The sequence below is a fragment of the Thalassophryne amazonica genome, chromosome 5 (assembly GCF_902500255.1).
Source record: "Thalassophryne amazonica chromosome 5, fThaAma1.1, whole genome shotgun sequence".
Taxonomy (NCBI): Eukaryota; Metazoa; Chordata; class Actinopteri; order Batrachoidiformes; family Batrachoididae; genus Thalassophryne; species Thalassophryne amazonica.
This window is the reverse complement of record NC_047107.1, coordinates 133075195-133147283: the sequence shown is the minus strand read 5'-3', so window position 1 is coordinate 133147283 and position 72089 is coordinate 133075195. Positions and strand designations below refer to the sequence as shown.

The window sequence follows — 72089 nt, the reverse complement described above, 5'->3', positions numbered from 1 at the left end:
CCTTGTGGGCCCCGGCTTTTCTCTGGATAGGCGTCTCCTACCCTCGGACCTGCCCACACGTCACCTGTTGACTTTTGTAATTGACTGTCTAAAAATAGTATTCGACCTATTGTGCACATTTGCCACAATAAATTGTATTTATTTGACTACCCATTGACCGTTCATTTGCGCCCCCTGTTGTGGGTCCGTGTCATTACACTTCCCCAACACACGCATGCGCACGAAGGTTCAAGCTTGGCTGATGCAATCACACGTGATTCAAATCCATAAGGTTTTTGAAAAAAATAAAAAGGTCGGATACTTTTCTAACAGACCTCATATGTCTACCTTTCTCCTCTCCATCATATCAACCAGCTCTCTCCCTTTATCAGTCATACTACCAACATTCAAAGTCCCCACTCTCATTTCCACCCTTCTAGTTTTCTTCTTCTCCTGCTGTTTGTGGAAACGTTCTCCTCCTCTACTTCGTCGCCTTTGCCCAGCAGTAGCCCAATTTCCACCGGCACGCTGTTGGGCAACAGCACCGGTGGCAGATGTTGTTAACCCAGGTCTCGACCGATCCGGTATGTTACTGCTGCAAATATGTATTTGAACACCTGTGAAAATCAGTGTTAACATTTGGTACAGTAGCCTTTGTTTGCAATTACAGAGGTCAAACGTTTCCTGTAGTTTTTCACCAGGTTTTCACACACTGCAGCAGGGATTTTGGTCCACTCCTCCATACAGATCTTCTCTAGATCTTTCAGGTTTGGAGTTTCAGCTCCCTCCAAAGATTTTCTATTGAGTTCAGGTCTGGAGACTGGCCAGGCCACTCCAGGACCTTGAAATGCTTCTTACGGAGCCCCTCCTTAGTTGCCCTGGCTGTGTGTTTGGGGTCATTGTCATGCTGGAAGACTCAGCCATGACCCATCTTCAATGCTCTTACTGAGGGAAGGAGGTTGTTTGCCAAAATCTCGCAATACATGACCCCGTCCATCCTCCCTTCAATACAGTGCAGTTGTCCTGTCCTCTTTGCAGAAGAGCACCCCCAGAGTATGATGTTTCCACCCCCATGCTTCACGGTTGGGATGCTTTTCTTGGGGTTATTCTCATCCCTAAACATGGTAAGTGGAGTTGATTCTAAAAAGCTCTATTCTGGTCTCATCTGACCACATGACCTTCTCCCATGCCTCCTCTGGATCATCCAGATGGTCACTGGTGAACTTCAATCAGGCCTGGACATGTGCTGGCTTGAGCAGGGGGACCTTGCTGCCCTGCAGGATTTTAAACCATGACAGCATCATGTGTTACTAATGTAATCTTTGTGACTGTGGTCCCAGCTCTCTTCAGGTCATTGACCAGGTCCTCCTGTGTAGTTCTGAGCTATCTCAAAATCATCCTTACCCCACAAAGTGAGATCTTGCATGAATCCCAGACCGAGGGAGATTGACAATCATCTTGTGTTTCTTCCACTTTCTAATAAATAATCATAACAGTTGTTGTCTTCTACCAAGCTGCTTGCCTGTTGTCCTGTAGTCCATCCCAGCCTTGTGCAGGTCTTGGCTATGGTGGACAGGTTGGAGTGTGATTGATTGAGTGTGTGAACAGGTGTCTTTTATACAGGTAACAAGTTCAAACAGGTGCAATTAATACAGGTAAAGAGTGCAGAATAAGAGGGCTTCTTAAAGAAAAATTAACAGGTCTGGGAGAGACAGAATTCTCGCTGGTTGGTAGGTGTTCAAATACTTATTTGCAGCAGTAACATACAAATAAATTATTAAAAAAATCATACATTGTGATTTCTGGATTTTTTTTTTAGATTATGTCTCTCACAGTGGACATGCACCTAATATGAAAAACTCAGACCCCTCCATGATTTCTAAGTGGGAGAACTTGCAAAACCGCAGGGTGTTCAAATACTTATTTTCCTCACTGTATGTATAGTTGTATGCAAAAGTTTGGGCACCCCTAATAATTTTCATGATTTTCCTTCATAAATCTTTGGTTGTCTGGATCAGAAATTTCAGTTAAATATATCATTTAGCAGACAAACACACTGATATTTGAGAAGTGAAATGACGTTTATAGGATTTACAGAAAGTGTGCAATAATTATTTAAGCAAAATTGGGCAGATGCATAAATTTGGGCACCCTTTTCATTTTACTGATTTGAATACACTTAGCACTAATTATTGGAACACAAAATTGGTTTGGTAAGCTCATTGACCCTTGACCTGCTTACAGAAGTGAATCCAATCATGAGAAAGGGTATTTAAGGTGGCCATTTGCAAATGTTTCCCCTCTTTGCGTTTCTTCTAATGAGTGGCAACATGGAAGCCTCTAAACAACTCTCAAATTACCTGAAAACAAAGATTGTTGAACATTATGGTTTCGGGGAAGGATACAAAAAGCTATCTCAGAGATTTCAGCTGTCAGTTTCCACTGTGAGGAACATAGTGAGGAAATGGAAGACCACAGGCACAGGACTAGTTAAGGCCTGAAGTGGCAGGGCAAGAAAAATCTCAGATAACCTGAAGCGAAGGATGGTGAGAACAGTCATAGTCAACCCACAGACCTGCTCCAAAGACCTACAACATGATCTTGCTGCAGATAGTGTCTCTGTGCATCGTTCAACTATACAGCGCACTTTGCATAAAGAGATGCTGTATGATACTGTAATGCAGAAGAAGCCTTTTCTGCGTACACGCCACAAACAGAGTTGCTTCAGGTATGCTAAAGCACATTTGAACAAGCCAGCTTCATTTTGAAATAAGGTGCTGTGGACTGATGAAACTAAAATTGAGCTATTTGGGCATAACAATGGTCGGTATGCATGGCTGAAAAAGAACACAACATTCCAAGAAAAACACTTGTTACCTACAGTAAAATTTGGAGGTGGTTCCAAATCACTTCAGCTTTTCATCTGAACAGTTCTTCATGCATCCAGACAGCTTACAGCAGGGTGGATTTTGTGTGTGTGTTACAAGAATTAGCAGTGTTAGTTAGCTCAACCAAATCATCATCTCGGTAGAGTCGTTGTCCTCCATGCGTGCACGCGCACACACACAACTGGGTCAGCTCTTGTGCGCCTGTGTTCTAACAAAAAAAGAGACTGTGTACATCCTCAGTGCAATGAGAAAAAAAATCATGTCAGAAATTAGTCCAGCTTTTCATTCTAACTTCCTGTTAACAGCCTCCACACAGTGCAATGGATTTGTTTTGTGTGTGTGTGTGTGTGCGTGTGTGTGCAGAGTGCAATGGTACCAAACATATGGAACCAAATTTGCACTCTTTTTTTTTTTAATTCAGGTTTTTATTGAACTTTTCTTAGGCTTGGTACATGGCAAATTAAACAAGTTTCTCCATACAGGAACAAGTAGTATATCCTTAGAAACTGACTCCAGTAACAGATTCCACATATTTGTCCCAAAAATACGCAATAAATAAAAAACACAGTGAGTACATGATCATATCCACTCATACCTTCACATATGCATATCTGCACACACACCCCACACCTAAAATGCGTCCATGTGCATCATCTAGACATGTTGTTGAGGTATACAGTATTACAGAATCCCACTTGGGGAAAACACAACAGAACCAAAATCCTAGTGGGGGTCATTATTTATACATCAATCAATCAATCAATTTTTTTATATAGCGCCAAATCACAACAAACAGTTGTCCCAAGGCGCTTTATATCAATCAATCAACTTTTTTCTTATATAGCGCCAAATCACAACAAACAGTTACAGTTACATATACATACAAATATATGATTTGGAGAGAGGCATTGCCTCAAATTTGCTCCAATTAATGGAGGCGCTAGAAAATTTTGAAAAATTTTTGAATGGTGTCCATCAGGTGCAGAAAGTCAAAGGTTCAGATATTCAGATATACACAAATTTGCACTCTTAATGGAACCAAACTGCACTCAAAATGCAATGCAACACAAATGGGATGAATAATCCATGTCTTGTGACATAAAAGCACCAATCAAATGACAAGGATCCACTCAGCCATTATATAATAATTATTAACAAGCTAACGGCAACTAGAAGAGGTCAGTGTGACAATAAATCAAATGTTTGTGTCTCTGTGAACAGGATCTTTAAATCTTTATCATGAAAGGTAATCCCAAAACACCACAGTATGTGCCCAAGGGGTGCTACATAAAGGGAGAAAAGCAGGGGGCCTAAGACAGACCCCTGTGGAACCCCAAATTTCATGTCACTAAGGTTAGAGGTAGTGTTACTGTACAAAACACAGTGAGAACGACTGGTCAAGTATGACGTCAGCCATGCAAGGGCACTCCCAGTAATCCCACAATGATTTTCCAGCCTATCAAGTAGAATATGATGATCCACTGCGGTATTGTATCACTTCCTGTTCTGGAGCACAGCGGTGTTTTGCTGTATCTGTTAGCTGTTTAATCTGCGCAGTTAGATTGATCTAGTTAACGATTTGTTTCATAGTGTAATCTTCACGTGCCTTAACTAAAGCACTCCCTCTGCTGAATCACCTCTAAATTATTTACACATTATTCACTTTGTGTGTTTTTAGGAAACTGCTAGCTTATCGCAGCTACTAGCTCTTAGCCGGTTTAGCATGGCGGCTTCTCCTGTCTCTCCCGCACTATTCTGCTCTGGGTGTGAAATGTTTAGTTATTCCTCGGCCTCCTTTAGCAGTAATGGTACTTGTAATAAGTGTAGCTTATTCGTAGCTTTGGAGGCCAGGCTGGGCGAATTGGAGACTCGGCTCCGCACCGTGGAAAATTCTACAGCTAGCCAGGCCCCTGTAGTCGGTGCGGACCAAGGTAGCTTAGCCGCCGTTAGTTCCCTTCCAGCAGATCCCGAGCAGCCGGGAAAGCAGGCCAACTGGGTGACTGTGAGGAGGAAGTGTAGTCCTAAACAGAAGCCCCGTGTACACCGCCAACCCGTTCACATTTCTAACCGTTTTTCCCCACTTGGCGAGACACCCGCCGAGCATCAAACTCTGGTTATTGGCGACTCTGTTTTGAGAAATGTGAAGTTAGCGACACCAGCAACCATAGTCAATTGTCTTCCGGGGGCCAGAGCAGGCGACATTGAAGGAAATTTGAAAGTGCTGGCTAAGGCTAAGCGTAAATTTGGTAAGATTGTAATTCACGTCGGCAGTAATGACACCCGGTTACGCCAATCGGAGGTCACTAAAATTAACATTGAATCGGTGTGTAACTTTGCAAAAACAATGTCGGACTCTGTAGTTTTCTCTGGGCCCCTCCCCAATCAGACCGGGAGTGACATGTTTAGCCGCATGTTCTCCCTGAATTGCTGGCTGTCTGAGTGGTGTCCAAAAAATGAGGTGGGCTTCATAGATAATTGGCAAAGCTTCTGGGGAAAACCTGGTCTTGTTAGGAGAGACGGCATCCATCCCACTTTGGATGGAGCAGCTCTCATTTCTAGAAATCTGGTCAATTTTCTTAAATCCTCCAAACCGTGACTATCCAGGGTTGGGACCAGGAAGCAGAGTTGTAGTCTTACACACCTCTCTGCAGCTTCTCTCCCCCTGCCATCCCCTCATTACCCCATCCCCGTAGAGACGGTGCCTGCTCCCAGACCACCAATAACCAGCAAAAATCTATTTAAGCATAAAAATTCAAAAAGAAAAAATAATATAGCACCTTCAACTGCACCACAGACTAAAACAGTTAAATGTGGTCTATTAAACATTAGGTCTCTCTCTTCTAAGTCCCTGTTAGTAAATGATATAATAATTGATCAACATATTGATTTATTCTGCCTTACAGAAACCTGGTTACAGCAGGATGAATATGTTAGTTTATATGAGTCAACACTACCGAGTCACACTAACTGCCAGAACGCTCGTAGCACGGGCCGAGGCGGAGGATTAGCAGCAATCTTCCATTCCAGCTTATTAATTAATCAAAAACCCAGACAGAGCTTTAATTCATTTGAAAGCTTGACTCTTAGTCTTGTCCATCCAAATTGGAAGTCCCAAAAACCAGTTTTATTTGTTATTATCTGTCGTCCACCTGGTCGTTACTGTGAGTTTCTCTGTGAATTTTCAGACCTTTTGTCTGACTTAGTGCTTAGCTCAGATAAGATAATTATAGTGGGCGATTTTAACATCCACACAGATGCTGAGAATGACAGCCTCAACACTGCATTTAATCTATTATTAGACTCAATTGGCTTTGCTCAAAATGTAAATGAGTCCACCCACCACTTTAATCATATCTTAGATCTTGTTCTGACTTATGGTATGGAAATTGAAGACTTAACAGTATTCCCTGAAAACTCCCTTCTGTCTGATCATTTCTTAATAACATTTACATTTACTCTGATGGACTACCCAGCAGTGGGGAATAAGTTTCATTACACTAGAAGTCTTTCAGAAAGCACTGTAACTAGGTTTAAGGATATGATTCCTTCTTTATGTTCTCTAATGCCATATACCAACACAGTGCAGAGTAGCTACCTAAACTCTGTAAGTGAGATAGAGTATCTCGTCAATAGTTTTACATCCTCATTGAAGACAACTTTGGATGCTGTAGCTCCTCTGAAAAAGAGAGCTTTAAATCAGAAGTGCCTGACTCTGTGGTATAACTCACAAACTCGCAGCTTAAAGCAGATAACCCGTAAGTTGGAGAGGAAATGGCGTCTCACTAATTTAGAAGATCTTCACTTAGCCTGGAAAAAGAGTCTGTTGCTCTATAAAAAAGCCCTCCGTAAAGCTAGGACATCATACTACTCATCACTAATTGAAGAAAATAAGAACAACCCCAGGTTTCTTTTCAGCACTGTAGCCAGGCTGACAAAGAGTCAGAGCTCTATTGAGCCAAGTATTCCTTTAACTTTAACTAGTAATGACTTTATGACTTTCTTTGCTAATAAAATTTTAACTATTAGAGAAAAAATTACTCATAACCATCCCAAAGACATATCGTTATCTTTGGCTGCTTTTAGTAATGCTGGTATTTGGTTAGACTCTTTCTCTCCGATTGTTCTGTCTGAGTTATTTTCATTAGTTACTTCCACCAAACCATCAACATGTCTATTAGACCCCATTCCTACCAGGCTGCTCAAGGAAGCCCTACCATTAATTAATGCTTCGATCTTAATTATGATCAATCTACCTTTATTAGTTGGCTATGTACCACAGGCTTTTAAGGTGGCAGTAATTAAACCATTACTTAAAAAGCCATCACTTGACCCAGCTATCTTAGCTAATTATAGGCCAATCTCCAATCTTCCTTTTCGCTCAAAAATTCTTGAAAGGGTAAATGGGGAATCTTCTTCACAGACTAAGGTTAATTATGGAGTTCCACAAGGTTCTGTGCTAGGAACAATTTTATTCACTTTATACATGCTTCCCTTAGGCAGTATTATTAGACGGTATTGCTTAAATTTTCATTGTTACGCAGATGATACCCAGCTTTATCTATCCATGAAGCCAGAGGACACACAGACATAAAGACATGGATGACCTCTAATTTCCTGCTTTTAAACTCAGATAAAACGGAAGTTATTATACTTGGCCCCACAAATCTTAGAAACATGGTGTCTAACCAGATCCTTACTCTGGATGGCATTACCCTGACCTCTAGTAATACTGTGTTTTTGATCAGGATATGTCATTCAAAGCGCATATTAAGCAAATATGTAGGACTGCTTTTTTGCATTTGCACAATATCTCTAAAATTAGAAAGGTCTTGTCTCAGAGTGATGCTGAAAAACTAATTCATGCATTTATTTCCTCTAGGCTGGACTATTGTAATTCATTATTATCAGGTTGTCCTAAAAGTTCGCTGAAAAGCCTTCAGTTAATTCAAAATGCTGCAGCTAGAGTACTAACGGGGACTAGAAGGAGAGAGCATATCTCACCAATATTGGCCTCTCTTCATTGGCTTCCTGTTAATTCTAGAATAGAATTTAAAATTCTTCTTCTTCTAAGGTTTTGAATAATCAGGTCCCATCTTATCTTAGGGACCTCATAGTACCATATCACCCCAATAGAGCGCTTCGCTCTCAGACTGCAGGCTTACTTGTAGTTCCTAGGGTTTGTAAGAGTAGAATGGGAGGCAGAGCCTTCAGCTTTCAGGCTCCTCTCCTGTGGAACCAGCTCCCAATTCAGATCAGGGAGACAGACACCCTCTCTACTTTTAAGATTAGGCTTAAAACTTTCCTTTTTGCTAAAGCTTATAGTTAGGGCTGGATCAGGTGACCCTGAACCATCCCTTAGTTATGCTGCTATAGACTTAGACTGCTGGGGGGTTCATTTAGGAACAGATCCAGAAGTTAAAGAAAGATTAATAATTTCCAGCACAATCGGCCCAAGAGTGGACCACAGGTCCTTAAACAGTTTTGTTGGTATAGGATCAAATAAACAGGTTGTGCTTTTTGTTGACGTTACAAGTTTCATCAGCATGTCTAGTGAGATACTATCAAATTCTGTAAATCTAGGTAATACCTCAGTAGTGGCGCCCACCTCAATAGCAGGGTGTAGTGGCTGGATTAAGGCATGCTGGGATATGTTTAACCTGATGTCTTCTATTTTCTTCCCAAAGTAATCCAGGAAATCTTGTGCTGTAAAAGGAGAGCGAACTACAGGTGTTTGCCACCGTGTCGAACAAAAACTTTGTTATGCTTGTTTTTGTTGACCAAATCAGAGTAGTAGGTCCACTTTGTAGCCAGTAATGCATGCTTATAGTCTAAGATAGCATCATACCATGCTTTGGGGGTTGGAATACTTCTAATTTTGAACTACATCATTTCCATTCTAGATCCCCTAGCCTTATGCTTGAGGTCACGAAGGTAATCATTGAACCAAGGTGACTGTGTTTTTTGGGGGGGGGGGGGGGGGGGGGGGGCGTGGTTTTAACACAGGTGGAGCAATCATGTTGAGTGTAGTTTTGAGCGCTGAGTTTAAACTATCCACAAGACTGTCTACTGACTGGGCATTTTCCAAATGTGAAGGTAAGACATCAGGCAGTCTAGCTTCGAGTTCAGTCATAGTTGAGGAGCTGATGTGTCGTGGCAGTGATAAATAAGGTTGTTGTTCCAATAAACACAGGCAGCGAAACTGTAAACCTAATAAGTGAGTGATCAGAGACCATCGATGTCAATATACATGACAGCAATACCACATGCGAGAACCAAATTCAGGGTATTTCCACTAATGTGTGTCGAGTCCTGAATGCATTCCTGAAATCCTAATGCATCCACAATTTCCATAAATGATTTGCAGAGGGGATCAGAAGGCTTATTTATATTAATGTTGAAGTCACCAATAATCAGAATGTTATCTGCACTAGTCGACAAGTTATAGATGAACTCGCCAAATTCATCTACAGACAGCCAACAGAAGGCAGAACAGTGCTTCCAAAAAAATTTTTTTCATCATTTTTTGTTACAAGCAGGCATCTATGCTAGATCAAGTCCTTATATAGTAAGATTTCACATCAGGGGCGATGCCGAAAATAAAAATCATTTTTTGGCCATTTTTGGGTCAAAATTCAAAAATGGTCCAATCCTTTTGATATGTATATCAAATTACTCATCTTGACGAGTAGAGTTCAAAAATATATAGTTTGACCTATTTTTGACCTTGCGTTACATCACAATGACCGAAAATGAGGAAAGGTCAACTCACTTTTCGTGAAGGGTCAAATTCATAAAATCTCTTATGATGGTCCGATTATGACACTTTTGGTGTCTAATTATATGTTTTCTTGCACAAGAAAACCAATAAGACAACTTACATAGACCATTATGCCAGTCTTAGCTATGACAATACAATTATGTCAGATAAGATGGGTCTATTGATTCACTTTATCCAACTTCAAAATGCTTATGACATCAAAATTGATCATAATTGGCCTCTTTTACATCAAGCACGTTAATTAAATATAAAAATTGCATAAGTATGTTTTTTGCGAATATAAAGAAAATCAGAACACAAAAGCAAAGAAGACAGAGACATTTTAGAGTACACTATGGCTAATTTATTAAAATCATTTTTTATGATTCATTGTTTCCATTACACAACATACACTTGATACCTCAAGTATCAGAACCATTCAAAATAAGTTCAGTACACCCACTGACATAATTTTTTTTTTTTATTAGTACCAATGTTGTGTGGGCCGCCCGAAGAGGAGGTACTGCTGGCTCACCACCAGAGGGCGCCCTGCCTGTTGTCGGGTTTCCGGCACTAGAGGGCACAGTTGCCTGAGGGGATCACCAGGTGCACCGGAGCTGTCACCTGTCACTCATCACATCTCATCACACCACTCCATAAAAGCCTGGGAGAGACACCATAACTCTGCCGAGTTATCAGCTTACCCTACAGGTAAACAACTCAGCCGTTTTGTGCCGTACGCACACGTTTTTGCTTCTGAGCTTTTTGCAGTCGTTAACCTTCTGTATACTTGCAGCTTGTAGCCAAGTTTGTGGAAGTTGGAGGAGTTGGCGTCTCCACTCCTCACTTCTGACTTTCTAAGTAGTACATAAGGCACTGCACGTACTCTATGTTCCTGCTATCTGGAAGTGGAGGTTTTTCCCCCCAGGAAGGAACTGTATTTTGCTGACTGTTTGCTGGATGTACACACACCCACCTTAACCTGTGTCTGTTCCTGCCAGCAGTACCGGATCTGACAGCTGGAAGCGGTGGCCACCTGGGGACTCAGGACTTGGCGGCTCTGGTGTATTGCAGGTCTCCGTTGGCAGTGGAACATCGTGGGTCCCGGCTCTTCTCTGGATAGGCGTCTCCTACCCTCGGGCCTGCCCACGCGCCATTTTGGTTTTCTTGATTGACAGACTATAGCATTTTTGAACTGTTGTGCACATTTGCAGGAATAAATTGTGTTTATTGGAATCTCTATTGGCCATTCATTTATGCCCCCTCGTGTGGGTCCGTGCATTTCACTTTCCCCAACAGGATAACTCAGCCACGTCATGGATTCTGAGGGGCACATACCACCGAGTGAACAACCAATGGAGATACAAGGTGCGCAGGCTCCAGCAGGAGGCGTGCTGGGTGAGTTGCAGCAGATTCTCACCACCCTCACTGCTCGGTTGGATTTAGTGACCGAACAGAATATACTGCTCAATCGTAGGATGGAGGCTCTCACCGCTCAGGTGGAAGCGCACGCACAGGGCGCAGCTGCAGCCACTCCTCCTGTGGACCTGTCGCAAAGCAGAGAAATTCCAGTGGTCGTTCAATGAATCCCCCCCCATCCCCTGAAGCATACATTAGCCCCCCGGAACCGTACCGGGGTTGTGTCGAGACGTGCGCGGACTTCCTGATGCTCGCTCATCTTTGCACAATGCCTCGTGATGTACGCGTCAGACCACAGTTGGGTGGCTTATGTTGTAAATTTGCTTCGAGGCGAGGCACACGCCTGGGCTTCTGTGCTCTGGGAGCAGGATTCACGGTTCCTAGCGACATATACTGGGTTTATTCGGGAGTCCAGACAGGTGTTCGATCATCCCAGCAGAGGCGAGACCGCTTCAAATGTGCTACTGTCAATCCGACAGGGGCACAGGAGTGCAGCCGAGTATGCATTCGACTTCCGCGTCACGGCAGCGAGGGCCGGCTGGAATATGGTAGCGCTCCGCACCACCTTTGTAAACGGGCTGTCTCCGGTTCTTAAGGAGCACCTGGTGGCCAAAGATCAGCCGCGGGATTTAGATGGGCTGATAGACCTGGTGATACGGTTGGACAATCGGTTAGAAGAACATCGACGGGAGCGAGACGAAGGACGTGGCCGGGCGCGCGCCGTCCCTCTCCCTTCCAGGTCCGAAGCAACACCGTCCTCACCCCGCTCCAAAGCCAGGGCTCTCTGCGTAGCAACAGCTCCCCCTGCTGACGAAGCTATGGACATGAGCAGGGCTAAAATGAGATCAGATAACAGACAAAGGAGGCTGGCCCGTGGAGAGTATTTTTACTGCGGCTCGAGTGAGCATGTGCAGAAAAACTGCCCCAAGCGGTTAAACGCCAACGCTCGCCCTTAGAGACTGGGCTAAGGGTGATACCATAATACACACGCGGGCATTCCACGAAAATGCACACGACTCCCAGTCACAATCCTCTGTGGGGATTTAACGCTTAATGCCCCAGCACTTACTGACACGGGGTCAGAAGGTAATCTACTGGACAGTAGATGGGCTAAGGAGGTAGGGCTCCCTCTGGTGGCCTTTCCTTCACCATTAAAGATGCGGGCACTATCAATCAATCAATCAATCAATTTTTTTATATAGCGCCAAATCACAACAAACAGTTGCCCCAAGGCGCTTTATATTGTAAGGCAAGGCCATACAATAAGGTATGGCCTTGCAGACTTGAACCCTGGTTGTCTCTGGTAACCACAGGGAGGAGATTGTGTTCTTTGTGACACCCTCTACCTCCAGGATTATTTTGGGTTTTCCCTGGATGGTGAAGCACAATCCACGGATCCATTGGCCATCTGGGGTTGTGGCTCAATGGAGCGAAACCTGCCACCGGGAGTGTTTAAGATCCTCAGTGCCACCCGGTGAGACTGCTAAAGAGGAGGTCACTTTGAGTACCTGGTCATGCCGTTCGGCCTCACTAACGCCCCCGCGATGTTCCAAGCTTTTGTTAATGACATCTTGTGGGACTTCCTGCACCGATTCGTCTTCGTATAGCTAGACGATATCCTCATCTTCTCCCCGGACCCTGAGACCCATGTTAAGCATGTATGTCAGGTCCTGCAGCGGTTATTGGAGAACCGGCTGTTTGTGAAGGGCGAGAAGTGCGAGTTCCACCGTACTTCTTTGTCCTTTCTGGGGTTCATCATCTCCTCCAACTCTGTCGCACCCGATCCGGCCAAGGTAGCGGCAGTGAGAGATTGGCCCCAACCGGTAAGCCATAGGAAGCTGCAACAGTTCCTCGGTTTCGCAAATTTTTACAGGAGGTTCATTAAGGGCTATAGTCAGGTTGTTGGTCCCCTTACATCCCTGATCTCTACTTCATTCTGACATCATTGGTGCTGACGTGAATAACTATGTGACTGTATCTTGTGTCATGTTCCTTTGTCTGTCTACCCTTCTGCAGCATCAGCACCCTAAGATTGGAGATAATGTCAGGAGCCGGCATCTGTAACCTGACTTTACAGGTGATAGAATCCCCTATCACTAAAGCACTAAAGCTTGGTGTTTCAGCCTGGAGATAGGAGCAGAAGTCACCCGTGGGTTCAAAAAACTCACAACAGGCATATCCAAGGGGGAAAAAGAGTTCACAGTTCACAGTGGCAATTGTGACCGGGGTACCACAACTCAACTTGTTGTGTTTGGAAGATGAGAACAATCCCAACAACAGCATCCCAACCGTGAAGCATGGGGGAGGAAACATCATTTTTGAGGGGGCTTTTCTGCAAAGGGCACAGGACGACTGCACCGTATTGAAGGGAGGATGGCTGGGGTCATGGATGGTGAGATTTTGGCAAACAACCTCTTTCCCTCAGTAAGAGCATTGAAGATGGGTCATGGCTGGGTCTTCCAGCTTGACAATGACCCCAAACACACAGCCAGGGCAACTAAGGAGGGGCTCCATAAGAAGCATTTCAAGGTCCTGGAGTGGCCAAGCCAGTCTGCAGACCTGAACTCAATAGAAAATCTTTGGAGGGAGCTGAAACTCCAAACCTGACAGATCTAGCGGTCATGCTGGTTTAAGACCCGCTGACAGTCCCACACTCCACCCGTGGATTAGTCTCTCCCACGGGCGGTTAGGGTTAGCTAACAGATATAATAATTATACAACACAGACATCAGCACAAGCAACGACTGACCCGAGGAGTACGACAGGGTTTATTGTAAACTGAAGTTCTTTACTAGGTTTATTGTCTTTATTGCTTTTTTGTTTGGTATGTTATTTAAAGTTTTAAGGTAGGTGTTGATTTCATTTGTCGTAGTTTGAGAAGGGGTTGACACTGACTCAATTTAGCTTTGTGAATATGATATTTGCCAAGTAATATATATAGGTTTACTAAATATTGTATATTTTCATTTTTATGTTCAAAGGAGGTTATTACATTATAATTGGTTATTTTAATTCTATGATTGGGTTTATTATAAATGAGTAACTCCAGATTAAGCCAAATATCTCTTGCGAACTTACACTCATAGAATAGATGTATTATTGTCTCTTCTTCTTTACCACAAAAGCAACATTTAGGATCTACATCTGTAAATTTGGATATAAGCAGATTTGTCAGGTAAATGCAATGTCATTCTCTAATTTGATTACAAATACAGTATTGGAAAGGATGTAGCCATATGTGTTTCCCAATTAGATCACTGTATTGAGAGCTCCAATCGGATTTGCAGGTAGATATATTCTTATTAAAATTATGAATTGTATTTCTAGTGTGTTTATTGCTGCATTTTTGGCTATTGAATGGAATCCCATCGCTCATTATTGAGCCTATGGTATACTGAATTTCCTTTTTCTCATGTGCCTTCATCAGTTCTTTCAGTCCACTAGGAATAGTGGACTCATGCACATCTACTGGTGGTTGGCTCTCACTGCAGTATTGTATCACTTCCTGTTCCGGAGCACAGCAGTGTTTTTCTGTATCTGTTAGCTGTTTAATCTGCGCAGTTAGATTGATCTAGTTATCTAGATTACGATTTGTTTCCCAGTGTAATCTTTACGTGCCTTAACTAAAGCACTCCTTCTGCTGAATCACCTCTAAATTATTTACACATTATTCACTTTGCGTGTTTTTAGGAATCCGCTAGCTTAGCATAGCTACTAGCTCTTAGCCGATTTAGCATGGCGGCTTCTCCTGTCTCTCCCACACTTTTCTGCTCTGGGTGTGAAATGTTTAGTTATTCCTCGGCCTCCTTTAGCAGTAATGGTACTTGTAATAAGTGTAGCTTATTCGTAGCTTTGGAGGCCAGGCTGGGCGAATTGGAGACTCGGCTCCGCACCGTGGAAAATTCTACAGCTAGCCAGGCCCCTGTAGTCGGTGCGGACCAAGGTAGCTTAGCCGCCGTTAGTTCCCCCCTGGCAGATCCCGAGCATTTTGAGAAAATGTGAAGTTAGCGACACCAGCAACCATTGTCAATTGTCTTCCGGGGGCCAGAGCAGGCGACATTGAAGGAAATTTGAAACTGTTGGTTAAGGCTAAGCGTAAATTTGGTAAGATTGTAATTCACATCGGCAGTAATGACACCCGGTTACGCCAATCGGAGGTCACTAAAATTAACATTGAATCGGTGTGTAACTTTGCAAAAACAATGTCGGACTCTGTAGTTTTCTCTGGGCCCCTCCCCAATCAGACCGGGAGTGACATGTTTAGCCGCATGTTCTCCTTGAATTGCTGGCTGTCTGAGTGGTGTCCAAAAAATGAGGTGGGCTTCATAGATAATTGGCAAAGCTTCTGGGGAAAACCTGGTCTTGTTAGGAGAGACGGCATCCATCCCACTTTGGATGGAGCAGCTCTCATTTCTAGAAATCTGGCTAATTTTCTTAAATCCTCCAAACCGTGACTATCCAGGGTTGGGACCAGGAAGCAGAGTTGTAGTCTTACACACCTCTCTGCAGCTTCTCTCCCCCTGCCATCCCCTCATTACCCCATCCCCGTAGAGACGGTGCCTGCTCCCAGACTACCAATAACCAGCAAAAATCTATTTAAGCATAAAAATTCAAAAAGAAAAAATAATATAGCACCTTCAACTGCACCACAGACTAAAACAGTTAAATGTGGTCTATTAAACATTAGGTCTCTCTCTTCTAAGTCCCTGTTGGTAAATGATATAATAATTGATCAACATATTGATTTATTCTGCCTAACAGAAACCTGGTTACAGCAGGATGAATATGTTAGTTTAAATGAGTCAACACCCCCGAGTCACACTAACTGTCAGAATGCTCGTAGCACGGGCCGGGGCGGAGGATTAGCAGCAATCTTCCATTCCAGCTTATTAATTAATCAAAAACCCAGACAGAGCTTTAATTCATTTGAAAGCTTGTCTCTTAGTCTTGTCCATCCAAATTGGAAGTCCCAAAAACCAGTTTTATTTGTTATTATCTATCGTCCACCTGGTCGTTACTGTGAGTTTCTCTGTGAATTTTCAGACCTTTTGTCTGACTTAGTGCTTAGCTCAGATAAGATAATTATAGTGGGCGATTTTAACATCCACACAGATGCTGAGAATGACAGCCTCAACACTGCATTTAATCTATTATTAGACTCTATTGGCTTTGCTCAAAAAGTAAATGAGTCCACCCACCACTTTAATCATATCTTAGATCTTGTTCTGACTTATGGTATGGAAATAGAAGACTTAACAGTATTCCCTGAAAACTCCCTTCTGTCTGATCATTTTTTAATAACATTTACATTTACTCTGATGGACTACCCAGCAGTAGGGAATAAGTTTCATTACACTAGAAGTCTTTCAGAAAGCGCTGTAACTAGGTTTAAGGATATGATTCCTTCTTTATGTTCTCTAATGCCATATAACAACACAGTGCAGAGTAGCTACCTAAACTCTGTAAGGGAGATAGAGTATCTCGTCAATAGTTTTACATCCTCATTGAAGACAGCTTTGGATGCTGTAGCTCCTCTGAAAAAGAGAGCTTTAAATCAGAAGTGTCTGACTCCATGGTATAACTCTCAAACTCGTAGCTTAAAGCAGATAACCCGTAAGTTGGAGAGGAAATGGCGTCTCACTAATTTAGAAGATCTTCACTTCTTACTTATAAGGTTTTGAATAATCAGGTCCCATCTTATCTTAGGGACCTCGTAGTACCATATCACCCCAATAGAGCGCTTCGCTCTCAGACTGCAGGCTTACTTGTAGTTCCTAGGGTTTGTAAGAGTAGAATGGGAGGCAGAGCCTTCAGCTTTCAGGCTCCTCTCCTGTGGAACCAGCTCCCAATTCAGATCAGGGAGACAGACACCCTCTCTACTTTTAAGATTAGGCTTAAAACTTTCCTTTTTGCTAAAGCTTATAGTTAGGGCTGGATCAGGTGACCCTGAACCATCCCTTAGTTATGCTGCTATAGACGTAGACTGCTGGGGGGTTCCCATGATGCACTGTTTCTTTCTCTTTTTGCTCTGTATGCACCACTCTGCATTTAATCATTAGTGATCGATCTCTGCTTCCCTCCACAGCATGTCTTTTTCCTGGTTCTCTCCCTCAGCCCCAACCAGTCCCAGCAGAAGACTGCCCCTCCCTGAGCCTGGTTCTGCTGGAGGTTTCTTCCTGTTAAAAGGGAGTTTTTCCTTCCCACTGTAGCCAAGTGCTTGCTCACAGGGGGTCGTTTTGACCGTTGGGGTTTTACATAATTATTGTATGGCCTTGCCTTACAATATAAAGCGCCTTGGGGCAACTGTTTGTTGTGATTTGGCGCTATATAAAAAAAAAATTGAATTGAATTGAATAGTTATTGGAGTTATTGGAAATTGATGATTCCTAAAAACAAATAGATGTTACACTCACTGCAGTTTATTGTCTGGAATAGTCCCAGATTGCATTTCAGAGCTTCTAGAATTGAAACATTTTCGTGCAGGTGGTGTTGGGGGGTAATTTTGGGTTTTGGGCCACATGTAGAATGAATCAGTTTTTAAATTAAGCTTTCAATTCATATAGTGGCATCTACCTTTTTTTTTTTAAGGTTACTTTATACTTTTATACTTTAAGTAGGTTTTGGAGCACATACTTTTTCACTTTTCTTGAGTAAAGAGGTCAAGTTGATACTTCAACTTTTACCAGAGTGTTTTTAAACTGCAGTATCTATACTTCTACTTAAGTAACAAATGTGTGTACTTTTAACACCACTGTTTATTCCAAATAATACGTGTGTGGTGAAAAAAGATCAGCGGTCTCTCCGAACATGACACGTGACGTCATCGGCGTGCGACAGCAGCGTGATGACGTGGCTGAAGCACAGAGGTGCTGTTTTTGCGCTCGGAGCCGCAGTCGGACTTTGTTGTCATGGTTTCAGCGGATTTTGGAGTCGTCTAGCGGTCCCGCTACACGAACCCTCTGCGGGACTGCTCAACCAGCTGCCTGTGGTTCCGGTTCCGGAGGTCCAGGCCTCCGAGCTGACGGTCAGTCCAGCGGCGGCTCCAGACAGTATTTTTTGTTGTTGTTGTTGGGGGGCGGACGCTCTCTGGGAGTCAGACAGCCAGCAGAGGCAGAAAATTGCTTCCAAAAAATGTTTTTTCTGCGTTTTTTGTTACAAGCAGGCATCTATGCTAGATCAAGTCCTTATATAGTAAGGTTTCACATCAGGGGCGATGCCAAAAATATTAATTGTTTGGCCATTTTTGGGCATATCAAATTACTCATCTTGACTAGTAGAGTTCAAAAATATATATTTTGACCTATTTTTGACCTTGCATTATGTCACAATGACCGAAAATGTGGAAAGTGTTTAATTTTTATGGAATGCCCCTTTAAGGTAACTAAAATATGTCAGTTTGGTACTAATAACAACAACAAAAAATTATGTCAGTGGGTGTACTGAACTTATTTTGAATGGTTCTGATACTTGAGGTATCAAGTGTATGTTGTGTAATGGAAACAATGAATCATAAAAAATGATTTGAATAAATTAGCCATAGTGTACTCTAAAATGTCTCTGGCTTCTTTGCTTTTGTATTCTGATTTTCTTTATAGTCACAAAAAACATACTTATGCAATTTTTATATTTAATTAATGTGCTTGATTTAAAAGAGGCCAATTATGATCAATTTTGATGTCATAAGCATTTTGAAGTTGGATAAAGTGAATCAATAGACCCATCTTATCTGACATAATTGTATTGTCATAGCTAAGACTGGCATAATGGTCTATGTAAGTTGTCTTATTGGTTTTCTTGTGCAAGAAAACATATAATTAGACACCAAAAATGTCATAATTGAACCATCATAACAGATTTTATGAATTTGACCCTTCACGAAAACTGAGTTGACCTTTCCTCATTTTCGGTCATTGTGATGTAATGCAAGGTCAAAAATAGGTCAAACTATATATTTTTGAACTCTACTCGTCAAGACGAGTAATTTGATATACATATCAAAAGGATTGGACCATTTTTTAATTTTGACCCAAAAATGGGGGTTTTTGGCCCCAAAATGGCCAAAAAATGATTTTTATTTTTGGCATCGCCCCTGATGTGAAACCTTTACTATATAAGGATTTGATCTAGCATAGATGCCTGCTTGTAACAAAAAATGCCGAAAAAAAATTTTTGGAAGCACTTTTCTGCCTTCTGTTGGCTGTCTGAGTGGCGTCCACGGATTTACTAGATCGGGTCGAGCATGGAAATAGAGACCTGGTTTATATTTCCATGGGGTCGAGCCTGCCCCTGAGGGGGTCACGGCCTCACCATCTTGAAAGGTTGAAGCTGCAGTGTCTCTCGTTGTCAGTGTTAAACACATGTTCTGTGCTTGTAATCACTGTTGATTCTCTGGCCGACTTCTCCGCCGTTATTTACATTTAAGACGTGAGAACTTGTGCTTTGGTCAATTTAGATACATAGATTCGATGTCTGAAGTCAGATTTATCATAACTCTAATAACTCTAATCATAACTCATCATTCTCCCTATAAGTCTGCGAATGGAGCATAAAGTGGAGCCCCTGTCAATAGAAAACTCGTGTCATCAGTCAACTCTCTTTTTTATTTTTTTTTCTCTGTTCTTTAACAATGAAGGATTAGAACGAAATTATATTGTGCTGGATCGCAGCCCCCAGCCAACCACGCCCACCGTCTGCCAAGGAAAAAAAAGCCCCTGTCCACCCGCCATCCGTGCTCGAGATCCCTAAACCGGCCATGGGCTCCTCGTCGTTGCGGATCACCAGCTGCAGGTGACGGGGAATGATATGAGTCTTCCCACTGTCCCGAGCAGCGCCGGCAGCCAGTACAAGGATCCGTGCAGCCAGACACTCGAGCACAGCTGCCAGGCAAATGGGGGCTCCGTTACCCACATGTCCTGCACAGCCGCCCCCTGCAGATGGTGGACACGGCTGACTGGAAACTGCAGTCCAGCATGGGAGGAGTGAGTCTTTGCCTTGGCTCTGGCTTTACCACCTGTTTTGCCTCTTCCACGTATTACTTCATTTTAATCCTTTGCTGTTAAAGCATAGAAAAAAAGAAGAGGAATCAGCCAGAGAGTTCAATCAATCAATTTTTTTCAATCAATCAATTTTTTTATATAGCGCCAAATCACAACAAACAGTTGCCCCAAGGCGCTTTATATTGTAAGGCAAGGCCATACAATAATTATGTAAAACCCCAACGGTCAAAACGACCCCCTGTGAGCAAGCACTTGGCTACAGTGGGAAGGAAAAACTCCCTTTTAACAGGAAGAAACCTCCAGCAGAACCAGGCTCAGGGAGGGGCAGTCTTCTGCTGGGACTGGTTGGGGCTGAGGGAGAGAACCAGGAAAAAGACATGCTGTGGAGGGGAGCAGAGATCGATCACTAATGATTAAATGCAGAGTGGTGCATACAGAGCAAAAAGAGAAAGAAACAGTGCATCATGGGAACCCCCCAGCAGTCTACGTCTATAGCAGCATAACTAAGGGATGGTTCAGGGTCACCTGATCCAGCCCTAACTATAAGCTTTAGCAAAAAGGAAAGTTTTAAGCCTAATCTTAAAAGTAGAGAGGGTGTCTGTCTCCCTGATCTGAATTGGGAGCTGGTTCCACAGGAGAGGAGCCTGAAAGCTGAAGGCTCTGCCTCCCATTCTACTCTTACAAACCCTAGGAACTACAAGTAAGCCTGCAGTCTGAGAGCGAAGCGCTCTATTGGGGTGATATGGTACTATGAGGTCCCTAAGATAAGATGGGACCTGATTATTCAAAACCTTATAAGTAAGAAGAAGAATTTTAAATTCTATTCTAGAATTAACAGGAAGCCAATGAAGAGAGGCCAATATGGGTGAGATATGCTCTCTCCTTCTAGTCCCCGTCAGTACTCTAGCTGCAGCATTTTGAATTAACTGAAGGCTTTTTAGGGAACTTTTAGGACAACCTGATAATAATGAATTACAATAGTCCAGCCTAGAGGAAATAAATGCATGAATTAGTTTTTCAGCATCACTGAGACAAGACCTTTCTGATTTTAGAGATATTGCGTAAATGCAAAAAAGCAGTCCTACATATTTAATATGCGCTTTGAATGACATATCCTGATCAAAAATGACTCCAAGATTTCTCACAGTATTACTAGAGGTCAGGGTAATGCCATCCACAGTAAGGATCTGGTTAGACACCATGTTTCTAAGATTTGTGGGGCCAAGTACAATAACTTCAGTTTTATCTGAGTTTAAAAGCAGGAAATTAGAGGTCATCCATGTCTTTATGTCTGTAAGACAATCCTGCAGTTTAGCTAATTGGTGTGTGTCCTCTGGCTTCATGGATAGATAAAGCTGGGTATCATCTGCGTAACAATGAAAATTTAAGCAATACCGTCTAATAATACTGCCTAAGGGAAGCATGTATAAAGTGAATAAAATTGGTCCTAGCACAGAACCTTGTGGAACTCCATAATTAACTTTAGTCTGTGAAGAAGATTCCCCATTTACATGAACAAATTGTAATCTATTAGACAAATATGATTCAAACCACCGCAGCGCAGTGCCTTTAATACCTATGGCATGCTCTAATCTCTGTAATAAAATTTTATGGTCAACAGTATCAAAAGCAGCACTGAGGTCTAACAACAAGCACAGAGATGAGTCCACTGTCTGAGGCCATAAGAAGATCATTTGTAACCTTCACTAATGCTGTTTCTGTACTATGATGAATTCTACGAGCATTCTGACAGTTAGTGTGACTCAGGGGTGTTGACTCATTTAAACTAACATATTCATCCTGCTGTAACCAGGTTTCTGTAAGGCAGAATAAATCAATATGTTGATCAATTATTATATCATTTACCAACAGGGACTTAGAAGAGAGAGACCTAATGTTTAATAGACCACATTTAACTGTTTTAGTCTGTGGTGCAGTTGAAGGTGCTATATTATTTTTTCTTTTTGAATTTTTATGCTTAAATAGATTTTTGCTGGTTATTGGTAGTCTGGGAGCAGGCACCGTCTCTACGGGGATGGGGTAATGAGGGGATGGCAGGGGGAGAGAAGCTGCAGAGAGGTGTGTAAGACTACAACTCTGCTTCCTGGTCCCAACCCTGGATAGTCACGGTTTGGAGGATTTAAGAAAATTGGCCAGATTTCTAGAAATGAGAGCTGCTCCATCCAAAGTGGGATGGATGCCGTCTCTCCTAACAAGACCAGGTTTTCCCCAGAAGCTTTGCCAATTATCTATGAAGCCCACCTCATTTTTTGGACACCACTCAGACAGCCAGCAATTCAAGGAGAACATGCGGCTAAACATGTCACTCTCGGTCGGATTGGGGAGGGGCCCAGAGAAAACTACAGAGTCCGACATTGTTTTTGCAAAGTTACACACCGATTTAATGTTAATTTTAGTGACCTCCGATTGGCGTAACCGGGTGTCATTACTGCCGACGTGAATTACAATCTTACCAAATTTACGCTTAGCCTTAGCCAGCAGTTTCAAATTTCCTTCAATGTCGCCTGCTCTGGCCCCCGGAAGACAATTGACTATGGTTGCTGGTGTCGCTAACTTCACATTTCGCAAAACAGAGTCGCCAATAACCAGAGTTTGATCCTCGGCGGGTGTGTCGTCGAGTGGGAAAAAACGGTTAGAGATGTGAACGGGTTGGCGGTGTACACAGGGCTTCTGTTTAGGGGTACGCTTCCTCCTCACAGTCACCCAGTCAGCCTGCTTTCCCGGCTGCTTGGGATCTGCCAGGGGGTAACTAACGGCGGCTAAGCTACCTTGGTCCGCACCGACTACAGGGGCCTGGCTAGCTGTAGAATTTTCCACGGTGCGGAGCCGAGTCTCCAATTCGCCCAGCCTGGCCTCCAAAGCTACGAATAAGCTCCACTTATTACAAGTACCGTTACTGCTAAAGGAGGCCGAGGAATAACTAAACATTTCACACCCAGAGCAGAAAAGTGCGGGAGAGACAGGAGAAGCCGCCATGCTAAATCGGCTAAGAGCTAGTAGCTACGCTAAGCTAGCGGAGTCCTAAAAACACGCAAAGTGAATAATGTGTAAATAATTTAGAGGTGATTCAGCAGAAGGAGTGCTTTAGTTAAGGCACGTAAAGATTACACTGGGAAACAAATCGTTATCTAGATAACTAGATCAATCTAACTGCGCAGATTAAACAGCTAACAGATACAGAAAAACACCGCTGTGCTCCGGAACAGGAAGTGATACAATACCGCAGTGAGAGCCAACCACCAGTAGAGGCAAGCTAGCAAGTATAGGCACGCTAGCCATCCCAATACTAACCTCATCTAGAGTGCCCATAACATCTAACTCCACGGAGCTAAGAAGCTGTTCTAACTCCTAACGCTCACACATGATTCACACAGGTGTAAATAAATTAATTAAAATTCACAGCAGTTACACTGAAAAAGTAGCAAAAGTATTAGACTTGAGGAACAGTAAAAAAAAAACAAAAATCCTCCTACGAGTAAACCACTCCTAAGATTAACACAAGAGTAAAGTACTAAGCTAAAATTCACAACAGTTACACTAAAAAAACTAGTAGAAGTATTAAAGAAATGGAGGGGATGGAGGGTCTAAATAGCTAATGCAAACTAACCGCTCACGAAAATGCTAGCCACTCCTAATATTTACACAGGAGTAAAATAATGACCTAAAATTCACAGCAGTTACACTGAAAAACTAACAGAAGCATTAAACAGGTAAAAAAGAAACAGCTATAAAAGTATCGGCGGGGGGTGGGGGTCGACCTTAATTTAATTTAATTTATTAATTTATATAGTGCCAAATCACGACAAAGTCGCCCCAAGGCGCTTCACATAATTCACAACAACACAAATTAATCTAAATTCAAAATTAAAAGCAAGAAAAGCACAGTTAAAAGATAAAACACAGTAGAATAAAAAGAAATTACAAAGCAAACACAAACAGATTAAAAAATGAATGATAAGACAGTCTAAAAAAGTGGGTCTTCAGTCTTGATTTAAAAATCTCCACCGTGTCAGACTGCCAAATAACAGCAGGTAGATCATTCCAAAGAGCCGGACCACGGTAGGAAAAGGCTCTATACCCCTTGCTCGTGAAAGCTAACTGCTAGCGAAAGCTAACTGCTAGCGAAAGCTAACTGCTAGCGAATGCTAACGCTAGTGAATGCTAACCACTACCGAATGCTAACCACTAGCGATTCACAACAGGACTGTAGTTAAATAAGATTCACATAACAACCAGAAGAGTGCTAAACAGAAATAAGAGAACGTATACAACCATGTAAAGTTTGGAAGAGCGTCACAACAGCAAACAATCCACTGGAAGCCTCTGTATCATCATCAAAGCTCCTGCTTTTCTGTATACTACGGGCACTACACTAATTATATCTTAATCAAATATGCCCCAATCATACTCATATTTGAAAGTCAGGTGCAGACTGACAGTCACTGTTGCCTGACAAAGTTTGACCCGGATCTGATCCGGATTGTGGATTTTGTGGACATTTAAATTTAATATTGAAAAGCCCCTTTCGTGTACATTTTGCATTATATCTCAATCAAAAGTGCCTCAATCACTTTCATTTTTCTGCTCTTACTGAAATAAAGAAAAATGCTTAAAATGCGGGAGTTAATAGGGCTTGTAGTTGGGGGGCCTGGGGGCTTGGCTCCCGAAAATGCAGGTGTTAAGAGGGCTGTAGTTAGGGGGTCTGGCTTGGCTCCCCAGAAGCTGAAGGTTTTCAGGTGATGGGGAGGTGATGGTCTAGTGGTTAAGCTTTGGACTTGAGACCAGAGGATCCTCGGTTCAAATCCCAGCCTGACCGGAAAATCACTAAGGGCACTTGGGCAAGGTCCTTAATCCCCAAGTTGCTCCCGGTGTGTAGTGGGTGTCTTGTATGGCAGCAGCCTCACATCGAGCTGAATGTGAGGCATTGATGTGTAAAGTGCTTTGAGTGTCTGATGTAGATGGAAAAGTGCTATATGCAGTCCATTTACCATTTAGCCATGCTAATGCTGCCCAGAACCATTCACTGAAGAAAAAGTCTGAAGGACCTAAATGAGATGTTGAAATGCTGAAGAGCTGTTCATGTCCGCGACATATACATGTTAACTGCGTTATTATGACAGTGACAGTAAAGTATTGAATTTGAATTCATTTTACCTTTTGTTTCTCTTTTAATCTATTGTTTAATTTATAAAGCACTTGTGATTTTATTTTTGAAAGGTGCTATATGAAGACATTTTCTTTACATATCCCAGGGTGCTCTTGGTGTCCAGGTGTGTCCAGGTAGCTCTGGAGCAGTGATGAAATATGGCTTCCCCTCATTGGCCAACATCAAGTTCAGGGAGTCCTATGTCATATCCTATGATCCACGCACCCGCACAGCATCCTGGGTGATAGAGCGGCTGAACCCTGCCTCCCTGACTGGGACATCAGATAGAAAGTACTGTGACTTTAAAGAGGATGACAGGTGAGGCACAGACAAACAAGACTTCTCCATCTCCTGAAATCCTTCAAAAATCCTTTTAAACTGTTCTTAGACTTTCTGCAGTTCTATAAAATGCCCTCATTTGGTGTTGAACTTCACCCACTTACAGTGTGCATGTGTTCCATCGAGCCACCAATGCCGATTACAGGGGGAGTGGCTTCGACAGAGGTCACCTGGCTGCAGCAGCCAATCATAAGTGGAGCCAGGAAGCCATGGAAGACACATTCTACCTGAGCAATGTGGCTCCACAGGTAAGGACAAATGTTTATTTTATTACCAATTTAAGACCACTGATGATGCTCAAAGTGATCAAGTACAGGTACATGTCCAAAAACTAGAATATCTTAAAAAAGGAAGCTATGGTTTACTCTGGGTGCTCCGGTTTCCTCCCACATCCAAAGACATGCGGGTTAGGTGGATTGGAATCTTTAAAATTGTCCGTAGGTGTGTGTGTGTTTGTTTGTCTATTTGTGGCCCTGTGACAGACTGGCGTCCTGTCCTGGGTGTACCCCGCCTCATGCTCTATGACTGCTGGGATAGGCTCCAGCCCCCCGCGACCCTTAACTGGACAAAGCGGTTGAAGATGAATGAAAAACATTTAATATATTCTATACTCACTGCATACAAATGACAATGTTTCAAGCATTTTGTATTTTAATTTTGATAATTATATGAGCGAAGCGTCGGACAGCAGCGCAAAGCTCACTCATGGTACAGGGCATCCTAAACAGGAAGTGCCAATTTTCAAATCCACAGTAAAACAGGACATGTTCAAATGTCAAACACTTCCTGCATTTTCCTGAATGTACCACAGCCTGTTTGTCTGGAAACATCCACTGACTTATGTAACAGTTTTCTACATTTTTTTATTGACAAGGTTGCTTCTGCAAGAGCTCTCATTTCTCCACCCAACTTTGACCCCTCTGTCTCTGCTCCCTGCCTTGCGGTTTTTAACAGATTTGAACCTGCGACTCTGTCACAGTTAGAGGATGTGGTGGCTCATTTGAAACCATCGGGTTCCCCTTGTGATGTGGACCCCCCCCCACCACCACCACCACTTTTTTAAAGAACTTTTTCCTACCTTAGGGCAGTCTTTTCTGACCATTGTAAACAGCAGCCTATCCTCCGGTGTTGTCCCTGTTAGTTTTAAACACGCAGTCGTTCAACCTTTGTTGAAGAAGCCTGGCCTCGACAACACTGAACTATCAAAATTTAGGCCTATCTCCAACTTGCCATTTGTCTCCAAGATCCTGGAGAAAATTGTCTATGCACAGCTTTTAACTTACCTTGATGAACATAACATTTCAGAGGTTTTTCAGTCTGGTTTTAAAATGTTGCATAGCACAGAAACTGCCCTTTTAAAGGTTTTTAATGACATTTTAATGGCAAATGATAGTGGTAACCATGTCATTTTTGTCCTGCTTGACCTGACTGCTGTATTTGATACAATTGACCACAACATACTGATAAATTGTTTGCAGCAGCTTGTGGGCATCGGTGGTAGTGCCCTGGACTGGTTCAGGTCCTACTTAACTGGTAGGACTATGTGCGTTGGCCTCAGGGTTTGTGAGTCCTCCTCAGCTCCACATTTATATGGGGTCCCACAGGGTTCAATTCTTGGACCCCTACTCTTCTCCCTGTATTTGCTTTTCTTGGGGTCCATTCTCAGAAAGCATGGCATCAGCTTCCACTGCTATGCTGATGACAGCCAGCTATATGTCCCCCTAAAGAAAAATGATGCCTCTTCTCTTCAGCCCCTTTTGTCCTGTCTTGAGGATGTTAAAGCCTGGATGGCATTGAATTTTCTTAATTTTAATGAAAAGAAAACGGAGGTGATTGTTTTTGGCTCTAGCAGCTCCTGTTCTTTCTCACCTGTCGATCTGGGGCCTTTGTCAGCCTTTTCGAAATCTACTGTCATAAACTTGGGTTTTAAGATGGACAACGATTTTAAACTGGACCACCAAATCAGTGCAGTAGTCAGATCGAGTTTCTTTCACTTAAGGCAGCTTGCTAAGGTTAAGCAGCACTTTGAAACAGCAATCCATGCTTTTATTACCTCCCGGCTGGATTATTGTAATGCACTTTATTATGGAATTAGCCAGTCCTCCCTTGCACGTCTCCAGCTAGTTCAGAATGCTGCTGCCCGTCTGCTAACTGGTGCACATAAGAGGGAGCACATTACACCTGTCCTGGCCTCCCTCCACTGGCTGCCTGTGCATTTTAGAATTCATTTTAAGATTCTTTTATTTGTTTTTAAATCTTTAAATGGCCTTGTCCCGCCCTACCTCTCTGAGCTGCTTCACTGTTACGCCCCTGCTCGCCACCTTCGGTCAGCTGATCAGCTCCTCCTGGAGGTGCCGAGGTGCAAGCGTATGCTCAGAGGGGACCGAGCTTTATCTGCTGTGGCTCCAAAGATGTGGAATGAGTTACCACTCCACATCAGGCAGGCCTCTCCACTTTTTGTTTTTAAAACTAATCTAAAAACCCACTTTTATGCACTGGCTTTTAACCCGGAATGAGTTGTTTTTTATTTGTACCTTTTATATGTCCCCTTGTGTACAGTACTTTGTTTCAGCTGCAGCTGTTTTTTTTTTTTTTTTAAGTGCTTTATAAATAAAGTTGATTTGATTTTGATTTGATTTCCTGGATTGACAGAGGAGATCCCATGGAATCTCACGGGAACTCAGTGGCAAGCTCACACTCAAACAGGAAGTGCCAATTTTTCAGCCACAGTGAAACAGGAAAGGTTGAACACTTCCTTGCGTGGGTGGCGCTAGAGCTGAGGCCGGGGTTTCACTGGACTCCCCTGAAATCTGATTGGACAGATGATTGACATGTCACAGCACCACACGTCTGGTTGAAAGAGCTACATTTTCAAATCAGTGAGTCACATTGACTGCTAGGTCCCTCCTGTCCAGTAGTTGGTGCTGTGTACCACAAAAAGTAGTGCTGTTTGAAGTACCAGGGATGGAGGTAGTGCTGTTTGAAGTACCAGGCATGGAGCTAGTAGTGTTGTTTGAAGTACCAGGCATGGAGGAAGTAGTGTTTGAAGTACCAGGCATGGAGGTAGTAGTGGTGTTTGAAGTTCCAGCCATGGAGGTAGTAGTGGTATTTGAAGAACCAGGCATGGAGGTAGTAGTGTTTGAAGTACCAGGCATGGAGGTAGTAGTGGTGTTTGAAGTTCCAGCCATGGAGGTAGTAGTGGTATTTGAAGTACCAGGCATGGAGGTAGTAGTGCTGTGTGAAGTACCAGGCATGGAGGTAGTAGTGGTGTTTGAAGTACAAGGGATGAAACTAGTGCTGTTTGAAGTACCAGGAATGGAGGTAGTAGTGGTGTTTGAAGTACCAGGCATGGAGGTAGTAGTGGTGTTTGAAGTACAAGGGATGAAAGTAGTGCTGTTTGAAGTACCAGGGATGGAGGTAGTAGTGTTTGAAGTACCAGGCATGGAGCTAGTCGTGCTGTTTGGAGTATCAGGGGTGGAGGTAGTTCTGTATGAAGTACCAGGGATGGAGGTAGTAGTGTTTGAAGTACCAGGGATAGATGTAGTGCTGTTTGAAGTATCAGGGATGGAGGTAGTAGTGTTTGAAGTACCAGGGATAGATGTAGTGCTGTATGAAGTACCAGGCACGGAGGTAGTAGTGGTGTTTGAAGTACCAGGCATGGAGGTAGTAGTGGTATTTGAAGTACCAGGCATGGAGGTAGTAGTGCTATATGAAGTACCAGGCATGGAGGTAGTAGTGCTGTATGAAGTACCAAGCATGGCGGTAGTACTGGTGTTTGAAGTACAAGGGATGAAAGTAGTGCTGTTTGAAGTACCAGGGATGGAGGTAGTAGTACTGTTTGGAGTATCAGGGGTGGAGGTAGTTCTGTATGAAGTACCAGGGATGGAGGTAGTAGTGTTTGAAGTACCAGGGATAGATGTAGTGCTGTTTGAAGTACCAGGGATGGAGGTAGTAGTGTTTGAAGTACCAGGGATAGATGTAGTGCTGTATGAAGTACCAGGCACGGAGGTAGTAGTGGTGTTTGAAGTACCAGGCACAGAGGTAGTAGTGTTTGAAGTACCAGGCATGGAGGTAGTGCTGTTTGAAGTACCAGGCATGGAGGTAGTAGTGCTGTTTGAAGTACCAGGCATGGAGGTAGTAGTGCTGTTTGAAGTACCAGGGATGAAAGTAGTGTTGTATGAAGTACCAGAGATGAAAGTAGTGGTGTTTGAAGTACCAGGCACGGAGGTAGTAGTGGTGTTTGAAGTACCAGGCATGGAGGTAGTAGTGGTGTTTGAAGTACTAGGAATGGAGGTAATAGTGTTTGAAGTATAAGGGATGAAAGTAGTGCTGTTTGAAGTACCAGGGATGAAAGTAGTGCTGGTTGACGTACAAGGGATGGAGGTAGTAGTGTTTGAAGTACCAGGCATGGAGGTAGTAGTGCTGTATGAAGTACCAGGCATGGGTAGTAGTGCTGTATGAAGTACCAGGCATGGAGCTAGTAGTGCTGTTTGAAGTACCAGGCATGGAGCTAGTAGTGGTGTTTGAAGTACCAGGCATGGAGGTAGTAGTGGTGTTTGAAGTACCAGGCATGGAGATAGTATTGGTGTTTGAAGTACCAGGGATGAAAGTAGTGGTGTATGAAGTACCAGAGATGAAAGTAGTGGTGTTTGAAGTACCAGGCACGGAGGTAGTAGTGGTGTTTGAAGTACCAGGCACGGAGGTAGTAGTGGTGTTTGAAGTACTAGGAATGGAGGTAGTAGTGTTTGAAGTATAAGGGATGAAAGTAGTGCTGTTTGAAGTACCAGGGATGGAGCTAGTGCTGTTTGAAGTACCAGGCATGGAGGTAGTAGTGGTGTTTTGAAGTTCCAGGCATGGAGGTAGTAGTGGTGTTTTGAAGTACCAGGGATGAAAGTAGTGCTGGTTGACGTACCAGGGATGGAGGTAGTAGTGTTTGAAGTACCAGGCATGGAGGTAGTAGTGCTGTATGAAGTACCAGGCATGGAGGTAGTAGTGGTGTTTGAAGTACCAGGCATGGAGGTAGTAGTGGTGTTTGAAGTTCCAGGCATGGAGGTAGTAGTGCTGTATGAAGTACCAGGCATGGAGGTAGTAGTGCTGTATGAAGTACCAGGTATGGAGGTAGTAGTGGTGTTTGAAGTACCAGGGATGAATGTAGTGTTGTATGAAGTACCAGAGATGAAAGTAGTGGTGTTTGAAGTACCAGGCATGGAGGTAGTAGTGGTGTTTGAAGTACCAGGCATGGAGGTAGTAGTGGTGTATGAAGTACCAGGGATGAAAGTAGTAGTGGTGTTTGAAGTACCAGGAATGGAGGTAGTAGTGGTGTTTGAAGTACCAGGGATGGAGGTAGTAGTGGTGTTTGAAGTACCAGAGATGGAGGTAGCAGTTTTTGAATTACCAGGCACGGAGGTAGTAGTGGTGTTTGAAGTACCAGGCATGGAGGTAGTAGTGGTGTTTGATGTACCAGGCATGGAGGTAGTGGTGTTTGATGTACCAGGCATGGAGGTAGTAGTGGTGTTTGAAGTACCAGGCATGGAGGTAGTAGTGGTGTTTGAAGTACCAGGCATGGAGGTAGTAGTGCTGTTTGAAGTACCAGGGATGGAGGTAGTAGTGTTTGAAGTACCAGACCATGGAGGAAGTAGTACTGTTTGAAGTACCAGGCATCAATCAATCAATCAATCAATTTTTTTTATATAGCGCCAAATCACAACAAACAGTTGCCCCAAGGCGCTTTATATTGTAAGGCAAGGCCATACAATAATTATGTAAAACCCCAACGGTCAAAACGACCCCCTGTGAGCAAGCACTTGGCTACAGTGGGAAGGAAAAACTCCCTTTTAACAGGAAGAAACCTCCAGCAGAACCAGGCTCAGGGAGGGGCAGTCTTCTGCTGGGACTGGTTGGGGCTGAGGGAGAGAACCAGGAAAAAGACATGCTGTGGAGGGGAGCAGAGATCGATCACTAATGATTAAATGCAGAGTGGTGCATACAGAGCAAAAAGAGAAAGAAGCAGTGCATCATGGGAACCCCCCAGCAGTCTACGTCTATAGCAGCATAACTAAGGGATGGTTCAGGGTCACCTGATCCAGCCCTAACTATAAGCTTTAGCAAAAAGGAAAGTTTTAAGCCTAATCTTAAAAGTAGAGAGGGTGTCTGTCTCCCTGATCTGAATTGGGAGCTGGTTCCACAGGAGAGGAGCCTGAAAGCTGAAGGCTCTGCCTCCCATTCTACTCTTACAAACCCTAGGAACTACAAGTAAGCCTGCAGTCTGAGAGCGAAGCGCTCTATTGGGGTGATATGGTACTATGAGGTCCCTAAGATAAGATGGGACCTGATTATTCAAAACCTTATAAGTAAGAAGAAGAATTTTAAATTCTATTCTAGAATTAACAGGAAGCCAATGAAGAGAGGCCAATATGGGTGAGATATGCTCTCTCCTTCTAGTCCCCGTCAGTACTCTAGCTGCAGCATTTTGAATTAACTGAAGGCTTTTTAGGGAACTTTTAGGACAACCTGATAATAATGAATTACAATAGTCCAGCCTAGAGGAAATAAATGCATGAATTAGTTTTTCAGCATCACTCTGAGACAAGACCTTTCTGATTTTAGAGATATTGCGTAAATGCAAAAAAGCAGTCCTACATATTTGTTTAATATGCGCTTTGAATGACATATCCTGATCAAAAATGACTCCAAGATTTCTCACAGTATTACTAGAGGTCAGGGTAATGCCATCCAGAGTAAGGATCTGGTTAGACACCATGTTTCTAAGATTTGTGGGGCCAAGTACAATAACTTCAGTTTTATCTGAGTTTAAAAGCAGGAAATTAGAGGTCATCCATGTCTTTATGTCTGTAAGACAATCCTGCAGTTTAGCTAATTGGTGTGTATCCTCTGGCTTCATGGATAGATAAAGCTGGGTATCATCTGCGTAACAATGAAAATTTAAGCAATACCGTCTAATAATACTGCCTAAGGGAAGCATGTATAAAGTGAATAAAATTGGTCCTAGCACAGAACCTTGTGGAACTCCATAATTAACTTTAGTCTGTGAAGAAGATTCCCAATTTACATGAACAAATTGTAATCTATTAGACAAATATGATTCAAACCACCGCAGCGCAGTGCCTTTAATACCTATGGCATGCTCTAATCTCTGTAATAAAATTTTATGGTCAACAGTATCAAAAGCAGCACTGAGGTCCAACAGAACAAGCACAGAGACGAGTCCACTGTCCGAGGCCATAAGAAGATCATTTGTAACCTTCACTAATGCTGTTTCTGTACTATGATGAATTCTAAAACCTGACTGAAACTCTTCAAATAGACCATTCCTCTGCAGATGATCAGTTAGCTGTTTTACAACTACCCTTTCAAGAATTTTTGAGAGAAAAGGAAGGTTGGAGATTGGCCTATAATTAGCTAAGATAGCTGGGTCAAGTGATGGCTTTTTAAGTAATGGTTTAATTACTGCCACCTTAAAAGCCTGTGGTACATAGCCAACTAACAAAGATAGATTGATCATATTTAAGATTGAAGCATTAAATAATGGTAGGGCTTCCTTGAGCAGCCTGGTAGGAATGGGGTCTAATAAACATGTTGATGGTTTGGATGAGGTAACTAATGAAAATAACTCAGACAGAACAATCGGAGAGAAAGAGTCTAACCAAATACCGGCATCACTGAAAGCAGCCAAAGATAACGATACGTCTTTGGGATGGTTATGAGTAATTTTTTCTCTAATAGTTAAAATTTTGTTAGCAAAGAAAGTCATGAAGTCATTACTAGTTAAAGTTAATGGAATACTCAGCTCAATAGAGCTCTGACTCTTTGTCAGCCTGGCTACAGTGCTGAAAAGAAACCTGGGGTTGTTCTTATTTTCTTCAATTAGTGATGAGTAGAAAGATGTCCTAGCTTTACGGAGGGCTTTTTTTATAGAGCAACAGACTCTTTTTCCAGGCTAAGTGAAGATCTTCTAAATTAGTGAGACGCCATTTCCTCTCCAACTTATGGGTTATCTGCTTTAAGCTGCGAGTTTGTGAGTTATACCACGGAGTCAGGCACTTCTGATTTAAAGCTCTCTTTTTCAGAGGAGCTACAGCATCCAAAGTTGTCTTCAATGAGGATGTAAAACTATTGACGAGATACTCTATCTCCCTTACAGAGTTTAGGTAGCTACTCTGCACTGTGTTGGTATATGGCATTAGAGAACATAAAGAAGGAATCATATCCTTAAACCTAGTTACAGCGCTTTCTGAAAGACTTCTAGTGTAATGAAACTTATTCCCCACTGCTGGGTAGTCCATCAGAGTAAATGTAAATGTTATTAAGAAATGATCAGACAGAAGGGAGTTTTCAGGGAATACTGTTAAGTCTTCTATTTCCATACCATAAGTCAGAACAAGATCTAAGATATGATTAAAGTGGTGGGTGGACTCATTTACTTTTTGAGCAAAGCCAATAGAGTCTAATAATAGATTATATGCAGTGTTGAGGCTGTCATTCTCAGCATCTGTGTGGATGTTAAAATCGCCCACTATAATTATCTTATCTGAGCTAAGCACTAAGTCAGACAAAAGGTCTGAAAATTCACAGAGAAACTCACAGTAACGACCAGGTGGACGATAGATAATAACAAATAAAACTGGTTTTTGGGACTTCCAATTTGGATGGACAAGACTAAGAGACAAGCTTTCAAATGAATTAAAGCTCTGTCTGGGTTTTTGATTAATTAATAAGCTGGAATGGAAGATTGCTGCTAATCCTCCTCCTCGGCCCGTGCTACGAGCATTCTGACAGTTAGTGTGACTCGGGGGTGTTGACTCATTTAAACTAACATATTCATCCTGCTGTAACCAGGTTTCTGTTAGGCAGAATAAATCAATATGTTGATCAATTATTATATCATTTACCAACAGGGACTTAGAAGAGAGAGACCTAATTGTATGGCCTTGCCTTACAATATAAAGCGCCTTGGGGCAACTGTTTGTTGTGATTTGGCGCTATATAAAAAAAAAATTGATTGATTGATTGATTGATTAATGTTTAATAGACCACATTTAACTGTTTTAGTCTGTGGTGCAGTTGAAGGTGCTATATTATTTTTTCTTTTTGAATTTTTATGCTTAAATAGATTTTTGCTGGTTGTTGGTGGTCTGGGAGCAGGCACCGTCTCTACGGGGATGGGGTAATGAGGGGATGGCAGGGGGAGAGAAGCTGCAGAGAGGTGTGTAAGACTACAACTCTGCTTCCTGGTCCCAACCCTGGATAGTCACGGTTTGGAGGATTTAAGAAAATTGGCCAGATTTCTAGAAATGAGAGCTGCTCCATCCAAAGTGGGATGGATGCCGTCTCTCCTAACAAGACCAGGTTTTCCCCAGAAGCTTTGCCAATTATCTATGAAGCCCACCTCATTTTTTGGACACCACTCAGACAGCCAGCAATTCAAGGAGAACAGGCGGCTAAACATGTCACTCCCGGTCCGATTGGGGAGGGGCCCAGAGAAAACTACAGAGTCCGACATTGTTTTTGCAAAGTTACACACCGATTTAATGTTAATTTTAGTGACCTCCGATTGGCGTAACCGGGTGTCATTACTGCCGACGTGAATTACAATCTTACCAAATTTACGCTTAGCCTTAGCCAGCAGTTTCAAATTTCCTTCAATGTCGCCTGCTCTGGCCCCCGGAAGACAATTGACTATGGTTGCTGGTGTCGCTAACTTCACATTTCTCAAAATAGAGTCGCCAATAACCAGAGTTTGATCCTCGGCGGGTGTGTCGTCGAGTGGGGAAAAACGGTTAGAAATGTGAACGGGTTGGCGGTGTACACGGGGCTTCTGTTTAGAACTACGCTTCCTCCTCACAGTCACCCAGTCAGCCTGCTTGGGATCTGCCAGGGGGGAACTAACGGCGGCTAAGCTACCTTGGTCCGCACCGACTACAGGGGCCTGGCTAGCTGTAGAATTTTCCACGGTGCGGAGCCGAGTCTCCAATTCGCCCAGCCTGGCCTCCAAAGCTACGAATAAGCTACACTTATTACAAGTACCATTACTGCTAAAGGAGGCCGAGGAATAACTAAACATTTCACACCCAGAGCAGAAAAGTGTGGGAGAGACAGGAGAAGCCGCCATGCTAAATCGGCTAAGAGCTAGTAGCTACGCTAACCTAGCGGATTCCTAAAAACACGCAAAGTGAATAATTTAGAGGTGATTCAGCAGAAGGAGTGCTTTAGTTAAGGCACGTAAAGATTACACTGGGAAACAATCGTAATTGAAGTACCAGGCACGGAGGTAGTAGTGGTGTTTGAAGTACCAGGGATGAAAGTAGTGCTGTTTGAAGTTCCAGGGATGAAAGTAGTGCTGTTTGACGTTCCAGGGATGAAAGTAGTGCTGTTTTGAAGTTCCAGGCATGGAGGTAGTAGTGGTGTTTGAAGTACCAGGGATGAAAGTAGTGCTGTTTGAAGTACCAGGGATGGAGGTAGTGCTGTTTGAAGTACCAGGGATGGAGGTAGTAGTGGTGTTTGAAGTTCCAGGCATGGAGGTAGTAGTGGTGTTTGAAATACCAGGGATGAAAGTAGTGCTGTATGAAGTACCAGGGATGGAGGTAGTAGTGTTTGAAGTACCAGGCATGGAGGTAGTAGTGGTATTTGAAGTTCCAGGCATGGAAGTAGTAGTGGTGTTTGAAGGACCAGGCATGGAAGTCGTAGTGGTGTTTGAAGGACCAGGCATGGAGGTAGTAGTGTTTGAAGTACCAGGGATAGAGGTAGTGCTTTTTGAAGTACCAGGGATGGAGGTAGTGCTGTTTGAAGTAACAGGCATGGAGGTAGTAGTGGTGTATGAAGTACCAGGGATGAAAGTAGTAGTGCTGTTTGAAGTACCAGGCATGGAGGTAGTAGTTTTTGAAGTACCAGGCATGGAGCTAGTAGTGCTGTTTGGAGTATCAGGGATGGAGGTTGTGCTGTTTGAAGTACCAGGAATGAAAGTAGTGCTGTTTGAAGTACCAGGGATGGAGGTAGTATGTTTGAAGTACCAGGCATGGAGGTAGTAGTACTGTATGAAGTACCAGGAATGGAGGTAGTAGTGTTTGAAGTATCAGGCATGGAGGTAGTAGTGTTTGAAGTACCAGGGATGGAGGTAGTGCTGTTTGAAGTACAGGCATGGAGGTAGTAGTGGTGTATGAAGTACCAGGCATGGAGGTAGTAGTTGTGTTTGAAGTACCAGGGATGAAAGTAGTGCTGTTTGAAGTACCAGGCACGGAGGTAGTAGTGGTATTTGAAGTACCAGGCATGGAGGTAGTAGTGGTGTTTGAAGTACCAGGCATGGAGGTAGTAGTGGTGTTTGAAGTACCAGGCATGGAGGTAGTAGTGGTGTATGAAGTACCAGGCATGGAGGTAGTAGTGGTGTATGAAGTACCAGGAATGAAAGTAGTAGTGGTGTTTGAAGTACCAGGAATGGAGGTAGTAGTGGTGTTTGAAGTACCAGGGATAGAGGTAGTAGTGGTGTTTGAAGTACCAGGGATGGAGGTAGTAGTGTTTGAAGTACCAGGCGTGGAGGTCATAGTGGTATTTGAAGTACTAGGCATGGAGGTAGTGCTGTTTGAAGTACTAGGCATGGAGGTAGTGCTGTTTGAAGTACCAGGCATGGAGTTAGTGGTGTTTGATGTACCAGGCATGGAGGTAGTAGTGGTGTTTGAAGTACCAGGCATGGAGGTAGTAGTGCTGTTTGAAGTACCAGGAATGAAAGTAGTGCTGTTTGAAGTACCAGGGATGGAGGTAGTAGTGTTTGAAGTACCAGACCATGGAGGAAGTAGTACTGTTTGAAGTACCAGGCATGGAGGTAGTAGTGCTGTATGAAGTACCAGGCATGGAGGTAGTAGTGTTTGAAGTATCAGGCATGGAGGTAGTAGTGGTGTTTGAAGTACCAGGCATGGAGGTAGTAGTGCTGTTTGAAGTACCAGGGATGGAGGTAGTAGTGGTGTATGAAGTACCAGGCATGGAGGTAGTAGTTGTGTTTGAAGTACCAGGGATGAAAGTAGTGCTGTATGAAGTACCAGAGATGAAAGTAGTGCTGTATGAAGTACCAGGCTCGGAGGTAGTAGTGGTGTTTGAAGTACCAGGCATGGAGGTAGTAGTGGTGTATGAAGTACCAGGAATGGAGGTAGTAGTGGTGTTTGAAGTACCAGGAATGGAGGTAGTAGTGGTGTTTGAAGTACCAGGAATGGAGGTAGTAGTGGTGTTTGAAGTACCAGGCATGGAGGTAGTAGTGTTTGAAGTACCAGGCACGGAGGTAGTAGTGGTGTTTGAAGTACCAGGCACGGAGGTAGTAGTGGTGTTTGAAGTACCAGGGATGAAAGTAGTGCTGTTTGAAGTTCCAGGGATGAAAGTAGTGCTGTTTGAAGTTCCAGGGATGAAAGTAGTGCTGTTTGAAGTTCCAGGCATGGAGGTAGTAGTGGTGTTTGAAGTACCAGGGATGAAAGTAGTGCTGTTTGAAGTACCAGGGATGGAGGTAGTGCTGTTTGAAGTACCAGGGATGGAGGTAGTAGTGGTGTTTGAAGTTCCAGGCATGGAGGTAGTAGTGGTGTTTGAAATACCAGGGATGAAAGTAGTGCTGTTTGAAGTACCAGGGATGGAGGTAGTAGTGTTTGAAGTACCAGGCATGGAGGTAGTAGTGGTATTTGAAGTTCCAGGCATGGAAGTAGTAGTGGTGTTTGAAGGACCAGGCATGGAAGTCGTAGTGGTGTTTGAAGGACCAGGGATGGAGGTAGTAGTGTTTGAAGTACCAGGGATAGAGGTAGTGCTTTTTGAAGTACCAGGGATGGAGGTAGTGCTGTTTGAAGTAACAGGCATGGAGGTAGTAGTGGTGTATGAAGTACCAGGGATGAAAGTAGTAGTGCTGTTTGAAGTACCAGGCATGGAGGTAGTAGTTTTTGAAGTACCAGGCATGGAGCTAGTAGTGCTGTTTGGAGTATCAGGGATGGAGGTTGTGCTGTTTGAAGTACCAGGAATGAAAGTAGTGCTGTTTGAAGTACCAGGGATGGAGGTAGTATGTTTGAAGTACCAGGCATGGAGGTAGTAGTACTGTATGAAGTACCAGGAATGGAGGTAGTAGTGTTTGAAGTATCAGGCATGGAGGTAGTAGTGTTTGAAGTACCAGGGATGGAGGTAGTGCTGTTTGAAGTACAGGCATGGAGGTAGTAGTGGTGTATGAAGTACCAGGCATGGAGGTAGTAGTTGTGTTTGAAGTACCAGGGATGAAAGTAGTGCTGTTTGAAGTACCAGGCACGGAGGTAGTAGTGGTATTTGAAGTACCAGGCATGGAGGTAGTAGTGGTGTTTGAAGTACCAGGCATGGAGGTAGTAGTGGTGTATGAAGTACCAGGCATGGAGGTAGTAGTGGTGTATGAAGTACCAGGCATGGAGGTAGTAGTGGTGTATGAAGTACCAGGCATGTAGGTAGTAGTGGTGTATGAAGTACCAGGAATGAAAGTAGTAGTGGTGTTTGAAGTACCAGGAATGGAGGTAGTAGTGGTGTTTGAAGTACCAGGAATGGAGGTAGTAGTGGTGTTTGAAGTACCAGGGATAGAGGTAGTAGTGGTGTTTGAAGTACCAGGCATGGAGGTAGTAGTGTTTGACGTTCCAGGGATAGAGGTAGTGCTGTTTGAAGTACCAGGGATGGAGGTAGTAGTGTTTGAAGTACCAGGCATGGAGGTAGTAGTGGTATTTGAAGTACCAGGCATGGAGGTAGTGCTGTTTGAAGTACCAAGCATGGAGGTAGTAGTGTTTGAAGTACCAGGCATGGAGGTAGTAGTGGTATTTGAAGTACTAGGCATGGAGGTAGTGCTGTTTGAAGTACCAGGCATGGAGGTAGTAGTGTTTGAAGTACCAGACATGGAGGTAGTAGTGTTTGAAGTACCAGGCATGGAGGTAGTAGTGCTGTTTGAAGTACCAGGGATGGAGGTAGTAGTGCTGTTTGAAGTACCAGGGATGGAGGTAGTAGTGCTGTTTGAAGTACCAGGGATGGAGGTAGTAGTGGTGTATGAAGTACCAGGCATGGAGGTAGTAGTTGCGTTTGAAGTACCAGGGATGAAAGTAGTGCTGTATGAAGTACCAGAGATGAAAGTAGTGCTGTTTGAAGTACCAGGCTCGGAGGTAGTAGTGGTGTTTGAAGTACCAGGCACGTAGGTAGTAGTGGTGTTTGAAGTACCAGGCACGGAGGTAATAGTGGTGTATGAAGTACCAGGAATGAAAGTAGTAGTGGTGTTTGAAGTACCAGGAATGGAGGTAGTAGTGGTGTTTGAAGTACCAGGAATGGAGGTAGTAGTGGTGTTTGAAGTACCAGGAATGGAGGTAGTAGTGGTGTTTGAAGTACCAGGGATAGAGGTAGTAGTGGTGTTTGAAGTACCAGGGATAGAGGTAGTAGTGGTGTTTGAAGTACCAGGGATGGAGGTAGTAGTGTTTGAAGTACCAGGCATGGAGGTAGTAGTGGTATTTGAAGTACCAGGCATGGAGGTAGTGCTGTTTGAAGTACCAGGCATGGAGGTAGTAGTGTTTGAAGTACCAGGCATGGAGGTCGTAGTGGTATTTGAAGTACTAGGCATGGAGGTAGTGCTGTTTGAAGTACTAGGCATGGAGGTAGTAGTGTTTGAAGTACCAGGCATGGAGGTAGTAGTGGTGTTTGAAGTACCAGGCATGGAGGTAGTAGTGCTGTTTGAAGTACCAGGAATGAAGGTAGTGCTGTTTGAAGTACCAGGGATGGAGGTAGTAGTGTTTGAAGTACCAGACCATGGAGGAAGTAGTGGTGTTTGAAGTTCCAGGCATGGAGGTAGTAGTGGTGTTTGAAGTACCAGGGATGGAGGTAGTAGTGTTTGAAGTACCAGGGATGGAGGTAGTAGTGGTATTTGAAGTACCAGGCATGGAAGTAGTAGTGGTGTTTGAAGGACCAGTCATGGAAGTCGTAGTGGTGTTTGAAGTACCAGGGATGGAGGTAGTAGTGTTTGAAGTACCAGGGATAGAGGTAATGCTTTTTGAAGTACCAGGGATGGAGGTAGTGCTGTTTGAAGTAACAGGCATGGAGGTAGTAGTGGTGTATGAAGTACCAGGGATGAAAGTAGTAGTGCTGTTTGAAGTACCAGGCATGGAGGTAGTAGTTTTTGAAGTACCAGGCATTGAGCTAGTAGTGCTGTTTGGAGTATCAGGGATGGAGGTTGTGCTGTTTGAAGTACCAGGAATGAAAGTAGTGCTGTTTGAAGTACCAGGGATGGAGGTAGTATGTTTGAAGTACCAGGCATGGAGGTAGTAGTACTGTATGAAGTACCAGGGATGGAGGTAGTGCTGTTTGAAGTATCAGGCATGGAGGTAGTAGTGGTGTATGAAGTACCAGGCATGGAGGTAGTAGTTGTGTTTGAAGTACCAGGGATGAAAGTAGTGCTGTTTGAAGTACCAGGGATGGAGGTAGTATGTTTGAAGTACCAGGCATGGAGGTAGTAGTACTGTATGAAGTACCAGGAATGGAGGTAGTAGTGTTTGAAGTATCAGGCATGGAGGTAGTAGTGTTTGAAGTACCAGGGATGGAGGTAGTGGTGTATGAAGTATCAGGCATGGAGGTAGTAGTGGTGTATGAAGTACCAGGGTCTTGGATGCTGACTGAGCTAAAGACAAACGTAGTAAGAATGAAAGATGTCGTATGATGACACAGGGGATTTTTAAATGTTCAAACACAGATAGTGTGACATATACTTCCTCAGAGTTTTCATCATGATGAGTATTTGGGGCGAGGGGGCGGGCGGGGGGCAGCAAACCTTAATGATCATGAACAAAGACATTGAAGTTATAAAGGATCTGATGTATAAAGTATATAAAAAACAACACATTAATTAATGATGTTGCTGTTTTAAATGTATTTTAACATAGTTTCTAAACAGTAGAATATTAAATAATGACAGACTGTTTTTTGGAATACATTTGCATATTACATAATGCAAAATATGTTTTTAGTACTATAAAACTACAACACAGTCACTTGACAAATACAACATGTATTACATACCTATGTAACAAATTACTTTAATTATTTGGAATGAATGGCACCTCACACGGAGGCACCAATGTAATGTAGTGAGTGAGTAGTTAAGCCTCGCAATGTGTTATTGGTTTGACGGAGAGCACCAAAAATTTATAGTGAAAGTAAATTGAAGCATTGTTAAACTCCCACATTGAATTAAATTGGCCTAGACCTCATTTAATAGGTCACCAAAATAATAATTATTATTTAATTATAGTAATATCTAATTACCTCAAGCACCACCTATTTAAAGCATAGGTACTTTAATTTAAACATTTTTAATCAGTCTCAATTTATACTCAACAAAAATATAAACGCAACACTTTTGGTTTTGCTCCCATTTTGTATGAGATGAACTCAAAGATCTAAAACTTTTTCCACATACACAATATCACCATTTCCCTCAAATATTGTTCACAAACCAGTCTAAATCTGTGATAGTGAGCACTTCTCCTTTGCTGAGATAATCCATCCCACCTCACAGGTGTGCCATATCAAGATGCTGATTAGACACCATGATTAGTGCACAGGTGTGCCTTAGACTGCCCACAATAAAAGGCCACTCTGAAAGGTGCAGTTTTATCACACAGCACAATGCCACAGATGTCGCAAGATTTGAGGGAGCGTGCAATTGGCATGCTGACAGCAGGAATGTCAACCAGAGCTGTTGCTCGTGTATTGAATGTTCATTTCTCTACCATAAGCCGTCTCCAAAGGCGTTTCAGAGAATTTGGCAGTACATCCAACCAGCCTCACAACCGCAGACCACGTGTAACCACACCAGCCCAGGACCTCCACATCCAGCATGTTCACCTCCAAGATCGTCTGAGACCAGCCACTCGGACAGCTGCTGAAACAATCGGTTTGCATAACCAAAGAATTTCTGCACAAACTGTCAGAAACCGTCTCAGGGAAGCTCATCTGCATGCTCGTTGTCCTCATCGGGGTCTCGACCTGACTCCAGTTCGTCGTCGCAACTTCGCACAGCCATTGAAGAGGAGTGGACCAACATTCCACAGGCCACAATTGACAACCTGATCAACTCTATGCGAAGGAGATGTGTTGCACTGCATGAGGCAAATGGTGGTCACACCAGATACTGACTGGTATCCCCCCCCAATAAAACAAAACTGCACCTTTCAGAGTGGCCTTTTATTGTGGGCAGTCTAAGGCACACCTGTGCACTAATCATGGTGTCTAATCAGCATCTTGATATGGAACACCTGTGAGGTGGGATGGATTATCTCAGAAAAGGAGAAGTGCTCACTATCACAGATTTAGACTGGTTTGTGAACAATATTTGAGGGAAATGGTGATATTGTGTATGTGGAAAAAGTTTTAGATCCATGAGTTCATCTCATACAAAATGGGAGCAATACCAAAAGTGTTGCGTTTATATTTTTGTTGAGTGTAATTAATCAGTCTCGGGTCTGAAAGTCTGAATTCTATGATACGATTGACCAAGCGTTTCCTTCTGAACACAAAATGAACCACAGCAGAAATATTTAAATTTTATTTACAAATATACAAAGATGAACAGTCTACTGGCATTTTTGATTGGACAGTGATTAAATGAGTTCATTTATGGACACAATTTGCTTACTCACAAGACGTTGAAAGAAAGTAGTGAGATAAAGCTTAAAGACTTTAAGTAAATAAATCTGATTTGAATTTAGTGATGAAATTTAAAGCCAGTTATTATTAAATAAATAATATGTTTAAAAAGAAGCCACTTTGCATCCATTGACAACAAAACCCTGTTTCTGGAACCTTTAACTGGGCCACTTCGCTGATCTGTTGAAGAGATGGTTCGGATGAACCGTTGCAGCGTGAGCTCACATGGGTCAGGGGTTAAACCAGCGGTCTCTCCAGCGATCCCAAGGCTTCAGTGTCGGCTGGTTTTACCGACAGGATGCCTGATGCTTTGCAGTCAGGTCCGCCATCAGCTTGCTTGACTCCAGAGGTTGAAGGTGTTTGTTGAAAATCGGTTCAGATAGCTTTTGAAAAGTTTGTTGGAGCCAGATTAAAAGTCTTTGTGAATTTAGAAAAAAAAAAAAAAATTAAAACTTTAAGAGCAGCGTTGTAAAGTACAGAAAAAGAAAGTCACTTTTCTGTAAATTTGCTGTTATTTAGAAAAGTTCAGCTCGGAAGTTCTCTTAAAAATTTGAAAGACTTGACGAACTTTAAAAAACATCAGGCTATTAATTTGTTAAAAGTTATCAAAGAATGAAGCCACATGGTAGCTTAGCTAGGCTAGCATGGGGCCTTGTTCACCCAAAAATAAAGTTAAGCATTTAAGAGAAGAATGAGAAGAGGAGAGAGCTGCTGATGAACTCCTTTCTGAAACTTTTAAAGGGGGTTTACATCATTAAACCCCACCTATGCGGATGGGTAACGTCACAGAAACTTCATTTAAAGAGAAAGACAAAGAAATGATTCAAGTATTTACACAAATGAACTATTTTGGCATACTATTTGTTCTAAGACACTCGAATAGATGCACATTATTAATAGTCACTTAAACAGCATTTGGTTAAAACAGAATATTTCACCGTCAACATATTGATAATGCAGAAAGATCACATTTAAACACACATCAGTTACAAAGAACACGTCATTTAAATGGAGCAATTGTATGCAAAGCGGTTTGTTTGATTAAACCACACAGACAACATTAGAATGGTTATATACTATGAGACAGTACTGTTCTCCTGCATTTAAACAAAAGGTCTCCTTTTTCTTCACTTAGACTTAGAGATAATAACTGATTGTCAAGGCTCAAAGTTTATGCATCAATGTATTTATTTAATTATGGCGACGCGAGGCCATGCGCTACACCTACTACAGCTAAACAGTCATTTTGTCACATTAGCAGTACACAACATTCTTGCTCATGAAGTCAATAATTTCCCATTTTTAACTTGTTTGTTTAAACACAACTTTCATTTGATAGAAAACAAGGGTAAGCTGTTGTTTCAGTGAACAGTTTTTATGTACAAAGGACTTCCTAAGTAAACAAGTTCCAGCCTTCCCTTACCAAAAAAATAGTACTGATAAGTATATAAAAAGTAAACTGGAAGTATACTTGAAACATACTTGTATGTACTACTTTTTGTTAAGGGTTTGCAGGTACTTGGGCCGGGGCAGTTACTTTAAACTGCAGATCCACTGCTTTGAGGCCAGTATGCCACATAAGCTATCATGCTCACCACTGTCTTTTCTTTTGTCTTCTTCCTCCTTATTTTCTTTCTTTTATCACTTCCAGAAAGAAAACTTCTTTCCAGTTTGGATATACTGGGATTTAAATATATTTTGTTTGTGTATTATTATTATTTATAGAGAAGTGACATAGTGAATGTTTATTTAATTTGTATTCATGTTATATTGGAGTGCACCAGTAGAGGGCGCACTTGCCATAGAGACTTTCATGTAAAAAAAGAATAAGTTTCCTGCCTCATGGTATCTGCACATGTATCTGTACAGGCCCCCACGAGTTCAAGTAAACTACAACTATAAACTAGAGAGGTTGTCATCTCTTCGGCCACGATGCAACATTGACAGAGTTGATGCTGCTGTGTGGTGCAGCAGCGTGTTCGCACTTGTTTACTTCAGAACACAGCACTTTCTGTGGTTGGGAGGGGGAGGGCCCGGTCAGAGACCGTGAGACGGCCAACCGCCCTGTCAAGGCAGACTTCTCCCTCTCTCACTCCTGTTGTGGTTCTGAACTAGTTCAAAGTTTGTCTGCCCTCTGGGGCCCCCTGGAGGGCTGGAGGCCCCAAGCGATTGCCTGCCATGCCTATTGGTACCCAGCACCCCTGATTGCAGCCATATTCAAAATCCTACATAGAGCCATTGATCAGCAGTTTTTTTTATAGATATTGAGCTGAAATTTGATACAAGGGTAGCTAATAGGTAGCTTCAAAACATATCTGACATGTTTTTAAGATTGTTTAATTTTGACCTTGGTACGACCTGGCCTGTTTTTGTTTGTTTGTTTTTTTTGGGGGGGGGGGGGGGGGTTGTCATGAATGTGAAGGGCCATTTGGATGGTCATAAAAAGGAGTTGGTGGAGTGAGTCTTTGTTTTCTGGGGTGAATGGGGGGTGTAGTATTTAAAGACCAAGACAAAGGTTTTGTAATCTGAGTTCAAACCCCCTGAAAGGTTTGCTGGAGTTAAAACCCCCAAAACCCAAATTGTGTTTTAAATGTCAAATTTTTGCAGTAAATTTCTGAAAATATTTCATCTTTCTTCAGAATCCTCAGCTGAACCAGAACAGCTGGAACAATTTGGAAAAACTCTGTCGCTCTCTGACCAAACGTTACGCCAACGTCTATGTCTGCACTGGACCCCTGTACCTGCCCAGGTAACCCTGCACTTGCTGGCGTCGATTTCTTATGGGCCTTTCACACTACAAGCAGTGACTGCATTAGATGCATCGTGGGTCGCTTTAAAAAGCATTATTTTCGATGATACACTTCGATCTAATGCGACCACTGTTTTTTTTATTACACATCACTGGTAGAGAAGCTTGAATCTTCGACTGGACTGGGTTGCTTGACGTGAGGACGTTTCGCTTCAAATCACAGAAGCTTCCTCAGCTAAAATTGTTGCTCTGGTAGTCTGACTTCTGTCTTGACTCTTGTAGAGAAGAATAAACCAGAAGCCAACAAAAGCTGGAGTTTTTAACCTAACCAGACCCCTCCTACCGAGAGGCTGACTGCTATAGGCTAGTGACTAAACAATAGCTCTAATTAGCACCTATTGTGCTCTAGTTAGCACTCTCCTAATGATGGGATGGAAGCCTCCCCTGATGGCTCCCTTGACGACTCTCCTGATGACGTGAATGACTCATTACCATGAACAAAAGACTGAAACTGCTTTGACCTGAGTACCCCATTGTAAACAGGGGACAAAGCGTGTTTGAGACCCGCCCCCGGTTAAGGCTGGGTTTCAACTGTTTTACAAAGAGTGCTTCCTTGACACCTCTCTCAAACCATTTCTTCTCTCTGGCTAAGATTTTAACTTCCTTGTCCTCAAACGTGTGGTTATTGTCTTTCAGGTGGAGATGAACTGCAGACTGAGGTCCATTTGCGACCTCTCTGCGGTGCTGGTATAGCCTCTTGTTTAAAGGTTGCTTAGTCTCACATATGTAGTGTTCACTACAGTGTTTCTGACATCTGATATAATACACTACATTGCTCTGTTTGTAACTAGGGATCCTGTCCTTAGGGTGAACTCATTTCTGTCTCAAGGTGTTAACCGGTTTAAAGTAAACTGGGATTTTGTGCTGTCTGAAGATCCTCTGTAATTTTCCCCTACTCCTGCTAAATAAGGGAGAGACACTCCTCTTCTTCTTGTCTCCGTCTCCTGTCTATCTGGTCTCTTTGTTTTCTGGGACTTCTGCACTTTGTCCAGGGACCATCGTGGGTACCCACATACTGTGAGGGCTTTCCGTACAAGTTGTTGTTCTTTAGCCCTTCCCTCTGCAGTTGTGGGCACCTGTAGGGCTCTGTGTTGAAGAGTCCTGATCACCCCGAGCTTGTGTTCAAGGGGGTGATTTGAGCCAAAGAGCAGATATTGGTCAGTGTGAGTGGGTTTTCTGTAAACCTCTGTCTGGAGCTGCCTGTTCTCTCCAATCGTAACATCACAGTCCAAGAAGGCTAAATGGTTGTTTCTGGCATCCTCACGTGTGAACTTGATATTGGAATCCACCGAATTGATGTGTTCTGTAAAGTCCTTGACCTCCTGTTGCTTGATTTTAACCCATATGTCATCGACATATCTGAACCAGTGACTGGGAGAGATGCCCGTGAACGACGTCAAGGCAGTCTTCTCCACTCGCTCCATGTACAGATTGGCCACAATGGGGGATACCAGAGACCCCATCGCACAACCATGGATCTGCTTGTAGTAATTCCCCCTAAACAGGAAATACGTGGTGTTAAGACAGATCTCCAAGAGTTGGCAGATGTGGTCTGGTGTGAGTTTGGTCCTTTCAGGTAGAGACACATCACTGGTCTTCCATGTTTGGTTGTTCCAGTTGGGAGACTCATTCTTCTGGTGTTTTTAAACCTTTTTTGTGGTTCGACAGATGCTTATCCAAGGTGGTGATCACTCAGCTTTTTCGAGTTGTGAAAAAAGCCAGAGTGTGTCTCCACCCCCTATGCCGCATTCAAGGTGTTCAACGCCCCCAAAGCGTGTGACACAACCAGACGTGTTAATTGAAGCAATAACGTGTTCAGTCTGAAAGGCCTTTTATTCTTAAAAAATGAAATGTTTGACTTGATTTCTCCTTCTTCAGTGAATGAAGGACTTTTGGGTGGAGCCACAGGATGATGTCTAAAATGTGTCTTTGTGACGCAGGCAGGAGGCTGATGGGAAACTCTACGTTCACTATCAGGTTTTGGGTCAAAACCATGTTGCTGTGCCAACACATTTTTTCAAGGTGAGGCCCTCCCACCCTGTGTGACATCATAATTTATGCTCCTACAAGAGGTGTCATCAAGTAATGACACCACACACAGAGAAACAAACACACACAAACACACAAACAAACACAGCAGACACAAACACACACGAACACACAACACACACAGACACACACACTAACACACAACACACACAGACACAAACACACATGAACACACACACAACAGACACACAGACACAAACACAGAAACAAACAGACACAAACTAATAGATTACAATTTGTTCATGTAAATGGGGAATCTTCTTCACAGACTAAAGTTAATTATGGAGTTCCACAAGGTTCTGTGCTAGGACCAATTTTATTCACTTTATACATGCTTCCCTTAGGCAGTATTATTAGACGGCATTGCTTAAATTTTTATTGTTACGCAGATGATACCCAGCTTTATCTATCCATGAAGCCAGAGGACACACACCAATTAGCTAAACTGCAGGATTGTCTTACAGACATAAAGACATGGATGACCTCTAATTTCCTGCTTTTAAACTCAGATAAAACTGAAGTTATTGTACTTGGCCCCACAAATCTTAGAAACATGGTGTCTTTGGAGCGCCTTGGGGCAACTGTTTGTTGTGATTTGGCGCTATACAAGAAAAAAGTTGATTGATTGATTGATAACCAGATCCTTACTCTGGATGGCATTACCCTGACCTCTAGTAATACTGTGAGAAATCTTGGAGTCATTTTTGATCAGGATATGTCATTCAAAGCGCATATTAAACAAATATGTAGGACTGCTTTTTTGCATTTACGCAATATCTCTAAAATTAGAAAGGTCTTGTCTCAGAGTGACGCTGAAAAACTAATTCATGCATTTATTTCCTCTAGGCTGGACTATTGTAATTCATTATTATCAGGTTGTCCTAAAAGTTCCTTGAAAAGCCTTCAGTTAATTCAAAATGCTGCAGCTAGAGTACTAACGGGGACTAGAAGGAGAGAGCATATCTCACCCATATTGGCCTCTCTTCATTGGCTTCCTGTTAATTCTAGAATAGAATTTAAAATTCTTCTTCTTACTTATAAGGTTTTGAATAATCAGGTTCCATCTTATCTTAGGGACCTCGTAGTACCATATCACCCCAATAGAGCGCTTCGCTCTCAGACTGCAGGCTTACTTGTAGTTCCTAGGGTTTGTAAGAGTAGAATGGGAGGCAGAGCCTTCAGCTTTCAGGCTCCTCTCCTGTGGAACCAGCTCCTAATTCAGATCAGGGAGACAGACACCCTCTCTACTTTTAAGATTAGGCTTAAAACTTTCCTTTTTGCTAAAGCTTATAGTTAGGGCTGGATCAGGTGACCCTGAACCATCCCTTAGTTATGCTGCTATAGAGTTAGACTGCTGGGGGGTTCCCATGATGCACTGTTTCTTTCTCTTTTTGCTCTGTATGCACCACTCTGCATTTAATCATTAGTGATCGATCTCTGCTCCCCTCCACAGCATGTCTTTTTCCTGGTTCTCTCCCTCAGCCCCAACCAGTCCCAGCAGAAGACTGCCCCTCCCTGAGCCTGGTTCTGCTGGAGGTTTCTTCCTGTTAAAGGGAGTTTTTCCTTCCCACTGTAGCCAAGTGCTTGCTCACAGGGGGTCGTTTTGACCGTTGGGGTTTTACATAATTATTGTATGGCCTTGCCTTACAATATAAAGCGCCTTGGGGCAACTGTTTGTTGTGATTTGGTGCTATATAAAAAAAAAAATTGAATTGAAGTTTCGCACAGGAGCCACACAGCGTCACCGCAGCAACCAACCAGTCCCGCTTTACGACAACTGTCGCAACAGCCAGGCTCCGCGGATCCGAGGAAACTGATTTGTATCTGTAACACACAGATCAGTGTAAGCTAAATGTAGCAACTTTTAGAACTTTCAAGTTTTTAAAAGAAGAATTTTGCAGCATGTCTGTGTCACGGAGCACGCACAGGTGCAATTCTGTTTAATACGCTTATTTGAACCACTGCGTTAAAGAGTACAACACTAACACCCCCGCCCCCCTCCCCATGATGAAATCCGCGGACACATAATTTTAAAAAATAATTCAGCTTGCCACACTGCCATCTAGTGGATATCCAGTGTGCGTGTGTATTTGTGAATCAGTCTGCATTTTTTACAAATGTAATTTTTTTTTTTTTTTTTTTTTTTTTACAAATTAAGTTTTATATTTGCAAATACAACATTATTTGCAAAGACCAATTTACAAGTTACAAATATGAAATTTGCATTTGTGGATATCTGAACACATTTGCAAATCAGTGATTATTTGTAGATCACCCTGTGTGCATTTACAAATATTAATGAGACAGTTTTAACTCCATAGTTTGTGTTTGTGTCTATCTGTGTGTCTGTGGTGTGTTCGTGTATGTTGTGTGTTTGTGTCTATCTGTGTGTCTGTGGTGTGTTCGTGTATGTTGTGTGTTTGTGTCTATCTGTGTGTCTGTGGTGTGTTCGTGTATGTTGTGTCTGTGTGTTCGTGCGTGTGTGTGTGTGTGCTTGTGTGTGTTCACGTGTTTGTGTCTGTGTGTGTTCATGTGTTTGTGTCTGTGTGTATTCATGTGTTTGTGTCTGTGTGTATTCATGTGTTTGTGTCTGTGTGTGTTCATGTGTTCGTGTCTGTTGTGTGTTCGTGTGCGTTTGTGTCTGTGTGTGTTTGTGTGCGTTTGTGTCTGTGTGTGTTTGTGTCTGTGTTTGTGTCTGTGTGTGTTCGTGTGTTTGTGCCTGTGTGTGTTTATGTGTTTGTGCCTGTGTGTGTTCATGTGTTTGCGTCTGTGTGTGTTGGTGTCTGTTGTGTGTCTGTTGTGTGTTCGTGTGTTTGCGTCTGTGTGTGTTTGTGTCTGTGTTTCTGTGTGTGTTCGTGTGCGTTTGTGTCTATCTGTGTTTCTGTGTGTTCGTGTGCGTTTGTGTCTGTGTGTCTGTTGATGTGTTTGGTGTGTGTGTGTTGATGTGTTTGGTGTGTGTGTGTTCATGTGTGTTTGTGTCTGTGTTTCTGTGTGTGTGTTCATGTGTGTTTGTGTCTGTTGTGTGTTCATGCGTGTGTGTGTTTGTGTCTGTGTGTGTTTGTGTCTGTGTGTGTTCATGTGTTTGTGTCTGTGTGTGTTCATGTGTTTGTGTCTGTGTGTGTTCACGTGTTTGTGTTTGTGTGTGTTCACGTGTTTGTGTCTGTGTGTTTGTGTGTGTTCACTTGTTTGTGTCTGTGTGTGTTCATGTGTTTGTGTCTGTGTTTGTTCGTGTGTGTGTGTTCGTGTCTGTGTTTGTTCGTGTGTGTGTGTGTTTGTGTCTGTTGTGTATTCGTGTCTCATGTGTGTTTGTGTCTGTTGTGTATTCGTGTCTCATGTGTGTTTGTGTCTGTTGTGTATTCGTGTCTCATGTGTGTTTGTGTCTGTTGTGTATTCGTGTCTTTTGTGTGTTCGTGTCTGTTGTGTGTTCATGTCTGTTGTGTGTTCATGTCTGTTGTGTGTTCGTGTGTTTGCGTCTGTGTGTGTTTGTGTCTGTGTTTTTGTGTGTGTTCATGTGCGTTTGTGTCTGTGTTTCTGTGTGTGTTCGTGTGTGTGTGTTTGTGTCTGTGTGTGTTCATGTGTGTTCATGCATTTGTGGCAAAGCCAATAGAGTCTAATAATAGATTAAATGCAGTGTTGAGGCTGTCATTCTCAGCATCTGTGTGGATGTTAAAATCGCCCACTATAATTATCTTATCTGAGCTAAGCACTAAGTCAGACAAAAGGTCTGACTTAGGTTCACAGAGAAACTCACAGTAACGACCAGGGGGACGATAGATAATAACAAATAAAACTGGTTTTTGGGACTTCCAATTTGGATGGACAAGACTAAGAGTCAAGCTTTCAAATGAATTAAAGCTCTGTCTGGGTTTTTGATTAATTAATAAGCTGGAATGGAAGATTGCTGCTAACACACAAACACACATAAACACACACAGACACAAACACACACACACAAACACACACACACAAACACACACAGACACAAACGCACATGAACACACACACAAACACACACATACATACAAACACATGAACACACAACAGACACAAACACAGAAACACAAACACACAAAAACACAGACACAAACACACACATACATACAAACACACACAGACACAAACACATGAACACACAACAGACACAAACACACACATGAACACAAACACAGAAACACAAACACACAAAAACACAGACACAAACACACACATACATACAAACACACACAGACACAAACACACACATACATACAAACACACACAGACACAAACACATGAACACACAACAGACACAAACACACACAGACACAAACACATGAACACACAACAGACACACAGACACAAACACATGAACACACAACAGACACAAACACACACAGACACAAACACATGAACACACAACAGACACACAGACACAAACACACACATGAACACAAACACACAAAAACACAGACACAAACACATGAACACAAACACAGAAACACACACAAACACAGACACGAACACAAACACAGAAACACACACAGACACAAACAACAAACACACACACACAGACAGAAACACATGAACACACACAGACACAAACACATGAACACACACAAACACATGAACACACACAGACACAAACACATGAACACACACAGACACAAACACACACAAACTGACACAAAAACCTGAACACACAACAGACACAAACACACGAACACACAACAGACACAAACACACGAACACACAACAGACACAAACAGACACAGACACAAACACATGAACACACACAGACACAAACACACACAAACTGACACAAACACTTGAACACACAACAGACACAAACACACACAAACTGACACAAAAACCTGAACACACAACAGACACAAACACACACAGACACAGACACAAACACACGAACACACAACAGACACAAACAGACACAGACACAAACACATGAACACACACAGACACAAACACATGAACACACACAGACACAAACACATGAACACACAGACACAAACACATGAACACACACAGACACAAACACATGAACACACACAGACACAAACACATGAACACACAGACACAAACACATGAACACACAAACACATGAACACACACACAAACACATGAACACACACACAAACACATGAACACACACAGACACAAACACATGAACACACACAGACACAAACACATGAACACACAACAGACACAAACACACAACAGACACGAACACACATGAACACACACACAGAAACACAGATAGACACGAACACACATGAACAGACACAAACACATGAACACACAACAGACACACAGACACAAACGTACATGAACACACACACAGAAACACAGACACACACACAAACACAGAAACAGACACAAACCCACACACAGACACACACAGACACAAACCCACACGGACACAAACCCACACGAACACACAACAGACACGAACACACAAGCACAGACAGACACAAACAGGTTTTTTAATTTCAATTTATTTTCATTTATATAGCACAAAATCACAACTGAGTTGCCACAAGGCGCTTCACACAAGTAAGGTCTAACCTTACTTAAACACAGATAGACACGAACAGACACAAACACACGAACACACACAGACACAAACACACGAACACACACAGACACAAACACACGAACACACACAGACACAAACACACGAACACACACAGACACAAACACACGAACACACAACAGACACAAACACACGAACACACAACAGACACAAACACATGAACAAAAACACAGACACACGAACACACACAGACAAACACTAACACACACAGACACAAACACACACACACGAACACACACAGACATAAACACTAACACACACAGACACAAACACACACACACAGACATAAACACTAACACACACAGACACAAACACACACACACGAACACACACAGACATAAACACTAACACACACAGACACACACAGACATAAACACTAACACACACAGACACAAACACACACACACGAACACACACAGACATAAACACTAACACACACAGACACAAACACTAACACACACAGACACAAACACACACACACGAACACACACAGACATAAACACTAACACACACAGACACAAACACACACACACGAACACACACAGACATAAACACTAACACACACAGACACAAACACACACACACGAACACACACAGACATAAACACTAACACACACAGACACAAACACACACACACGAACACACACAGACATAAACACTAACACACAGACACAAACACACACACACGAACACACACAGACACAAACACACACACACGAACACACACAGACATAAACACTAACACACAGACACAAACACACACACACGAACACACACAGACATAAACACTAACACACAGACACAAACACACACACACGAACACACACAGACATAAACACTAACACACAGACACAAACACACACACACGAACACACACAGACATAAACACTAACACACAGACACAAACACACACACACGAACACACACAGACACAAACACACACACACGAACACACACAGACATAAACACTAACACACACAGACACAAACACACACACACTAACACACACAGACACAAACACACAGACACAAACACACACACACACTAACACACACAGACACAAACACACACACACACAGACATAAACACTAACACACACAGACACAAACACTAACACACACAGACACAAACACACACACACAGACATAAACACTAACACACACAGACATAAACACTAACACACACAGACATAAACACTAACACACACAGACATAAACACTAACACACACAGACATAAACACTAACACACACAGACATAAACACTAACACACACAGACATAAACACGAACACACACAGACATAAACACTAACACACACAGACACAAACACACACACACGAACACACACAGACATAAACACTAACACACACAGACACAAACACACACACACGAACACACACAGACATAAACACTAACACACACAGACACAAAACACACACACGAACACACACAGACATAAACACTAACACACACAGACACAAACACACACACACGAACACACACAGACATAAACACTAACACACACAGACACAAACACACACACACGAACACACACAGACATAAACACTAACACACACAGACACAAACACACACACACGAACACACACAGACATAAACACTAACACACACAGACACAAACACACACACACGAACACACACAGACATAAACACTAACACACACAGACACAAACACACACACACGAACACACACAGACATAAACACTAACACACACAGACACAAACACACACACACGAACACACAGACATAAACACTAACACACACAGACACAAACACACACACACGAACACACACAGACATAAACACTAACACACACAGACACAAACACACACACACACGAACACACACAGACATAAACACTAACACACACAGACACAAACACACACACACACGAACACACACAGACATAAACACTAACACACACAGACACAAACACACACACACACGAACACACACAGACATAAACACTAACACACACAGACACAAACACACACACACGAACACACACAGACATAAACACTAACACACACAGACACAAACACACACACACGAACACACACAGACATAAACACTAACACACACAGACACAAACACACACACACGTACACACACAGACATAAACACTAACACACACAGACACAAACACACACACACGAACACACACAGACATAAACACTAACACACACAGACACAAACACACACACACGAACACACACAGACATAAACACTAACACACACAGACACAAACACACACACACGAACACACACAGACATAAACACTAACACACACAGACACAAACACACACACACGAACACACACAGACATAAACACTAACACACACAGACACAAACACACACACACGAACACACACAGACATAAACACTAACACACACAGACACAAACACACACACACGAACACACACAGACATAAACACTAACACACACAGACACAAACACACACACACGAACACACACAGACATAAACACTAACACACACAGACACAAACACACACACACGAACACACACAGACATAAACACTAACACACACAGACACAAACACACACACACGAACACACACAGACATAAACACTAACACACACAGACACAAACACACACACACGAACACACACAGACATAAACACTAACACACACAGACACAAACACACACACACGAACACACACAGACATAAACACTAACACACACAGACACAAACACACACACACGAACACACACAGACATAAACACTAACACACACAGACACAAACACACACACACGAACACACACAGACATAAACACTAACACACACAGACATAAACACTAACACACACGAACACACACAGACAAACACTTCGCTTGCCTCTACTGGTGGTTGGCTCTCACTGCGGTATTGTATCACTTCCTGTTCCGGAGCACAGCGGTGTTTTTCTGTATCTGTTAGCTGTTTAATCTGCGCAGTTAGATTGATCTAGTTATCTAGATTACGATTTGTTTCCCAGTGTAATCTTTACGTGCCTTAACTAAAGCACTCCTTCTGCTGAATCACCTCTAAATTATTTACACATTATTCACTTTGCGTGTTTTTAGGAATCCGCTAGCTTAGCGTAGCTACTAGCTCTTAGCCGATTTAGCATGGCGGCTTCTCCTGTCTCTCCCGCACTTTTCTGCTCTGGGTGTGAAATGTTTAGTTATTCCTCGGCCTCCTTTAGCAGTAATGGTACTTGTAATAAGTGTAGCTTATTCGTAGCTTTGGAGGCCAGGCTGGGCGAATTGGAGACTCGGCTCCGCACCGTGGAAAATTCTACAGCTAGCCAGGCCCCTGTAGTCGGTGCGGACCAAGGTAGCTTAGCCGCCATTAGTTCCCCCCTGGCAGATCCCGAGCAGCCGGGAAAGCAGGCCGACTGGGTGACTGTGAGGAGGAAGCGTAGCCCTAAACAGAAGCCCCGTGTACACCGCCAACCCGTTCACATCTCTAACCGTTTTTCCCCACTCGACGACACACCCGCCGAGGATCAAACTCTGGTTATTGGCGACTCTGTTTTGAGAAATGTGAAGTTAGCGACACCAGCAACCATAGTCAATTGTCTTCCGGGGGCCAGAGCAGGCGACATTGAAGGAAATTTGAAACTGCTGGCTAAGGCTAAGCGTAAATTTGGTAAGATTGTAATTCACGTCGGCAGTAATGACACCCGGTTACGCCAATCGGAGGTCACTAAAATTAACATTAAATCGGTGTGTAACTTTGCAAAAACAATGTCGGACTCTGTAGTTTTCTCTGGGCCCCTCCCCAATCGGACCGGGAGTGACATGTTTAGCCGCATGTTCTCCTTGAATTGCTGGCTGTCTGAGTGGTGTCCAAAAATGAGGTGGGCTTCATAGATAATTGGCAAAGCTTCTGGGGAAAACCTGGTCTTGTTAGGAGAGACGGCATCCATCCCACTTTGGATGGAGCAGCTCTCATTTCTAGAAATCTGGCCAATTTTCTTAAATCCTCCAAACCGTGACTATCCAGGGTTGGGACCAGGAAGCAGAGTTGTAGTCTTACACACCTCTCTGCAGCTTCTCTCCCCCTGCCATCCCCTCATTACCCCATCCCCGTAGAGACGGTGCCTGCTCCCAGACTACCAATAACCAGCAAAAATCTATTTAAGCATAAAAATTCAAAAAGAAAAAATAATATAGCACCTTCAACTGCACCACAGACTAAAACAGTTAAATGTGGTCTGTTAAACATTAGGTCTCTCTCTTCTAAGTCCCTGTTAGTAAATGATATAATAATTGATCAACATATTGATTTATTCTGCCTTACAGAAACCTGGTTACAGCAGGATGAATATGTTAGTTTAAATGAGTCAACACCCCCGAGTCACACTAACTGTCAGAATGCTCGTAGCACGGGCCGGGGCGGAGGATTAGCAGCAATCTTCCATTCCAGCTTATTAATTAATCAAAAACCCAGACAGAGCTTTAATTCATTTGAAAGCTTGTCTCTTAGTCTTGTCCATCCAAATTGGAAGTCCCAAAAACCAGTTTTATTTGTTATTATCTATCGTCCACCTGGTCGTTACTGTGAGTTTCTCTGTGAATTTTCAGACCTTTTGTCTGACTTAGTGCTTAGCTCAGATAAGATAATTATAGTGGGCGATTTTAACATCCACACAGATGCTGAGAATGACAGCCTCAACACTGCATTTAATCTATTATTAGACTCTATTGGCTTTGCTCAAAAAGTAAATGAGTCCACCCACCACTTTAATCATATCTTAGATCTTGTTCTGACTTATGGTATGGAAATAGAAGACTTAACAGTATTCCCTGAAAACTCCCTTCTGTCTGATCATTTCTTAATAACATTTACATTTACTCTGATGGACTACCCAGCAGTGGGGAATAAGTTTCATTACACTAGAAGTCTTTCAGAAAGCGCTGTAACTAGGTTTAAGGATATGATTCCTTCTTTATGTTCTCTAATGCCATATACCAACACAGTGCAGAGTAGCTACCTAAACTCTGTAAGGGAGATAGAGTATCTCGTCAATAGTTTTACATCCTCATTGAAGACAACTTTGGATGCTGTAGCTCCTCTGAAAAAGAGAGCTTTAAATCAGAAGTGTCTGACTCCGTGGTATAACTCACAAACTCGTAGCTTAAAGCAGATAACCCGTAAGTTGGAGAGGAAATGGCGTCTCACTAATTTAGAAGATCTTCACTTAGCCTGGAAAAAGAGTCTGTTGCTCTATAAAAAAGCCCTCCGTAAAGCTAGGACATCTTTCTACTCATCACTAATTGAAGAAAATAAGAACAACCCCAGGTTTCTTTTCAGCACTGTAGCCAGGCTGACAAAGAGTCAGAGCTCTATTGAGCTGAGTATTCCATTAACTTTAACTAGTAATGACTTCATGACTTTCTTTGCTAACAAAATTTTAACTATTAGAGAAAAAATTACTCATAACCATCCCAAAGACGTATCGTTATCTTTGGCTGCTTTCAGTGATGCCGGTATTTGGTTAGACTCTTTCTCTCCGATTGTTCTGTCTGAGTTATTTTCATTAGTTACTTCATCCAAACCATCAACATGTTTATTAGACCCCATTCCTACCAGGCTGCTCAAGGAAGCCCTACCATTATTTAATGCTTCGATCTTAAATATGATCAATCTATCTTTGTTAGTTGGCTATGTACCACAGGCTTTTAAGGTGGCAGTAATTAAACCATTACTTAAAAAGCCATCACTTGACCCAGCTATCTTAGCTAATTATAGGCCAATCTCCAACCTTCCTTTTCTCTCAAAAATTCTTGAAAGGGTAGTTGTAAAACAGCTAACTGATCATCTGCAGAGGAATGGTCTATTTGAAGAGTTTCAGTCAGGTTTTAGAATTCATCATAGTACAGAAACAGCATTAGTGAAGGTTACAAATGATCTTCTTATGGCCTCGGACAGTGGACTCATCTCTGTGCTTGTTCTGTTAGACCTCAGTGCTGCTTTTGATACTGTTGACCATAAAATTTTATTACAGAGATTAGAGCATGCCATAGGTATTAAAGGCACTGCACTGCGGTGGTTTGAATCATATTTGTCTAATAGATTACAATTTGTTCATGTAAATGGGGAATCTTCTTCACAGACTAAAGTTAATTATGGAGTTCCACAAGGTTCTGTGCTAGGACCAATTTTATTCACTTTATACATGCTTCCCTTAGGCAGTATTATTAGACGGTATTGCTTAAATTTTCATTGTTACGCAGATGATACCCAGCTTTATCTATCCATGAAGCCAGAGGACACACACCAATTAGCTAAACTGCAGGATTGTCTTACAGACATAAAGACATGGATGACCTCTAATTTCCTGCTTTTAAACTCAGATAAAACTGAAGTTATTGTACTTGGCCCCACAAATCTTAGAAACATGGTGTCTAACCAGATCCTTACTCTGGATGGCATTACCCTGACCTCTAGTAATACTGTGAGAAATCTTGGAGTCATTTTTGATCAGGATATGTCATTCAAAGCGCATATTAAACAAATATGTAGGACTGCTTTTTTGCATTTACGCAATATCTCTAAAATCAGAAAGGTCTTGTCTCAGAGTGATGCTGAAAAACTAATTCATGCATTTATTTCCTCTAGGCTGGACTATTGTAATTCATTATTATCAGGTTGTCCTAAAAGTTTCCTAAAAAGCCTTCAGTTAATTCAAAATGCTGCAGCTAGAGTACTGACGGGGACTAGAAGGAGAGAGCATATCTCACCCATATTGGCCTCTCTTCATTGGCTTCCTGTTAATTCTAGAATAGAATTTAAAATTCTTCTTCTTACTTATAAGGTTTTGAATAATCAGGTCCCATCTTATCTTAGGGACCTCGTAGTACCATATCACCCCAATAGAGCGCTTCGCTCTCAGACTGCAGGCTTACTTGTAGTTCCTAGGGTTTGTAAGAGTAGAATGGGAGGCAGAGCCTTCAGCTTTCAGGCTCCTCTCCTGTGGAACCAGCTCCCAATTCAGATCAGGGAGACAGACACCCTCTCTACTTTTAAGATTAGGCTTAAAACTTTCCTTTTTGCTAAAGCTTATAGTTAGGGCTGGATCAGGTGACCCTGAACCATCCCTTAGTTATGCTGCTATAGACGTAGACTTCTGGGGGGTTCCCATGATGCACTGTTTCTTTCTCTTTCTGCTCTGTATGCACCACTCTGCATTTAATCATTAGTGTTTGATCTCTGCTCCCCTCCACAGCATGTCTTTTTCCTGGTTCTCTCCCTCAGCCCCAACCAGTCCCAGCAGAAGACTGCCCTTCCCTGAGCCTGGTTCTGCTGGAGGTTTCTTCCTGTTAAAAGGGAGTTTTTCATTCCCACTGTAGCCAAGTGCTTGCTCACAGGGGGTCGTTTTGACCGTTGGGGTTTTACATAATTATTGTATGGCCTTGCCTTACAATATAAAGCGCCTTGGGGCAACTGTTTGTTGTGATTTGGCGCTATATAAAAAAATTGATTGATTGATTGCTAAACACAAACACAACAGACATAAACACTAACACACACAGACACACACACAGACATAAACACGAACACACACAGACATAAACACTAACACACACAGACACAAACACACACACACAGACACAAACACACACACACGAACACACACAGACACAAACACACACACACGAACACACACAGACATAAACACACTAACACACACAGACACAAACACACACACACGAACACACAACAGACACAAACACTAACACACACAGACACAAACACACACACACGAACACACACAGACACAAACACTAACACACACAGACACAAACACACACACACGAACACACACAGACATAAACACTAACACACACAGACACAAACACACACACACGAACACACACAGACATAAACACTAACACACACAGACACAAACACACACACACGAACACACACAGACACAAACACTTGAACACACAACAGACACACACAGACACAAACACTTGAACACACAACAGACACACACACATGAACAAAAACACACAGACACAAACGCACACAAACACACACGAACATACACAGACACAAACACACAACAGACACAAACACACACAGACACACGCAGACACAAACAGGTTTTTTAATTTCAATTTATTTTCATTTATATAGCACGAAATCACAACAGAGTTGCCTCAAGGTGCAGAAGCGCAAGTAAACACACAGACGCAAACACACAGACACAGACGCAGACACAGACGCAAACACACAGACAAACACACACACACAAAAGTAGATTATTAATCCACGTGACAAAAGCACTGTCAGGTGGGAAAGTAAACGCTAGTGATGTGCACAAAAACAAACCAAACAGATCTCACAGACTGACCTTTTGGACATGCCACTGGTTGCAGTCAGTCACATGACCTGTTTTGTAAAATTAAGTGTTTTCTGGATGGAATATCGTTCAACACTAGGTGGCAGCACATCAATGAATACTGTTTGTTTCTTCAGGTATTAATTTTGGAGCGAGTGGACACTGCAGGGGTGGAGCTAAGGTCGTACATATTACCAAACCATCCTGTTGATGAAAAAATTCCCCTGGAGCGCTTCCTTGTTCCTATAGAAACCATTGAGCGAGCATCAGGACTCATATTTGTCCCCAACATCATGAAGAGAACCACCAGCTTGCAGGCCGTCACCGCCGGTAAACCGCAGGTCCCAGACTCCACCTCCGCCCGATAAACCGCAGGTCCCAGCGTCCACCTCCGCCCGATAAACTGCAGGTCCCAGAGTCCACCTCCGCCCGATAAACCGCAGTTTGCCTGCTTTGGTCCGGCTGACTAATGGGACCTGTGGCCACCTGCAGGGGTGGAGTCTATAAGCAGGTGTCAAGCTGAACAGATTCGTCACAGCACATTAAAATCAAATGTTTTGTTTTTAGAGAGCATCCAGAAAGTTTTCACAGCGCGCCACTTTTTCCACATTTTGTTATGTTACAGTCTAAATCCAAAATGGATGAAATTCATTTTTTCCTCGAAATTCTACACACAATACCCGGTAATGACAGTGTGAATTTTTTTTTTTTTTTTTTGAGATTTCTGCAAATTAATTAAAAATAATAAAAAAAACGTATGAAATCACATGTCCATAAGTATTCACAGTCTTTACCATGAAGCTCAAAACTGAGCCCAGGTGCCTCCTGTTTCCGCTGATCATCCTTGAGATGTTTCTACAGCTTAATTGGAGTCCACCTGGGGTCACTTCAGCTGATTGGACACCTGTCTACATATAAGGTCCCACAGTTGACAGTCAGACAGACCCCCCTGACTAAGGTCCTTAGTCAGGGGGGTGACCAAGAACCCAATTGTCACTCTGTCAGAGCTCCAGCATTCCTCTGTGGAGAGAGGAGAACCTTCCAGAAGGACAACCATCTCTGCAGCAATCCACCAATCAGGTCTGTATGGTAGAGTGGTCAGACAGAAGCCACTCCTTAGTAAAAGGCACATGGCAGCCCACCTGGAGTTTGACAAAAGACACCTGAAGGACTCTCAGACCAGGAGAAACAAAATTCTCTGGTCTGATGAGACAAAGATTGAACTCTTTGGCATGAATGTCAGGCATCATGGTCTGGCATTTTTCGGTCTGAACATCGTAGAGGGCAACTGAACCCTGATGAGCTCCAACAGCGATGCAGTGACTGCGATCACAGTAACCAACCATGTGAAACCTGCAGATTGCAGGGAAACACTGCTGCAGTCCCTGCAGTTTTCTTCACCAGAGAACCTTCAGTGCAGTACATGATGATATCCATGACCTCGACCAGCAGGTCCACAGTGTCCCCAGGCATCTTCTCTATCAGGATGTCGATAACACACAGGATTTTGGTTTTGACTCTGGCCAGAGTTGTGGTGTGAATGTTCTGGTGGGACTCAGAGTTCGCCTGGGCCACATTGTACCGATGAACCTTTCTGGCGATGGTAGTGATGAAGGCGGGTGGTCGAGCAGTAGCACTCATTGAGAGGGCGTGGCGAGCCGAACAGGCTGAATCCGCTGGCGGGTTTAGAGGCAAACCCATCGTGATATTGGCCAGCTGTTTCTCTGCGTCGGCACACATCTCCAGCAGTCCCATCAGCACTGCTGACATGTCCATATATGGCTCCCAGACAGTGAGGCCGCAGCCAATCAGATTGATGGTGGTGCGGCAGATGGTGCCATGAGGCAGCAGCTTGGGGCTTGGTGGCTGCAGCAGCTTGGGGCTTGGTGGCTGCAGCAGCTTGGGGCTTGGTGGCTGCAGCAGGAGGACGGTCAGTGCCTTACAGGTGTGTCTGGCTAGAGAGTAGTTGGATGACCCTCCGCTGGTTAGTCCAAAGCCCTTGGGTGCCTGGCCACCGGCTCGAGCTCGGGCCTAACCCTTTGGTGGCTCAATCTCTGCACCAAACTCTGCATTGAGTGTCTGGGGTTCCTCCTGGTCTGGGAGGCTTGACTGGTGCCTTCTTCATGTGCTCTCCAACAAAGGTGGCATTGGTCATACCCATCAGCATGTTGGCCAGCGAGATGATGACAACAGGTGCTGCGTGGTGATGGCCTTCGACACGCCATGCGTCCTCTTCCCCACAATGTCTGACAGTTTCAGCTTACGACCCATCACCAGGGACAACTGTCGGAGCAGAGACTCCTTGAAGGTGGGCAGCATGAGGGACATGTGACCACCTCTGGAGATCAGGCCAAAGGAGATTGGGCAGTGCGGTCTGAGCATTTCCAGTCAGTCCAGGCAGATGGAGTCCAGCTGTTGGTTCAGGCCCCACGCATGCAGGCAGGACATGAAAAGTTTACATGAAAAATGTAGCGTTCATGCATTTTGGAATAAGGCTGTAACATAAGAAAATGTGGAAAAAGTGAAGTGCTGTGAATACTTTCTGGATTCACTGTATGATGTCAGGAAAGAAAGAAATCTGAAGAATAAAAATATAATGTACGTGCACATTATTTTAACAACAGCAATCTGTTTTTCTGTTTAATTATTGAATCTGTTTTTCTGTTTAGTTATTGAAACTGCCATATGTGACAAAATAAGCAGCTGCCAGAAGGAGATCACAATAATTATCTCCCGTTTGGGAATGTCAGAATTTATTTTTTTATTATTCAGTTGTTTTTGTTCAGTTTTTAAGAAAAGACCATAGCAGGGGAGGTGATGGTCTAGTGGTTAAGTGTTGGGCTTGAGACCAGGGGATCCTTGGTTCAAATCCCAGCCTGGCTGGAAAATCACTAAGGGCCCTTGAGCAAGGTCCTTAATCCCCTAGTTGCTCCCGGTGTGTAGTGGGCACCTTGTATGGCAGCACCCTGACATTGGGGTGAATGTGAGGCATTATTGTAAAGTGCTTTGAGCGTCTGATGAAGATGGAAAGTGCTATATAAATGCAGTCCAATTAGCATTATTGCATGGGTTAAAGTTCTCCGTCACCACGACAGTTTTCCATCATTTGGAAAATTTAACCACACATATGTTTGCGCACGTGGTGTCATGTGTGTTTTGGGGATGAAATGTGATAGTCTCACTGTCAAAGCAACATCCCATTCTGCACTAATCAAAACAGCTGCAATGTCAGCGTGGACCGCGGAGGAAGGGACTGTGAATTTTCCTTCCTCTCCACTCTGTTTACTGCTTGCCATGAGCCACGGTCCTTCTCTTCTCTGTTGTCGTGGGAACATTGGCAGACACTCCCCAAGTAGAGCGAGGCATTGCTTTGCTTTGAACCAATGAAGCAATGATCCGACTCTGTTTCGATGGTTTGATGTTTTATTTCCCTTTATCTTAATTTTCCCCCACTAAAACCCTAAAGAGCATACGTCTGTGAGTAATATTTATCTTTTTTATATTAAACCGACCTGTTATGGTCTTCTAAAACAGCTGATAGATGTATTTTATAACTTAAAAACTGGACCAATGCTAATGTGTTAGCATGTCTATGGTGTTTTCAATGTTAAAGTTAGCATTAAGCTATTTGCATCTCAGCAGTTTGTGTACATTTGTTTTCTGTATAATAACTACACTCAACAAAAATATAAACGCAACACTTTTGGTTTTGCTCCCATTTTGTATGCGATGAACTCAAAGATCTAAAACATTTTCCACATACACAATATCACCATTTCTCTCAAATATTGTTCACAAACCAGTCTAAATCTGTGATAGTGAGCACTTCTCCTTTGCTGAGATAATCCATCCCACCTCACAGGTGTGCCATATCAAGATGCTGATTAGACACCATGATTAGTGCACAGGTGTGCCTTAGACTGTCCACAATAAAAGGCCACTGTGAAAGGTGCAGTTTTATCACACAGCACAATGCCACAGATGTCGCAAGATTTGAGGGAGCGTGCAATTGGCATGCTGACAGCAGGAATGTCAACCAGAGCTGTTGCTCGTGTACTGAATGTTCATTTCTCTACCATAAGCCGTCTCCAAAGGCGTTTCAGAGAATTTGGCACTACATCCAACCAGCCTCACAACCGCAGACCACGTGTAACCACACCAACCCAGGACCTCCACATCCAGCATGTTCACCTCCAAGATCGTCTGAGACCAGCCACTCGGACAGTTGCTGAAACAATCGGTTTGCATAACCAAAGAATTTCTGCACAAACTGTCAGAAACCGTCTCAGGGAAGCTCATCTGCATGCTCGCCGTCCTCATCGGGGTCTCGACCTGACTCCAGTTCGTCGTCGTAACCGATTTGAGTGGGCAAATGCTCACATTCGCTGCCGTTTGGCACGTTGGTGAGGTGTTCTCTTCACGGATGATGCGAAGGAGATGTGTTGCACTGAATGAGGCAAATGGTGGTCACACCAGATACTGACTGGTATCCCCCCCCCCCAATAAAACAAAACTGCACCTTTCAGAGTGGCCTTTTATTGTGGGCAGTCTAAGGCACACCTGTGCACTAATCATGGTGTCTAATCAGCATCTTGATATGGCACACCTGTGAGGTGGGATGGATTATCTCAGCAAAGGAGAAGTGCTCACTATCACAGATTTAGACTGGTTTGTGAACAATATTTGAGGGAAATGGTGATATTGTGTATGTGGAAAAAGTTTTAGATCTTTGAGTTCATCTCATACAAAATGGGAGCAAAACCAAAAGTGTTGCGTTTATATTTTTGTTGAGTATAATTAATGGCTCAGTGTTTGTTGTTGCAAGAGTCAAATGTATTACGAATTGTAATATTTTTTATTTATTTTTATTTATATATTAACAATAATAATAATAGCAACAACAACAAAAGTAATAACTAATAATGCTACAATACAATTTTAGAGAAACAGACAAAAAGAACCTGATAAAACAAAACAACAGAAAAGGTAAAACCGACTAACAATGAACATAAATAAATAAATATAGTAATAAGTGTTTCCTGTGAACACCTAGTGACTCTTAAACCTCCACTTCATCCCTGTTTTATTTAAGTTTAATGACAATTTGTTTGTGTCAAACCACATCTAAGCTGTGTTTTTACACAAGAAAAAAAATGCAGTTTTACGAGTGAGAGCATTTTACAGATTAAATGTGAATAAGCCAGTTTTAAGTTTCTCAGTGCATGTGTGTTTTCAAAACTGGTGACAGTGTTATTGTGCACAGCAGAACAACGTTGTCTGTTGCTTTAGGCCCTAATTTTGTATTTTATGTTGTGTGGGCCGCTGAAGAGGAGGTACTGCTGGCCCACCACCACAAGATGGCGCCCTGCTTGAAGTGCGGGCTTCAAGCACGAGAGGGTGTCGGAGCGACCAGGAGTGACAGCTGTCACTCATCATCCGTACCAGCTGTCACTCATCCACTACTCATCACCACCACCATAAAGGCCGGACTGCAACTCCACCTCCCCGCCGAGAAATCAGCTACCATTCAGGTAACTTCTCTGCTGACTTAACACTGACTAATAGTCTGAACTTCTTTGCAGCCGTTTTCCTGTGGTTTCCTTATCTGTGGGATTGGCGTTTGGTGTGATCAGCGACGGCTTCGCTTCACACCCCAAACCAGATAAGTGGTTAGACAGGAGCTGCACGAGTGTGTGATTGGAGGTGGAGGTTTTCCCTCCTTACTGAATACAGACTGTGGGATTACTGAGTGTGCGACCTCACACTCATCTGGACTGTCTCTGTTCTCTGCCAGCAGTACCGGGTCTGACTGCTGAAGACAGCGGGCACCTGGGGCGCAGGGCTTGGCGGCTCCGGTGTTCTTCAGCTCCGTTGGCAGTGGAAGCTGTGTGGGATCCGGCTCTTCTCTCGCCAGGCGTCTTCTATCGTCGAGCCTGCCCACACGTCACCTGGTGTATGATTGACAGTCACCATATTGTTATTGTCTGTACGTCGTTGTGCGATTCACAACATTAAATTGTTACTTTTGGCTTATCCATTGTCCGTTCATTAACGCCCCCTGTTGTGGGTCCATGTCACGACACTTTCACAACATTTTATTGACTGTACAGCGACACAGCACCCATTTGGTGCATTCACCGGATTAGAACAGATCAAAATACTACAGAAGACAAAGAATTTTTACTTGACAGATTGAAGTGAGTTTTCTTTGTTTCAGAGGGGTCCATACCCATTAAAATTCACCAGAATACACAAAATTTGACTTGGTCTTTTAAAATATTTTCTGGGGGAGCACCCCCAGACCCCCCATAATCAATACGTAAAAATGCCATGAAATAACGTGATAAATGTTGATCACAAAATAACATGAAAATGTCATAATTCGCAATAACGTGATAATTTCAAATTATGAAATAACGTGATAGATTCATATCTCGGAATAACGTGATAATTTCACGATAAAATGTGAAAATACCATATCAGGAAATAACATGATAGTTGTGCATCACGAAATAACGTGATGGATATCACGTTATAACGTAATAAGTATCACGTTATAACATGAAACCTTTCACGTTATTACATGTTACTGAGTCAAATTATATTTATATGGCTGGCAGCTCCACGTCGCCGTACTATATAAATACATGGTGGTGTTGTTTTTGTAAGTTTGGCCTGTTGCTGCTTAGGCCTATTTAACCACATAGCCTATTTAAGATGTGATCTCAATTGGATATTTAATCGTACTATTTCAGAAAATGTTTAATGCAAAAAAATAGTTGCCTTAATGTGAATAACCAACTGTGAATGTTTCAAATTCATATCTTTGGTCCTGTTCCTCTAGTATCTCCTATAGTGTCTCCCTATGGAAAATTGAATGGGAAATGTCCAACTTTGACCTTCACTAAATATAAATCTGTACATTTTTCTCATGTTATTTAGATATACCGAGGGATTACACAAAACTTGGAATGATTACCATTGTTATTTGTGCAGTGTCAAATGCAGACTGACTGGAGCCATCACCTGAATCAGAGTTTACAAAAGCAAACAGCCTTAGATATAGCGCCCTTTATTTATATGCTAGCGTCATCTGGTGGTCAAAACATTGCGTTTACAGCCTTCTCTAGTAAATATAGTATTGCAGTGATATCAAAACTACAGTTCTGAAACAACGTAGGATCCCCCCACCCCATGTTTACACTAATAATGCTCAAGTTCATGTGTAGTACTGAAGCTCCCCGGGAAAGTGTCCAAAGTCCAAACAGAACAGCGCTTGGGAGCAGACTCTCCCCTTTACAGGAGAAGCCAAATAGCTAGCAACTAGTGCTACGCCCCATTTTCTGATTATCCTTGCGGTTTAAGACTGGAGTGCATGCCGTCAACAATATTGGTCTTTATCCATGAGAATCAAAAAACACAGACATGTGTCAGAGCTTAAGGCCACATATTTGCCGAATTTTAGCAGAGCTGCGCACTGCCACTGCCAATCACTCGCCGCAGCACCTAGCAGCCATATTCAGCAGAACTACAAATTGAGGACGTAAACAGTAAAATACACTTACATGATCTTGCTCCATTCGAAGGAGACAGTCCTCTGGAACACCCCGACCTCGAAGAAATCTCAAGAGTGGAGAATCCCATTTTCAGCCATCCTCAAGCAAACGCTAGAGATGACGTGACGTCAAAGGGAAGTGCGCTAGTAGACTGGCTTGGCTGTGTATCAAAGTAAAACCATATTGATGTTTTCACGTTATAATGTAAAAATATCATGAAATATGATAAATGTTTATCACAAAATAACACGATAATTTCATAATTCAAAATAACATAATTTCATATTATGAAATAATGTGATAGAGTCATATCTCGGAATAACGTGATAATTTCTTATCACGAAATAACATGATAATTTCATATTATGAAATAACATGATAGATTCATATCTCGGAATAACGTGATAATTTCTTATCACGAAATAACATGATAATTTCATATTATGAAATAACATGATAGATTCATATCTCAGAATAACGTGATAATTTCTTATCACGAAATAACATGATAATTTCATATTATGAAATAACGTGATAGATTCATATCTCGGAATAACGTGATAATTTCTTATCACGAAATAACATGATAATTTCATATTATGAAATAACGTGATAGATTCATATCTCGGAATAATGTGATAATTTCTTATCACGAAATAACATGATAATTTCATATTATGAAATAACGTGATAGATTCATATCTCGGAATAACGTGATAATTTCTTATCACGAAATAACATGATAATTTCATATTATGAAATAACGTGATAGATTCATATCTCGGAATAATGTGATAATTTCTTATCACGAAATAACATGATAATTTCATGATAAAATGTGAAAATACTATATCATGAAATAACATGATAGTTGTGCATCACGAAATAACGTGATATCACGTTATAACGTAATATCACGTTATAACATGAAACCTTTCACATTATTACATGTTACTGAGTCAAATTAGATTTATATGGCTGGCAGCTCCACGTCGCCGTAGAACATAATGTATCGACTTCTACATTAAAACCTTCCACACAATGGCATCAGGAACACGTAGGGCAAAAAGAAACCCGGGGACACGTGATTCAAACTGAATGTTCACATACAGAAACGTTTTGTCTTCCATGGTGATTGTTTTTAGTTAGCTCGTGCTTCAGGTTGTCATCAGAACAGTAATCGCCTGTCTGACGTGAGGCGTCCTTTCACAGACAGACGAGCTTTATGTCCACTTGTCCCAGAATGAACCATCAGCTGCAGGAGAAGATAAATCTCTCTGCCTCATCTGTCCAGATTTGAACAAGCACAAAACCTTCTGTGAACTCGGTGAACATCAGCTGACATGGAAAGCGCTTTACATACAAATGCCTCACATTCACCCTGATGTGAGGGTGCTGCCATAAAAGGTGCTCACCATGGGTGGTGCTAGGGGGCACTAGAACTCCCCCTGGATTTGTAATAGCACCCCGAAAGAAAATAATTCCTCAGTTATTTTAATTTAATTTCATCCCATGTTTTTAAGGTCTTGTCTACAGTGAAACTGAACTCTACTACACAATCTTTGTCTGTCATTTTCAAAAGTGTTCCATTCAAGAAATATCTCTGTTCTCACAGATCTAATGAAACCATGTGAAAATGCTGTAGTACACATGCCAGGCCTGTAGGTAGCATTGTAACGCTCTTACAAAAAATGGAGAAGACGACATGGGGTTAATTAATGGAGCAACAAAAGCTAAAACTTTAGAAGCTGACTCACGGATTAAATAAAAGTCTTATAATCTGACCTGTTGCCAGAATTTATCACAGATGAAAACTGTTGTGCACATGACACCTTTGTTTTGGAAGATGACGTCTGGAAATGCATTAATTCCTTATGACGGAAGTTACTTCTTAAGGGTTTTCAAGGGTTCCCTCAGTGTTTGTCTGCTCTGGGTGTTTCTCAGACTGAGCAGGAGGATGCCAGCACTTTGTCCCACCACCAAGAAGAAGAAAAATAATAATATTCTAAATTAGTGTTCAATTCCTGTCAGTCTGCTCTGTGTCAGTCTGATCCCGTCAGATCTCAGGAGCTAAGCAGTGTGGGGACTCGTTAGTACTTAATCAACACAACTGGATGTTTTACACAAAGTGAGTGTAATGTGACATTCAATGACATCACGTTCAACAATGTCATGATAATAATAATACATTTCATTTATAATGTACCTTTCATTAATAAAAATCTCAAAGTGTTACAGGAAAAAATAAAACCAAGGATAAATAAAACAATAAAAACATAAAATCTTAAAATAAAAACAGTAACCAGAATATAATAAATCCAAAATAAAATAATAAAACAATAAAATAAATAGACTAAGATGCAACAGATTCAAATTGTTGAGACCTGTGATAGGCCTGTCTAAACAGGTATGTCTCGAGGCTTTTTTAAAAGCTTCCACAGTTTGTGGAGCCCTCTGGTGGTCAGAGAGGGAGTTCCAAATATGAGGGGCAGCT

General features: G+C 42.6%; 1 protein-coding gene and 1 long non-coding RNA gene across 2 annotated transcripts in view; both read left to right on the top strand.

Moving 5' to 3' along the window:
• The window catches only part of LOC117509908, an 18571-nt gene extending 7611 nt beyond the window's left edge, over positions 1-10960 (top strand). Inside the window, exons 3-4 of the long non-coding RNA XR_004560591.1 lie at positions 10113-10335; positions 10629-10960. This is a non-coding gene — a long non-coding RNA (uncharacterized LOC117509908). The remainder of the gene's footprint in view (positions 1-10112; positions 10336-10628) is intronic.
• A 6927-nt stretch (positions 10961-17887) lies between these two features.
• endog (endonuclease G) lies at positions 17888-62407 on the top strand. The gene is made up of 6 exons (XM_034169634.1): positions 17888-18067; positions 25331-25524; positions 25652-25793; positions 45855-45964; positions 47965-48046; positions 62177-62407. Exons 1-6 carry the CDS (start codon positions 17888-17890, stop codon positions 62405-62407), a joined length of 939 nt encoding a protein of 312 aa, XP_034025525.1.
• The last annotated feature ends 9682 nt before the right edge of the window (positions 62408-72089 follow it).

What these genes read in the sequence shown, in the direction of transcription:
- endog (XM_034169634.1), top strand. Translation starts at nt 17,888, where the DNA reads ATGACGTGGCTGAAGCACAGAGGTGCTGTTTTTGCGCTCGGAGCCGCA. An exon ending in GACTTTAAAGAGGATGACAG is followed by an intron (nt 25,525 to 25,651) that starts GTGAGGCACAGA and finishes ACCCACTTACAG; the next exon opens with TGTGCATGTGTTCCATCGAG. An exon ending in GGACCCCTGTACCTGCCCAG is followed by an intron (nt 45,965 to 47,964) that starts GTAACCCTGCAC and finishes TTTGTGACGCAG; the next exon opens with GCAGGAGGCTGATGGGAAAC.